This window comes from Benincasa hispida, chromosome 12 (assembly GCF_009727055.1).
Source record: "Benincasa hispida cultivar B227 chromosome 12, ASM972705v1, whole genome shotgun sequence".
Lineage (NCBI taxonomy): Eukaryota > Viridiplantae > Streptophyta > Magnoliopsida > Cucurbitales > Cucurbitaceae > Benincasa > Benincasa hispida.
Genome location: NC_052360.1, coordinates 70,319,927 through 70,385,312, shown reverse-complemented (window position 1 = coordinate 70,385,312; position 65,386 = coordinate 70,319,927). Strand labels below are relative to the sequence as shown.

Sequence of the window (65,386 nt, the reverse complement as noted above, 5' to 3'; positions counted from 1 at the left end):
TGGAATGCTTCAGCGCATGCGTTATTAAAATCATATTACGTGGTCAATCTCGAGGAGCGCACTTAGGGGTCTTGTGATTTGAGAAAAGTTGCGGATGAATCTTCGATAAAACCCCGCGTGTCCCAGAAAACTCCTAAGTGTTTTCACATTAACTGGTGGTGGTAACTTGGAAATTGCGTTGATTTTCGCTTGATCAACTTCCAAGCCTTCCTTTGATTTCTTGTGACCTAGCACGATTCCTTCTTCAACCATGAAGTGGCATTTCTCCCAGTTCAGAACAAGAATAGTTTCAACGCATCTTTTCAAGACTTTTTCAAGATTTGATAAACATGAGTCATAAGTGTTGTCGAAAACTGAAAAGTCATCCATAAATACCTCGACCGACTCCTCCAAGAAATTTGAAAATATTGCCATCATATACCTTTGGAAGGTACTTAGTGCATTACAGAGTCTAAACGGCATACGATGGAATGCAAATGTGTTGAATGGGAACGTGAAAGTTGTCTTATCTTGATCTTTGAAGGCAATCGCAATTTGGTTGTACCCTGAGTAGCCGTCAAGAAAACAAAAGAATTCATTCCCCGCAAGTCGATCTAAAATTTGATCAATAAATGGGAGTGGAAAGTGGTCCTTCTTCGTGGCTAGATTTAATTTGCGGTAATCCATACATATTCTCCTCCCTGTAGTTGTCCTTGTGGGAATTAACTCATTCTTGCTATTGGTGACGACTGCTATAAGATATAGTGTAAACGATGCCTGCATCAAGCCACTTCACTATCTCTTTCTTCACAACCTCCCTCATGGCAGGGTTCAAGCGACATTGCCTTTCTATAGATCATGTTTTTCCTTCTTCAAGACGAATCTTATGCATGCAATACGAGGGACTAATTCCTCGAATGTCCGCTAAGGTCCATCCCAAGGATTTTGCGTTGTTTTTAAAGATCTGAATAAGTGTTTCCTCATTTTCTTTGCTCAGTGAGGCAAAGATTATAACCGGTAAAGTGTTATTGCCTCCTAAATAAACATGGGTGGTTCTTCTAAAGATGGCTTAGTACGTTGCATTGTTCATTCAAATAACTTGATTGTTTCAAATCTTGACTCAGTTTGTATTGCGGTGCAATTTTCCTCCCACATTGTGCCGATCCCAAAGTCTTCTTCTCTGATTCTTTTTGAGGTTCGTGCCAATGTTCTTCCTGCAGTTCCTTAACATATTGACAATTTTCCATATCCCTTGGGTATTTCAACGCATTAAGAACATTGAACTTAACTTGTTGATCGTCGACCCTTATGGTAAGTTCTCCTTTCTGTACATCGATCAGTGCTCGCTCTGTTGTGAGAAATGGGCGACCCAAGATGATAGGTACCTCAATGTTAGCTTCATAGTCTAACATGATAAAGTCAGAGGGAAGATGAACTTATCTACTTGCACAAGTACATCCTCTATTTTGACCTCTGGATGTGTTATTGATCTATCGGCCAACTGTAACATAATTGTGGTGGGTCTTGCGTTGCCGATATTTAACTTTTTGAAGATTGACAAGGGCATTAGGTTTATACTTGCCCCCAAATCACACAACGCATTTTCGACTTCTTTTCCCCCTATTGAGCATGGCAATGTGAAACTCCCGGGATCTTTCATTTTAGTAGGGATGTTGTTATGAAACAATGCACTACATTCATATGTTAACGCTATCGTTTCATTCTCTCCAATCTTCCTCTTGTTAGCAAGTATGTCTTGAGGAATTTCACATAGCTCGGCATTCATTCCAAAGCTTCTATTAAAGGAATGTTGATATGTAATTGTCGGAGAACATCCGAGAACCTCTTGAATTATTTGCTGTCATCTTTCTTTCTCAGTCTGGACGGGAAAGGTGGAGGATCCTACCGTACTTCCTATTCTATTGGTTGTTCATTGAGGTCCTTTGCTTACTGTGTTTTAGGAGTTGGAGGTTGCGGTGGCTTTACATTGGAGTCTTGCTGAGACTTATTCTTTGCAGATGTACTTTCTTCTAAACTAGTAATTTTGTTATTTGTGGTTGAATAGTCATCGTTGATGGTTAAGTCTACTGGTATTATTATTGGATCTAATATTGGTGACCCAGGGACTATTGTCTTGCCACTTCTCAATGTCACTACTTGACATTACTTCTTACCGCTTGGTCCCGATGCTCTTGAGCTGCTAGGTAGCTTACCAGGCACTTTATTCTTAAGTTCGATTGCAAGCTGTTCAATCTGTACCTCTAAATTTTTAAGGGAGGAAGCTTGTGATTGCTTGATTGCCTCGTTCTTCTCAATATACTATTTCAATAATGTTTCCAAAGATGAGGTACTATAAGAGGTGTCAGAAGAGGACGGTGGGTCGTAGGGATGTATACTCTAAAAATTACCTTGGTTGTGATTCTGATTAATGAAAACTGGAGGATTACCTCGATTCCCGGGAGATGTGACTAGCTCATGATGATTAACTTTTTGGCCCCCCTAAGTTTGTTGACTTCTCCCAACTGAAAGTTAGGTGATTCCGGCAGCACAGAGGGTTAGGTGTGCCCGATTGAATTTGTTTGTGAAGTAGGGAGTATAAACAGATTGTTGATTAATACAACAAGGAGACAGACTTCCACTGAATGACCTCCTCTCCGAGCATTAGAAACGCAGAATTATTGAGGGACCAACAGATTGCAGTATAACGGCAGTGGTGCTTGCGCTGATCCTTGAGAGAGCTGTCCTTGCTAAATAGCCATAATCTGGAGGATCGAGGTTACTGTGGCCATCTGGTCAGCCAGGGTGCTCATTGTATCAGCTGGTACAATGACACTTTCAACTCTTCTTTGTTCTGAGCCTCTTTCTCCATACAAGTTATCTATCCATTCATCTATATTTTGCGAAATACGATCTAAGATGATCTTTGCTTCTGTATACGTTTTGTCCATTAATCCTTCTGTCGTGGAGGCATCAGCAACTGCTTGCATTGATCGATTCAAGCCGTTATAAAAAGTCTCCATCATAATGCAATCAGGAATCCCGATGTGCGGACAGTTCTTCATTAATTGTCTGAATCGCACCCAGGCGGTGCTCAAAGTTTCATAACCCTTCTGTTCGAAACTCAACACGTCCCTCCGTCTCCTTGCGTTAATGGCTGGAGGGAAGAACCTATTCATAAACCTTTCGACCAACTGATCCCATGCACTAATGTCATTTGGCTCTAGTGACTGAGCCCACCTCCTTGCCTTATCCCGCAGTGTATACGGGAAGATATAGTATCTAATTCCTTCGGGAGTCACACCAGGTATGGAGAATGCATTGCACATGTCTACAAAACTGGTCGGATGGGCATACAGGTCTTCACTTTGTAGACCTCCAAATTGCCCCGTGTTTTGTATCATTTAGAGCATGACCGACTTTATTTCAAAGCATGCGTTCTCCTCAACCATTGGTCATGAAATTCTAGGCAAGAAGTTGTAAAGATTGGGCGCCGCATAATTCCTTATTGGGATGTTGCAGTCAGCAGCAAAAAGGAGGGGTCTTGCACTGACCAATTCGCCCATTGATTTCCTTCAAGCCCCTCGTTATTATTTTCCATATTGACTCTTCTACGCCTAACTTTGTTCTGGCGTGCCCTCGCGCGAAAAGTACGCTCAATCTCTAGGTTAGCTTTGAATTCTATATCGGTTTCAGTACTTATAAACCGTCAGCCTACTCTTCGCAATAAATAGACAGTACAACAGAGATCTGTCCTGCAACATACCACAAAAGTATTCAATACTAACCATTACCAATCTCCGGCAATGACGCCATAAACTTGTTACAAAAAAGAGATTTATTCTATGCTATGTTGTTGCACTTATGCACACTACTGACGTATGAATGGATGATACAAGCTCATGTTCCCGGCAACAACGCCATAAACTTGTAACCAAAATTTGTGTATGTATTTCCTTTATTATGCATGCACTGTGATGATAGATCTTATGCTACAAGCTCATGTTGCCATAAACTTGTAAGGATACGAATGAAATGTTGTCTATCTATTGCGCTGATGAATGAAATGAATGGTGTTATATATGCTCAAGTGCTTGCGATAAAGACATTTTTATGCGATACTACATTCTAAGTATATGCGCTGATAATGATATGCTCGTAGTATGCGATGAAGTAGTGCGTGTCACAAGTTTCCTTGCNATTTTTATGCGATACTACATTCTAAGTATATGCGCTGATAATGATATGCTCGTAGTATGCGATGAAGTAGTGCGTGTCACAAGTTTCCTTGCGCTGAAAACAAGTATAATTCCAATGCAAGTTTCCCATAATGATCCAAGGTCGAACACGGGGATTGTTTTCGTTAATGCGATACTTATGTGATACATGCGATCGGATTTAACAATGAATAAATAATGTTGGTTTATACAGAAATATAAATTGCGATTAAAGTAAAAATGCATTCACAAAGTAAAATCCTAAACTAATATGATACATGATACAAGATACATGATACTGAGGTCGAGAACTGACTGTGAAGTTGTACAAATGAATTGATGTATGTGATGGCAAGTCTTATGAATGAAGCAGATAGAGAAAGAGTAAATAGTAAAAACATCGCAAGTTTGTCAATCATGTTAAGAACGCAACTAAGGTTCCGCTTTCCTTTGGCGTACACCTCTTAGTGATCGGTCGCGTTCCCATATCTCTATGGTGAAACAGGGATGAACGTGATGAACACAAGGTTGTTTCCATCTCTGGAAATACTTTTTCGCTTTAGTTAATACATTCTTCCAACCTTTTCTCGATAGGCAGAATAACATTTTCACTTTAGCTAAACTTGATTATTTCCTTAACACAGATTAACTCACTCGCTTAATTCTTGCTATTTACCCGGAGATTAAGAACACATCATGGAGGAAATGGATTATGAATGTATGGAAAGAGACAGAGAGATGATAATGGCGACGATGATAACATTTAATTCTAAGATTAAGCGTTTGATACATGTTGTGAATGAAAGATTAAAGAAGATGAATACAAAAGATGAAATAGAGATTAGCAAAAAATACGAAAATAATGTCAACGTCTTGACACAGATCCCGATCGAAGATTGTGCTTGTCGGCATGTGGATATGGTGGAGAGGAAAGCTTCCCTCTCAAGCTTGCTTTCCCGGTAGAATTGACCTTTGCACAGAGCTTCAACTACGGGAATCGGAAGAATTCTCTGCTCGGAGACTCACCTCTCGGCCTTGTCTCGTCGTTCTCCTGGATCTACTCTGGACAGTCACTTCAGACCAATCTCTCCCTCAGAATTAGTATATGCACATCTCTATGTATACATGTATATCTTTCAGTGAATTTGAAGAAGCTATTTATAGGCGAGGCCTTGGCTCTTTGAATTTGTGGTCCCCACTGTATAGTTATGGTAGTTCTTGAAATGGTGGAATCGAAAATTCCTTCTGTTACGCAATAAATTCGTCAGAAATGCACAACTAAAAGTTGTACAATTGTCAGAATCCTCCGCAAATGTGTTGCTCTTCACATCTTCGATCAATCGCCGCATGCAATGTTGTTTTTGGTTACCACATGCGGTTGAAATTGTGTTGATCACTAAGCTTAAGATCGATTGTCGCATGCGCCGTCATTGCGTTGATCATCTTTTCCTTCTTTATTGATGGGCGCAATGCGACTTAGATGCGTTGTTTGTTTTGTCTTCGAGCCATTAACGCATACGGTGACCTATTTCCTACAAAATAGAGACTGAAACATTTTATTTGCTATCGCAATGGTGTTAGTGGGTGTATTTACGACATTTTGTAATTTTCGTATTTCTTAGCCAATTTGTATACTATCGACGCAACTTTCCTTTCTTTTTTGCCGTAATATCTAAATAAAACAGTTTAAATAACTTGTTTTTTTACAAGTTATCACCCTGCCTTCTCGTGATAGAGAAAGAACTTGATTCATAGGTATTATGAATCAAAATTGTTCATTAGAGGGTCAATAGGAACTTAAGGAACAAGATGTATTCACAGGGGTAAAACGGTGATCTTGACCCAACTGTGATCACAAATAACCTGTGAAGGATCGACTTATTGATCATGATTATATCAAGTGGACATAATATATCCACGGTGAGGGGAGTTCAACTATGGGCTTTAGTGGAGTGACCCATTAGTTAACGAATGGAGGTTAATTCGGTATAATGAGTTTTGCCAATTAATTTTGGATCATTGGAGCCCATGATCTGTAGGTCTGCGAGGTCCTCCTACTAGCTTATAAATGGATAAGCTTTAGAGTAGCATGATAAGTTAATTTGAAATGTTCAAATTAAAATTAAACGGAATAGGATAATTTCTACGTAAATATGATTTAAATATATGAAGGTGGATTTCTGTAAAAATTAAGTTAATATTTGATATTAAATTAATTGAATTATTTAAATAATTATTCATTAATTTTATTATTATAAAATTAATTTGTGAAATTAATTTACAAAATTAATAAAAAAAATTCAAATTGATTTTTTTAATTATTTGGTTTTTTGGAAAATTGAAAAACTACAAAATCTACACACAATGGAAAAATGAGATTTTCCATTATCATCTTCGACTAGCTCATGGTTGGGAGGAACCAATGAAAAGCTAGGGTAGAGCCTCGGAGCCGGCCACAGCGAAGATCGACACTCGAAGTTCGGAAGATTGGAGTATACAACTATCAATGAATAGGAGACCACAAGGTACATGCTCCTTTGAGTGCACAATTATTCTTTAGCTGTGCCTGTTTGGTACCGAGCTCTTTGAGGGCCTTTCTTTTGAATCACTTTTCTAGTAATCGGGAGTGCTGGCTGGATTGGCTCAAGGGTATGGACTAAACCCTTGCTTTCTCGATATCAGTAATTAAGGATCTCTCCTCCTTCTGGTAGGTGCAAGCAAGAAAATGAATATCAATATGTATAAATTCTATGAGCGGCAACTGTAGCGAAGGTTTTGTTTTGGAGATTCACAAGACAATAAGATCTCCGATTTCGTGCCGGTCTCTTCTCCCGCTCAGTCCAGTCCGGGAATCCTCTTCGTGATTTGCAAGAAGTGACAAAGAGTAGGAGAAAAGAGTGTAGGATTGGTATGGAAAGAGTGCTTTCTCTCTCCTTTTCTGATAAGGCTTTCCTTTCTTTCTTTTTACCCTCCATATAGACTCGAATCATTAGTCTTTTTATATCACTCTTTTGTATAGGGCATTTTGACTCTCACAGCTCAAAATTCTAGGAATTATAGTACCATTGGAAGAAGGGGCACCTGTGGGAACATCTCTACTGACAAACCATTTCAATAGTACGGGTGCTGCCGTGCCACGAGGCATGACCATGGAAGTAATGAAAAAGAAAAAGTTATTTAGTTGGACCATCAGCTCGAGATGTTCGAGTTTCGCTACTCTAGAGAAGATGAGACGCTAAAAATGAAAATGTTCAGAACGCATACCGAAAAGATACCAATGAAGTCGACCATTAATGACTAGTTCGAAGACCAGGAGCGGTCTGATCGACCAAGAAAGGCATGGTATTCTTTGGGCATTGCTTGGGCCGAGTTAAGTAAAGACTGGCTACCTAGTGATTTACAACCACCCTCACTACACACTTTCTATATATCTTTCTCCTCCCCCCTCTTTCTCACAACTAGTTGCTGCAAAAACCCATTTTACTTTTGCTTCATTAACTCCAAGCATGAACTACATCTCATGCAACCTTCTTCTTTGCATGATAGCCTACAATAAATAAAGAAGATTGGAGCGGAATTGAGGCATGCACTCAAAGAGTTTCTTTAGAAAAAATTGAGCTGAAGAATTGTTCTTCAAAGTGCGTTATAGCAGTAAACTACTCTCCTTGTTTCTGTTCCTTCAAGCTGTTCTTGAGTCCCACAACTCACTCTAAAGCTCCAAGAGGATAGTAGGGAAGACGGTGGTTCACAGCAAGTTTCGGAGAAGACAACAACTGAGAATCAAGATCTTGAAGAGTTCTACGAAGATATGACTTCAAACCTTCTTACGTTAGACGAGCATGCTTTAGTTTCTGCCAAAATTAATGAATTAGAGTGCTTATTGATCCTTGTTGCTTTTGTTACATGATGATATACTCTTATAATTTATAACACATACCATCTGATCGTTACAAGATAAAGTTTGTTATGTAAACTAAACTAGCTAAAATGGTATTTGAGTCACTGTTTTTACAAATTTTCCACCTTTACTCTAATGCTTGCAATCTTCTGATCTTCTTAATTCTGACCATTCTATTTACCATGTATCTGGAAGTTCGGAACCAACTTATTCTAGACATTTGATCAATTTAAGTTTTGATACTAGTTTTGTCAACATGTTTGTTGCGTTCTCTGATGTGTGAACTTTTAAGATTTCTATTTCCCCTGTCTCATCTGATGAAATGATACTTTATATCAATATGTTTTGTTCTAGTGTCGTATTGTAGATTTCGGGATAAATATATAGCACTTAGGTTGTCACAATAGAGTCTTACCATTGTTTGACTTAATCCAAAATCTTTCAACAATCCCTTAAGCCACAATGCCTCTTTAATTGCTTCAGTTAATGCTATATACTCAGTTTCTGTTGTACATAAAGCCACTATAGGCTGTAATATGGCTTTCCAGCTTATTAGATTAGGACAATAAAGGAATGGATAACCTGTTAGGGACCTTCTTTTGTCTAAATCACCAACATAGTCAGCATCCACATATCCATATAACTTTAAGTTTGGTTCAACTAATTTTTGGTAGACTAGTCTTGAGTTTTTATACCAAACTAAGTATCTTAGGATCCATTTAGTGACATCCCGGTGTCTCTTATCTGGGTTAGACATATACCTACTAACAAGACTAGCTGAGTATGAGAGATCAGGTCTGGTAGAAATCATTAATTACATTAGACTTCTGATTGCCTGACTATAGGCTATAATAGACGTCTGTTTTTTATGTTCTAGGTCAGAATCTTTAGAAGAGTTGGTTGAGGATAACTTGAAGTGCTGAGCAATAGGCAAGCTTACAGGTTTAGCATAACTTAGGTTGAACCTTTTTAGGATATTCTCACAATAGTTAAACTAGTTAATGCTTAAGATAGACTCCTCCCTGTTCCTTAGGATCTCAATCCTTAGAACTTTGCTTGCTTCTCCCAAGTCCTTCATGTCGAACTCTTTTTTTTAGGAGGTTTTAAACATGAGTTAAGTCTTCCTTGGACCTATCTGCCAGTAACATGTTATCCATATATATGAGTAAGCAAACCTTGTCCTTGTAAGAACTTGTATTTACATAAACACATGTGTCATAGGAACTTCTTTTGAATCCAATGCTAGATGTATAGTCATTGAACCTTCTATACCAGCACCTAGGTTATTTTAGCCCATAGATTGACTTGTTGAGTAAGCACATAGATTCTCTTTTCCTTTAACTTCAAATCCCTTAGGTTGCATCATGTAAATGGTCTTTTCTAGATGTCCATGAAGAAAGACAATTTTCACATCTAATGGACACAATTCTAAGTTATTTTGAGCAACCAAGGATAAAAGAAGCCTTATAGAAGTTTGTTTGACATATGGAGAGAAAATCTACGAGTATCTATTTCTTCCCTTTGTGTAAACCCCTTTACAACCAACCTTGCCTTATACCTAGGTTTTTTTTTATCACGGGATGCACCTTCTTTGAGTTTGAAAACCCATTTGGAAGCTACTGGTTTATAACCCTTATACAGAGGAGCTAAAGACCAAGTATCATTCACATTTAATGAATGCATTTCCTTATTCATGGCTTCTATCCAATTCCTTGCATCAAAACAACTTGTTTGCTTCTTTAAAGGTTGTTGGTTCTTGGTCAATAGAAGCCACAACAACATTTAGAACTAAATTCATATTTTGTCTATCCCTGGCTAAGGCATACTGACTCAAGTTGGGCTGCTGATTAACAGTCTCCTCTTGTTCGCCTACTTCTTCCTCAACTTCTCTTGTGTCACTAGGTAAGTTAGGTTCGGTTGGTTACTCAGTAGTTAACTCCACCTCAATTCTTGTGGTAGATGTCTCAGCTTCATCCTTAAGTCTCTTCTCCTTTTGCATAAACATCTCCTCTTCTCTAAAGGTGATGTCTCTGCTAAATATGAACTTCCTCTCTACTCGATGCCACATTTTAAATCCTTTGGCTCCCTTGGTAAAGCCTACAGACATGCACTTAGCAGCTCTGGCTTTCAACTTTTCTTTATTTTGGTAAACAAACCCTACACACCCAAAAACCTTAAGGTTGTCTAGATTAAGAGGATGATTAGTCCACTTCTCCTCAGGGGTAAACAATTATAGAGATGTGTGAAGGCACCTATTCAAGGTATAAATAGTGTAGGTTGCAGCTTTTGCCCAAAAGTTTTCACTTAGGATAGCATCAGAAAGCAAACATTTTACCCTTTCTATTATAGTTTTGTTTAACCTTTCAGCAACCCCAATCTGTATAGGTGTGTACCTCACAATCCTATGCCTAGTTATAACATTCTCACTACAGCATTTTAGTTATAACATTCTCACTACAACATTTTTCAAAGTCCTCATTACAAAATTCAAGCCCATTGTCAATTCTAAAGTATTTTAACCTTTTAGATGTTGGTATGTGTAAGCCCTGAACCTTAATTTCCCTACTTGTGCGTGTTTATTATTGAGATTAGTATAATGAGTAGATTAATAGAAGAATTAATCTTTAATTGTGGGGAAATGGATGAAGAATAAGGACTAAAAAGGGGAAAATGTGGTAGTATGCAAAGTTTGGCTCTCAAGTGAAATAGTGTGAACCTAGCAAGGGAAAAATTTGGCTAAGTGTTGTTAGGATGGAAGCCTATGTGTTAGACTTGTGTTGGGCGTTGGAGGAGTACTCTTATACGTTGATCTTACCTTTAAAGGTTAGACGAGCTCTATAAGAGCCCAGTATGGTCGAGAGATGGGGAGCTAGGCATCAGAGTTGTGCACGCCAAGGACATGTTGAGCGCTTGTAAGCCTGTGCATTGACAAGGCACGCGGCAACCAAGAAATTTACGAGGTTAGCGAGCATGTGAGCAAGGTGTGCTATATATGACAAGAAGACGCACGATAAAGGGGTGGCCTTAGCGTTGGCACAAGGCTAGGCATTGAACCCAACATACACGTGCAAGGGAAACGATGACTGTGGACTGTGCGTTGAGAGCAGCGTGCGAGGACAAGGATTTGGAGGTTAACTTGCAGCAAGGGGCATGCGATAAGACAGGCCATGGACATGAAGTGAGCATTAGCTTGGGTACTGGTCTAGTGCTATGCGATGATCAGGTTGGGCATGCGGTAAGTAAGGCTTGTGGTGATCAGGCCTGGCAAGTTGAAGGCTGGGTGATCCGATGGTAATAAAATCCAAGAGGCCAAGGCACAAGTGTTGTCTTTAGGACATGCGTTGAAGTTGGCATGCGTAAGGGTTGTTGTGTGTTGAAGCTAGCTAAAGGCGAGGCTTGCGTTGATAGCAAGGGAAGCTAATTAGCATTAAGTATTGTTAATGGATGCCAGTTGTCCTAATCAAGAGGGATAAGCATGCTTAAGCTAGATGTGGCAGCTTGCTAAGCACTGCATGACCAACAAACTTTAGTATAAATAGAGAGGCTCAATTTCAGAGCTCGGTTTTGGCAAACCACTAGAGCAATTAAAGAAATTCTAAGGCTATCTAAAAGTTGAAGGAATCTAGTTGATGAAGTAAGCTGCCGAAAGAAAGAATCCACCAGGAACGAGCTAGAAAATTTAAGAATTAAAGAGAGGACTAGCTCTTGGGTAAATCCAAAGCTCTTGTTAAATATTTGATGTTTACGACTAAACCATGAAGATTTCGAGGCTGCAATTTTAAGGTAAGCTTCCTAAGACATTTTTTAACAAGTTTGTAGAAGGAAGTTTAATGCTTTAAGCTCTAGAATTTGAGTTATTTAGGAAGTAAGTCGAATATGGAATTTTTTGAATAAGCAAGCAGCTGCTTGGGTTGAATAAGCAAGCAGCTCAAATTGGTGCAAGGGCAGAGGCAAGGTTGAGCGCGAGTGTTAAACTCTATGCGTTGAAGGAAAGGGCATGCGTTGAGGACTTGGACGCATAGGTGGTTGTGTGGACGATTAGGTGGGTTAGAAGAAACAATTGGAGCATGCGATAATGCAATGGGGGATGCATTGATCAAGCATGTTGGCCGCTTTGCAAGGACCTAAAACTCCAAAGAATTTACCAAGGTTTGAACGGATAGTAAGGTATGCGTTGGTCTGAAACCATTTAAAGAAATACTAAATGCAAGCTTAATTAGGAGAGTTAGTCTCACAAGGAGACCATTTCAAGAAGCTAACACATGGTATTTTGTTTTTAGGATTGACACCAATAGGGGACACCTATCAACCATAAAAGAGTTGCCTAAAAATCGTGAGTGACAATGTGGAATTACAATGTTTTAGAAAAAAATGTTTTATTAGAGTTTACTCACATGCTAAGCACTTTTAAGTAGTTTCCGAGCAACCTAGTTTTTATGAAAAGCATGACCAATGCATGGTGAAGTGAAGCATGTTTTTCCTATTCAAAGTACTAATGATTAACGCATGCTATCCTTTTAAAGCTAGTTTACAGGATGTTTTAATTAGCTTACTTCAAATGAATAAAGCATGTGATGATGTTATGTTTAAAGCATTAATATTGAAATTAAATGCTTTATGATTTAAATGTACATGCTTTAGTAAAAAGGTTTGTGCTTGAAATGCTATAAGAAGGATACTGAAGGACTTAGAGAAGGTATCTTAATGAAAGTACCTAAGGTATGATGTGTTAACCCTATACTACATTTTTCCTACATAAGTGAGTAACAAGCGTGTTAAGTAAAATTATGAAAGGTGATAAAGAAGGTAGGCCGAAGGAGGAAGAAAATTCTAAGTGTTAGAAATACTTAGTCAAGGGTGAGTTTTAGATAATATATCAAGTGAAAATTTGTTATATGGAAGCAAAGTGTAGGCATGTGTTGATGGAGAAGTGTGGACGCATGAGTTTGCATGTGTAGCAAACAAGGCTTGTAGAGGTTAAGTGTTGAAGGCAAGGGTAAACTATGCGTTGGTACTAAGGATGAACACATGGGTTGAAAGGTATGATGTGTTGTAAGGCTTGCGGCAGCCTCAAGTATGTGCGAGCAAAGGCGCTGGATGACCATGTAGCAGATGAGCGGCGCTATACGATTGGGTAAGCGATCGTCTAGTAAGTGAACGACACTACATGATGAAGTAGGCGATCGTGTAGGCGGGCGCTGGGCGATGTATAGTAAATGCACGGAGATCTAATCGATGCGGTAGCTGATCGTGTAGTAATTGCACGGACCTGAACGATACGCTAGACGATGCAAAGGATCGGCTAAACGATGGCGCTATGCGTTGGACAATAGCGTAAGTGACACTACACGATCGGCATCAGCGCTAGTCGATGAGCTGTATGATAAGTGCTAGACGATGAGCTGCACGATAAATGCTAGACGATAGGCACTGGCCGCTAGGCAATGGAGTATGCGATGTGCGCAAGTCGTTGAAACTCGTTGTATGCTAAAGTTATGCTTTGAGGCGAAGGCCTAATGAGGGTTATGAAGGAAGGGAAGGAAAAATAAATTAATTAAAGAAACTCACTAGTGGGAATTGGCGGGAAGCACTAAGTGCTAAATGAGGTGGCGGTTTGACCTTTGAACAGGGGAGGCGAAAGGAAGTATAAAAGGGAGAGGAATTTCAGAAGCTCGATTTTGGAAAATGACTTGAGCAAATTAAGTGAGATTGGTGCCTTTTGAAAGCTGGGAGAATCTAGTTTTTGAGGTTGTTTTGCCAAAGAAAGATTTCACACGGAGAAGAACAAAAAGTGAAAAATTTGTAGAAGGGGCAGATTCTCGAATTAATTAGAGCCTAGAGTGAATATTGTAAGCTCCAGGACAAACTACAAGGAATTTTTTGTTGATATTTTGAAGATAAGAAAGCTAATCACTTATAAACAAGTTTGTAGAAGGAAGGTTCTTAAAAAAGAGTCATGGATTTTGAGTTATGATTTTTTTAAGTTGGAACAGAGAATCGGTGCGTAAGTAGGAAGCTTCTTGGGAAGATTAACCAAGCAGTTCACCATTGTAAGCGAGAGCGAAGGTGAGTTAAGGAAGAGGTGGATCTCGCTAAGGATGAAAATCTCGCTGGTTTTGCACTGAATCTCGCTAGAAGTCACAAATCTCGCTGGAAAAGTCACAAATCTCGCTAGAAGTCACAAATCTTTCTAGAAGTGGCAAATCTCGCTCATGAGGATGATCTCGCTCATGAGGGTGATCTCGCTCATGTTGATCATCTTACTAGTAATGCTGTTTTGTTGGTGAAAGTTTCATTAGTAAGCGAGCTACCTGAAGCATTTTGCTGATAATTCTAAGGAATCTAACAGGGGATTAGGACCTTTCAGGCTAAGAAGAGCTAGAAGAGGCATATAAACCGTTTAAGAGTCCCGACGAGCTGTGAGTGGCTATAAATGATTTATAAATATTTTATTATCCATGCTTTAGTGACAGTTACTTTTATGTTGGTTATTTTACAAGAAGTTCCAAACAATGCAATTCTCTAGAGTTTATAGACACGTGCTAGTTACAAAGTTTATGAAATATGCTTTGGCACAATGGTTGAACCATGGTAGTTTTCAAAAGAAGATTCTATGACATGTTTACGTTATGATTATTTGTACTATGTTTTAAAGCATATGTGCTCTTAAAGTTATTGACATGCGTTAGCAAATAATATTCTTATGAAAACTATGATTTATGAGATCAAGCTTTCAGTAAATATGTTTTATGAAAATGTTTTCCTATCAGGTATTTTCAGCTCAATACTGAAGTATAAGGAGAAGGTATCCGAGTTGTACTACCTAGTTTCAGTTATGTTATGATTCTGATGCTGAAGTACATAGAGAAGATATCAGACTCAATTCAGTGATAAGCAGTGGTACCATGCCTCAGTTATGATCCTTGACATCAGGATCCAATTTGCTCTACGTGCACGTATGACAGTTAATCAGTTCAGTAGGATTGAACCATGAGGGTTCTTTCTTAGCATTGGCTGAGAGGTGTTGAACAAAAAGGTTCTCACCTCAGCCCAGACTTATGTTTGAGAGATCGAACAAAAGGGTTCTCTCTTAAACATGATACCCGACGATGAGATTAAACCACGAGGGTTCTTTCCTAGTATTGGCTGAGAGGTGTTGAACAAAAGGGTTCTCACCCTAACCCATGCTTATGTTTGGGAGATCGAACAAAATGGTTCTCTCTGATATCTGACGTTGAGTTTGAACCACGAGGGTTTTCTCTCAACCGGGAATCAGTTTAGCTATGTTTTCAGATACAATGGTTTTAAAAGTTCTATGTACACGTTTGCTTGGCATGTTTTAGTTCAAGTATTATGTTTTATAGCTTTCAGTTTAAGCATGAGATTTATGTTTTTATTAAGTCACTCACTGGGCGAGTAGCTTATTCTTTCAAATGTTTTTCTTTTCCCAGGTAGTGGTCATCTCCCTAGAGGCTAGCTGTCATCCTGCTCTGCCACTAAAGGACTCCAGTTAAAAGTCAAAAGTCTAGATAGAAGTTTTAGGTGTTTATTCTGTAAATGTTTGTACATATGTGTTGCTCATATTAGGGACTAGTACAGTATATTGGGACCGCTGAACTATGTATGTGTTAATATGATGTAATTATGTTGTTGTTGATCCCTGGTGTTCTGAGGTTATTTTTAATGTTTCATTAGTTTGGTGAATGTTATATATGTATTCCAAGGATCTAAGCAGGTTAAGGATGTTAGTTAGGCAGTAAGTGCCACAAAAGGGTTGGTAACAACTATCGTCACATTCACTTATGGACTAAGAAGGGTAATCTGGGAGGGGGTCTATTGAATGTTATATATGTATTCCAAATGGTTACAAAACGGGGTCTATTTTTTTTTAGTTTTCAAAAATTGACTTGATTTTTACAAACATGGGTAGAAAGTAAATTTTCAAAACAATAAATCTGGATCTAGTAGATGTATTTATAGGCTTAATTTTAAAAAATTAAAAACAAAAAAAATTAAATAGTTATCAAACGGGGCCTTAATCAACTTTTTAAGTATTTAATTTTGAAAATAAGTTAACTTGGAAAAGAAAATTGAAGTGTTTAGTAAGTACTTGATATAACTTTAGTTATATAAATATAAAATGCTAAAACAAGGACAACTCAACTATCATGTAATATAATGAAACAAAGATATGTGGTTTGAATCCGCTACCCTTTATTGTTGGAAGATCAACTAAAACTTGTATTTGACCTTTATTAGTTAAACCTCAAATGTTTATTTTAATAAAAAAATTGATCATAAACAACAAATAATATTATAATGGAAGTTTGGAAACAGTAATCCCCACCGTCCAACAGCAAAATAAAAGAAGAGAACGTAAAGACAGTTCAGCCGTGAAGTTCCACACAGTAAAATACAAAGGGTTTAGGGTTTAGCCCTCTAAACCCCCCATTTCCGTCGCCATGGCCGGCTTCCGGAGAACCTCCACACCGCGCCTTCTCTATTCTTTCTATTCCTCTACCCTCTCTCATTCGAACCTCTCTTCATCTCCCTCACCCGCCACCGCTCTCCTCCTTGGAAATTTCCACCTCCGCCACTCTTCGAGTGCAGCCCGTGTGAAGGAGGACAAGGAGCCATGGTGGAAGGAATCCATGGAGAAGCTCCGCAACATCGGGATCTCCGCGCATATTGATTCGGGCAAGACGACGCTGACTGAGAGAGTTCTGTATTACACGGGTAGAATCCATGAAATCCACGAGGTTAGAGGAAAAGATGGGGTTGGTGCTAAGATGGATTCTATGGATTTAGAGAGAGAGAAGGGGATCACAATTCAGTCCGCTGCTACTTACTGTACTTGGAATGGTTACCAGGTACAATTATGGAATTCTAAAAAGATGCGATTTTTTTGCCCCCTGAAATTAGAGCTGGTCTGCCTTAGATGTTGAAGCGAATTGGTTTGCGTTTAGGTGTCTATTGTTACTTTATTCTGCTACATATAAACGTAGGATAGAAAGGATACTGTATCATTTTTCCATTATGGTAACTTTGATGCTAGTTCTAGCGTCCAAAGAACTTTCAAGTGAAACATTTTTTTAACTTCCATTTGGTAACCATGATTTTCGAACCACTTATATGCATCTCGACAAGATAGGCTGGCCAGAAGTTTTGCGTTTCATATTATGTGCTACTTTTGTTTTTTGTTTTGTTTTTTTTTTAAATAAAAAACAATTGAAATAAGAAACAAATTTAATTGATGTATGAAATTTACGAAAGAAGGACATATGCCCCAAACCAAAGGAGTTACGCGACACTTCTCCAATTGGTTAAAAGAGATTGATCATAAGGACTATAGAAAGATGTATACTTGCACCAAGACATAGCAAGATCGATAATATGTTTAAAAAATTGTCCAAAGAGCTTACCTTTATCTAATTTTGTCTAATATGTTCATGTTAAGTATTTGTTTAATTTTATTATTTTGAGTCACAATGAATATAAGTGAGGACATTTATATGTGATTAACTTTTCTGGTATAGTGACCTGTTTCATGAAGAAACTCGTATTCCACTTGAAGAATTTTTATACAAGGTCGTATTTTATTGCAGATTAACATTATCGACACCCCTGGTCACGTTGATTTCACAATCGAGGTAGAAAGAGCTTTGCGTGTTCTTGATGGTGCCATTCTCGTCCTTTGTAGTGTTGGTGGTGTGCAGAGTCAGTCTATTACTGTTGATCGGCAGATGAGAAGATACGAAGTTCCTAGGCTTGCATTTATTAATAAACTTGATAGGATGGGTGCTGATCCGTGGAAGGTCTTGAACCAGGTGACTATCAAAAAGAGTATACATACTGTTAATTTTTTGCTGTATTTTTTGCTTTTTCTTTATGGATTCCAAAATTTTGAATGTATCTATCTCTTTCTCTATTTTTTCCTTCATATACACACACATACATATTGTTGCAGATGATACATTACATGGAAATAACAATATGCTGGTACTAATCAAGTATTGCTCTTTTCCCCTTCCATATTATAATTTCCCTATTTTTTTGGTCAGGTTTTCCCCTAAACATCTTGAAAAGGAAAGGAAACTTACAGACAATTCTCAAATGTAATTAAATTGAAAAAATGTTCTCATGTAGTTTTGGTCACTATTGGAATGTGCTGGTTAAATATGTTAGAAAGAAACAATTCCGAGTCCAGAAGCCTTAGAAAACTATAATTTTTTAATCATCTGATGTTTGATAAAAAATACTTTATCATAATTTTCTCAAGAGGTCATATCATTTTAATTAAGAAATGTTAGATTTTTTTTTTTGCCCCCCCTCATGTTGGTCATAATGAAGGTTGATTAATTCTTGTATTTTTCTTTCAGTTGGTTTCATGGTCTCGGTGATACTACTTGTCATAAAAAGTTCACTGCAGATTTGTTGGTTTCTTTAGAGTTAATGAATTGCAGCTAGTCAATAATATAGTTGTGGGTGATAATGAGTAGATAATCTTTGAACTGAATTAGACTGATTTGTGTTGAAGGCAAGGTCTAAACTCCGACATCATAGTGCTGCTGTGCAAGTTCCAATCGGCTTAGAAGAGGAATTTAAGGGTCTTATTGACCTTGTACAACTTAAAGCTTACTACTTTCATGGTTCCAATGGGTACATTTCCGAACCCGCTACATCTAATATTTATTTCCAATCCTTCATTAAAAAAAAAAAAAGAAAGAAAATATTTCGAATGCTCCTCTTCTCATGGGTTGGTTATTGCAATGCAGTGAGAAAGTTACCACCGAAGAAGTTCCTGCAGACATGGAAGCTTTAGTCACAGAAAAGAGGCGTGAACTAATTGAAATGGTCTCGGAGGTTGATGATAAACTTGCTGAAGCATTTCTTAGTGATGAACCTATATCACCTGCAGATCTTGAGGTGCCTATTCCAGGAATATAGTAGGAATAATATATTTATTTTTCATAATGATGGGTAGGGATACAAAAGGATATGGTTTGCCAAGTATTCTAATCTGATATATTGATTGCTGAACGACATATGTACACACTCATGTTTCCCACTTGTTCATGTTTTATTTCATGGGAGCAGTAGCAGGAGTTTCTTTTGTGCTTGAACATTCTAAACTGAATTTAAAGTAATTGCAGATCCATTGCTTTGTTTTGGTCTTCCTTTAATTTATTGTTTAATGAAATTAATGAGGCTGTTATATGTTATATTCAATAGGTCCTTGTTGCTTTCTTTAATCACTATCTCTCTCTTTATAAATAGGCTGCAGTTCGGAGGGCTACTGTTGCACGGAAGTTTATACCCGTATTCATGGGTAGTGCATTTAAAAACAAGGTACTCGTACTTCTTTAGATGATTGCTGTCTTAGAGTTTCTGTTTTTAATTTTAAAAGGTTTGAAACTATCATAAGTTGCAAGCAGTGTCGCTTGATATTCCATACTTCAAGAACTGGTTTTAAATTTCGAAGCTTGAAGGACACAAACGGTACAGCCAACAACATTTCTCAATAATCTTGGTACAAATCTCCTCCTTTAGTCATGAATTATATTTTAAAATGAAAAGGGGAAGGACCCACACAAAACTTTCAGCATCAAGAAGAATAGTAAAGTGATGAGAGATTACCTTGGACTAAATTTTAAAACTATCTGAACATTAGGAACATATATTTAGCTAAAAATAGATTTAACGGCTTATTATTTTTAAAATTATAATTATAAGTTTGTAAACCAATAAATAAGTAGATTGAGTTCCCTTACTGGCTGTACCACCTAACTACAATTAATTGCTAATTGCATACCTTTCTCGGCCTTTTGGCTAAGATCAAGTGTAGTTTCTGTTCTTATCAGTTTAATTAATTACTAATTGCAACTAATACACAATAACTATCCTGCGAACACCGTCCTCCAAGCTACCCATTATTAGTAGCAGATTTTCTTCATTTTTTTTTCTCACACTAAATCAAGTAGGACACCTAGGAATTCTATGAATTTGATTACTCAAATAAGAGTTATACTTCGTAATTTTATTAACCAATAACAAAAACACTCCTTAGTTTAATCACTCATTTTATGTAGTATGCTTCTCTCTCTCTCTCTCAAAATATCAATTTATTGCTCGATCAATTTGCTGTTGTATACTCCACTACCAATAAACTATATGTCTTACAGCTGTGTGCTAATAGTATTTTCATGTTTCTTATGCATGGATTACAGGGAGTTCAACCACTTCTAAATGGAGTACTTAGTTACTTGCCTTGTCCAATTGAAGTTAGCAATTATGCTTTGGACCAAACAAAGAATGAAGAGAAGGTTACTGGTCTAAATAAACAATTTGCGCACTAGATATTTCCCCATGCTGATTTGAGGATTGAAATATGTTTTTCTGCTATATTTTAGATTACGTTGAGTGGCACTCCAGATGGACGGCTTGTGGCATTAGCATTTAAGTTGGAGGAAGGTCGTTTTGGTCAGTTGACATATTTGAGGTATTCTATGTGCTGTGTTGAACTGAAAAGAGCATAAGTGATAATTAATTATTTTATTTTTTAAAATAATTTTATGTAACTGTTATGTTTAATCACACAAATTAGGATTGTTTAACGTTTATGATTAAAATTGAGAGGCTTACATGTTGCCCTTTTAGAGGACAAGCCTTGAGGTCACCTTTAGTCTTTTAAAACATTGGTTTCAATTAGCAAAGTGGGCGTGAAGTTATCTTCTGGTTTTAGTTTACGTGAGTATGAATGTATATAAATACTCAATACATAATTGTATCATACATTGTATGCTTGATTACTAACACTACATATTTTCCCTTTCAATGAAGAATCTATGAAGGTGTCATCAAGAAGGGAGAGTTCATTTTCAATGTAAACACAGGCAAGAAGATTAAGGTCAGTTTTATATTGCATGCTGTTGAGGATTTATTAGGGATGCTATTAGCATAATTAGGAGTATCATTAGAAGGGAAAAACAAAACTAGGATGGGATGATGTTATATTCAACATTACCCAAGAAACTAGTTGTAAATGAATGGGGTAGGATAAGATGATGGTGGACAATTGTTTAGAATTATTTATTTATTTATTTTTGAGAAACAAGTATCCTTTTGATGAGATGAAATTACAATATAGGCAAAAGGTGCCAATATGGTTTGCTAAAAATATTGCCAATATGAAGAAAGAGAAGTAAGGCTATAATTCAAAAAATGTGGGGAGAGTTTACACCAGTGAGTGCAATGGGTAGTAAGGCGTTAAAGAAAGAGAGTTAAAGTTTGTGGCTTGGTTTAGGCTTTTGAGTGAGCTCAAGAAAGGGGAGGGTCTTAGTATCTTGTGGGAGCTATTGTATTGCCTTATCGTTTATTGTCAATACTTCTTTAATTTTTTTGGTTTCTGTTAGTGATTCATAAAAATGCATTATTCGACCCCTCTTATAAAATAAGGGAGACATATAGTTAGTTCGTGAGAGATTATGAAGGGAAGTGCAATGGTAGAGTTATTTATAAGGAACGAAGCCAACAGGAAGAAGAAATAAATATTTGGGAAGGAAGTGTTTTACTGGCAAAGTTCCATATATCCCAACTGTCCTCATCGCAAGACCTAGAAATGGCGTCCCTCTTAATTAGGAAGGATAAAAAAACAATAAAATATTTAAAATATACGAGGATTCTGTTTAGTGATTTATTAAATATTGGAACGAAGAAAGGAGGACGTGATCATGTGTTTTTGCTTCTGATATGGACACTGGATGACTATTTTGGGTGTGTTTGGGGCAAGAATTATCCTAGAACTATAATAACCACCTCTTGCTACAGTAAATACTATTTTGCATTCCCCAATTAGTTGCAGTCAATACTATTTCAAAACCCCATTTGCTATCGTATTTACTATATACTATAGTTTTTACTATTTTTACATTTATCATTTTTTTATACTTTACTACAGAATTTACTCTTTCATTCCTAGATTAAAATTGGTTATACCTCAAACACATACTATTATAACCCAAACTTAAATAATCTACCCCAAACACAAACTATTATAACTCAACTTTAATAATCTAGGACTATAATAATCAACTCCCTGCCCCAAACGTCCCCTTTATGTCTGTTCTAATTTTATCTTCATGTTCTGTAGGTTCCTCGCTTGGTCCGGATGCATTCCGATGAGATGGAGGTTGACTGACTTAACTTTCATTCTAGCAATGTGTAAATGAACTTTGCCATTTGGCATTATTATTAAAGCCTTTTCCTTTATTAGCCGACCTCTAGTTTTGATTCTGGTGGTAGGAAGATGATTGTCTTTCTCATTAGTGCATAAATTCTTTTAATAATAAATAATAATAAGATGCGTTTCATTGTTGTATTTAAAGCTTTTTTCATAATCCTATTCACCAGTTCCTCTCTCCCTCTCTCTCCCTCTCTCAAAGATATTTTATGCTTGCAGGATATTCAGGAGGCACATGCTGGGCAAATAGTTGCAGTTTTTGGGGTGGACTGTGCATCAGGTGCGTCTCTTATCCATACTTCCACCAATTGGTATTTTACTCGGGCAATTCAGTTTATATCACGAGCAGGGTAATCTTGTATTGAGGGTGGAATTATATTGAAAAACTTTTCTGATAATTCGTGAAGCAATGATCCTGGAATATATTGATACATTACACAGGATATCGCTTAGAAAAAATTGAGGGGTATTGAATTTTGCCATGGGGCAGGAGATGTTGAATTGTTTCCTATTTGAATCTTTTATGATATTCTGAATTGTTGGGTTATCAGGAGATACATTTACGGATGGGTCAATTAAATACACCATGACCTCTATGAACGTCCCTGAGCCAGTGATGTCATTGGCGTTGCAACCGGTTTCAAAAGATTCTGGAGGACAGGTGAGAATTGAGATGATTCCTCTAATGAGGGTGACTGGGATCACAGTAGTGGTGGTACTGTAATTGAACCTTTATTTTGGATACTTTGAATAGTTCTCAAAGGCTTTGAATCGGTTTCAAAAAGAGGACCCTACTTTCCGAGTTGGATTAGACCCAGAGAGCGGGCAGGTACCATAAATTTCTCAGTTCTATAATTCTGGTTACTCTTCATACACATCTTAATGCATTTCTTTAACTATTTCTGTAAGCAGACAATAATTTCAGGGATGGGAGAGTTGCATTTGGATATTTATGTAGAACGCATTAGGAGAGAGTACAAGGTTTACTACTTTCTCTAATTTATTCTTTATGGTTTCCTGGTCTTAGTCATCTGGAAGAAAAGATTTCTTGTTTGTATGTCTCTAAATGGAAAATTTTGGGTGGACATGCTCCATAGGTTGATGCAACTGTTGGAAAGCCTCGTGTGAACTTCAGAGAGACTGTCACTCAACGCGCTGAATTTGATTATTTACATAAAAAACAAACAGGAGGCCAAGGCCAGTATGGACGAGTATGTGGGTAAGTTCCACTTACGTTCTTCATTGCATAACTTTAATGATCTTATGCTTGGTGCCTACTTGAATATAGCAGTCTTAGATATAAAGATGAGCGAACTGCAATTCTGAATTAGAGACTGAAGGCTGTCAATTTTTTTTTTAACATGACACCACTCCCCAATTAAATGAAATAAATGTTCAAGGGATATAAACTCTTGAGGGAGTGAAAATAGAGAGAGAAAACAAAATCAAGAACTTAGAGACAATTGCAATCGAATAGGGGGTATTTGGCTCACCAACATGAGATGGGTTGAGTGAGTTGGTAAATGTTCAAGGGATAAACTCTTAATGGAGTGAAAATAAATAGAGAAAAAACAAAATCAAGAACTTAGAGACAATTGCAATCGAATAGGGGGTATTTGGCTCACCAACATGAGATGAGTTGAGTTGGTATAATATACCAGCTCAATGTTGGCCCACCAACTTTAAATGTTGGTGGAGTTGAGTTGGTATATTTTACCAACTCACCCCAACTACTCTCCCTTCTTTCAATGTTTTCGATGGCTCCACCCTATGAAACACAAACACGTATACAGATACAAGATACGAATACGACAGGATACGACGATATGCCAATTTATAAAAAACTAAGATATTGATACGTTGAAGATACATTTTTTTTTAAAAATCTAAGATGTAGATAAACTTAGCATACAAATTAATAATAATAGTACAAAGTATAGCTGTAATACAATGCAAAAAGCAACATCTAACACTATGAAATAAAATAGTCAATAAAATACAATAGAAAAAGTGACTCATTGATTAGAGAAGAAGAAGGTTAAAGGAAGAAATATGAAGATAAACGAAGAACTTCGTTGAATTGTTGAAGATATTCAAGTGGGTTATATTTTGGTAGATTTTGTGGGAACTTAAATGTGAAGATGAAGATTAGATGATTCTAGGGTTTGGTCTTTTATTTTTCTTTTTCTTTTAGTTTTTGTCTCGAGTAGCGAGCTTTTAAAATAGATTGCCTAGTTTTAGGTTGGAAAAACTAGACGCTTATCTTTTTTCTTTAAAAATAGTTAAGCATAAAAATAGATATGTCAAATCGTGTGTCAGATACGTATTCGGGAAGTATCTAGAAGTATCAGTATTTGATACGTGTTTGATACGGATTCTTTGCTCACATGAAGTACTTGTGCTTCATAGTTTCCACCCATTGGCTACTGTCGGCGACTTATAGCTATCACATTCCGGGAACTAACTCCTGGCTTTGATAACCACCTCCAATGACAACTCCGGCGAATAACTCCGGACTCCAACAACCACCTCCGATGATAAATCCGGCGAACAACTCTGCGCTAACAATCACCTCTGATGACGATTTCGACGACCAACTCTGGGCTTCGACAACCACCTCTGATGAAAACTCTGACGACCAACTTTGGTCTTCGTACAACCTTTGTGCGACCAACTCAGACGACCACCTTCACTCGACCAACTCCGACGACCAATTTCAGGCTCCGACAACCACCTTCGTAGGCTTCGACAACCACCTTCGACTACAAATTCCGACGAAAATCATCTTTGATGATCAACTTTGATGACCACCTTTGAGCGAGCAACTCTAATGACCACCTCCGATAACAAATTCCGGCAACCAACTCTAATACCATCTTCATGCGAACAACTTCGGGCTCTGACAAACACCTTTGACTACAAACTTTGGCAAAAATCATCTTCGATGATCAACTTCAACAACCACCTTTGTGCAACCAACTCTGGTCTTCGAAAACCACCTTCGACGACAAAATCCAAAACCATCTTCATGTGACCAACTTCAAGCTCCAACCACCACTTTCGACTACAATCTCTAGCAAAAATCATCTTCAATAATCAACTTCGACAACCACTTCCGACTATTATAAGATTGATGATCGTTAAAGTATGTTGTAGGGTTGTTAATTATATAAATAATAGTATTTTGTCTTTATGAAGTGTAATATTTATACATAAAAAATTGTAAATATGTTCTTATTTAATTGAATTCATATATCAAATGAGTGTTAAGAATATTTAGACGAAAAGTATGTATGTAGTTGAGAAGTATCTAACATATATTAGAAAAACCCATAAAATGAAGATTTTTTTTCCTAGAACAGTTTCTAGCAAGAATTAGTGAAAAGTGGAGATTTGTTCTTTGATGATCCTCCAAATTTGGAGGAATTGAAAGTGAAATTATTAAAAAAAATGTGGTGATATTTCATTAGTTGCTAAGATGATGAGGGAGATTCAATTAAAAAAAGTTAATGACAGTAAAAATACAGAGCAATAGGAAGAAGAAGAAAAAGAAGAAGATGATAATGAAATTCATAAAAATTAGAAATAAAAAACTTTTGATTTCTCTTTGGTTTTTCATTTTATTTAACCATATTTCTTCAAGAAATGTAACAGGTTAATTGTTGTTCACCATCCAAAAAAGAAAGAAACAAAGAAACAAAGAAAGAGAAAGAAAGAAAGAAAGAAAGAAAAACTTTTAAAAATTAAAAGAAAAAAATTGCAATCCATATTTTATTCAAAACAAAGATGGGTAGAATCATTGAATAAAAAAGTTTCAAAACAAAAATAGTAATCATAAAAGTAGATTATTTAGAGTTCAAAAAACTGCACCAGATACCCTAGGCATATGAACTCAACTCTGCACCCCAAACACAGATATGAACTCAGACTCTGCACCCCAAATACAGATATGAACTCAGACTCTGCACCCCAAACACAGACATGCGAACTCCACAAATATATCCCCACAGACATGAACTCCAGACACCCTATCTTAACTAAGTGTCCCAGACAGCCCTATAGAGTTCAATCATGAGAAGATCTAGCTTGTCTTCATGTCGATCTAGCCCATTAGGATGTTTTCAAGATTTGCCGTGAGAGTTTTTCCCCCGCTCGATCTAGCCCTTAGAGAGGTTTTTATGTGGAATTATGGATTATTTTTTTTCTTGATCGTGCTTCAAGAATGGCGAAGAAGCAAATATTTTTTGGGAATTCTTTTCTATCTTGGAAAGAAGCAAACCTTATTTATTTTTTTCCTTCTAAAATTCGATTATGAGGGGTTTTTTCTTTTTCTTTTTCTTTTTTTACCATCTTATATTTTTGTATTACTTCTCTATAAATAGAGACTGAAGGCTGTTTATTTTATTTTATTTATTTTAACATGACACAACTCATGAATGAAATGAAATAAATGTTCAAGGGATATAAACTCTAAAGGGAGTGAAAATAGAGAGAAAAAAAAAATCGAGAACTTAAAAGAGACAATTGCAATCAAATTGAGCTCAACTATGAGAAGATCTAGATTATGTTTTCAGGTCAATCTAGCCCATTTAGCATGTTTTCAAGACTTGCAGTAAGAGTTTTCTTCGATCTAGCCCTTAGAGTGGTTTTTATGTGAAATTGTGGATTGTTTTTTCTTGGTCATGCTTCAAGAATGGCGAAGAAGCAAATATTTTTTGTGGAAATTTTTTCTATCTTGGAAAGAAGCAACCTTATTTATTTATTTCTTTTCCTTCTAAAACTCGATTCTCTTGCTCTCTCTCTCTCTCTGCATAACTCTCTCTCTGCATTTGTGTATTACTTCTCTATAAATAGGGACTCTGCCTCTTGTTTTCTAAATCTTGATCGTAGTAGAGATAAAGTTCGATTCTTGGAGAAATCATTCCTTAAAGGCTACTTAGACTACATCACCTTTACTATTGATTCTGACGCATCGTGTCATCAATGGGAAGTCTTGTTTATTTTTTAGTCTCGATTAACTTCTCTTGCCGTTTTACTGTTTGTAATGAGAACTATATTATCTATCCTTACATATTATATGAGTGTAGTGACGTGGTAGTTTCAACATCACTTTTGTTTTTCTGTAATGGCAGATATATTGAACCACTTCCTCAAGGATCATCAACTAAATTTGAGTTTGAGAACATAATTGTCGGACAAGCTATACCTTCAAATTTTATCCCAGCTATCGAGAAGGGTTTTAGGGAAGCTGCCAACTCGTACGCATATTTTTTGTTGTTCTAAATTATTAAAGGAATATGACAATATATTATATATCTGACTGAATAGATCATCTTGTACTTGCTTACCACATCTTATGTTTGCTTTTGTTAATACTTGGCTCAGTGGCTCGTTAATTGGGCATCCTGTTGAGAACCTTCGTGTTACCTTGACTGATGGTGCTTCTCACGCTGTTGATTCCAGCGAACTTGCATTTAAGTTGGCTGCAATATATGCATTTAGACAGGTACATTTCTTTATCCCATGTTTTTGTTCAAGGACAGTCTCCTAATCTGGGACTTTTTGTCCTTCAGTAACTATGGTTATTCATGCGTCAGATATTTTAATTACCTGAGCCCACCACTATAGGAGGAAACAAGACCTCAAAATGTTATTCATACGTTTTCTTTGTTGCCAGTGTTATGCAGCCGCAAGACCGGTGATATTGGAGCCTGTTATGCTGGTAGAAGTAAAAGTACCTACAGAATTTCAGGGCACCGTTGGTGGTGATATCAACAAGTGAGCGGTTTATTGTTTCTACCTGAGAAGTTCAGATTTTTTTTTTTTTACCATTTTCCCTACTTCTCTGAAAGTATTTGTCCCACTTTACTATGGCAGGCGGAAAGGTGTTATTGTTGGAAATGACCAGGATGGAGATGACTCTATAATTACTGCACATGTACGCACTTCTTCTATATGTTTGTGTGCATGGTTTTATGACAATCTCATCAGAGATTTGAATATCCGATTCTTGTGTACAGTCACACAAATACTGTAGTAAAATATATCTCTATATTTTGATGCATTTAATACGTTGTAATATTTAATCACATAAGGGATGTTTGGAGTATTGAGTTGAGTTTTGAAGCTTGGAGTTAATATATTGGAGTTAGGAAGTTTATGTTTGGGGTGCAGAGTTGTAAAATGAAGTTATTCGATAAATGTGTAAAAGAGAGAGGGAAAGATGAAGTTCTTCGTTAAATGTGCAAACTTCAATAGTGTACATTAACTCGTGAAGTTGATGGGTCAAACACCCCGTAGATTGAAAGTAATAATTTTGTTTCTCTTGGAGCATAAGAGATTAAAGTAATAGTTTTCAACATCTTACTTCTCTTTTATGGCCTTTCTGGCCCTCAAGCAGTTAGAGTCTTTTTTTTCGAAGTGTGCTTTTAATTTGCTCAGTTTCCTGTAATTTTTTTAACCACCTCTGTATAGGTTGATTTCTCTGAACAGTTCTCTGAGCTTGAAGGAAACGAAAAGTTTTATTAGTTCTTTCTCATGTTACTGTTATATTTAGAATTGATACACTAAAACTTCATTCTTGCGTTGCAGGTTCCGCTCAATAATATGTTTGGGTACTCGACATCTCTCCGTTCGATGACTCAGGTTTGTCGTGGATATATTTTTGGTGTACAGAATTGTACATCATTCATTTCCTTAAACATATTGGTGTTAGTATCATTGAAATTCAACCATTTTTTTTCAGGGTAAAGGAGAGTTCACCATGGAGTACAAAGAGCATTTACCAGTTTCAAATGATGTCCAAATGCAATTAGTAAGCAATTACAAAGGCAGCAAGCCAGCTGAGTAGGGTAGTTGGATGCATTTTGGTATCTTGTTTCTGGTCATAGCCAAAATGTATAAGGTTTTTCTTTTTAATTTATTATTGTTATTATTTGTCTGATGATAGGCAATAAGTTTTGAAACAACCAAATAGAATAATGAGATTTCATTTTTCATTAGAATACTTGCCATTGTCTTGTGCTATGACATGGCGTGGCTTGTAATAGTTTTTGAATTCAAATATGCATAGTCTTCCTTTGAGTCTTTGTATTTAATTTCGAAGGTGACAGTTGTAACATTTGGATGTCTCTGTCTCCTGATGTCTTGTTTGTTAACTATTAGGATCCCGTTTTGTAATCATCTCATTATTAATTTTTGGTTTTGAAAACTAAACCTATTTTCTTCTCATTTCTTACAATGATTTGCATCTTTTTAAGTACAATAGTTGAATTTTTAGTTAAATTTTAAATACAAAAACAAGTTTTTAAAAGTTATTTTTTTTAGTTGCCAAAATTTCCATTGATTTTTTAAACTATTGGTAAAAAATAGATAACAAAGGAAGAAATTTGGAGGTAGATGTGTAATGTCTAGGTTTAATTTTAAAAAACAAAAAACCAAAAATCAAATGGATTACCAAATGGAGTTTTGGTTTTTGGTTTTTACTTTTTGAAAATTAAGCTTACAAACATCTATTTGACATCTAAATTTCTTACTTTCTTTACTTTTTACCCATGTTTTTAAAAACCAAACTAAAATTTTTAAAACTAAAAAAACAAAATTTTAAATGCTTGTTTTTGTTTTAAAAAGTTGGTTAAGAAATCAATTTTTGTATCCAAGAAAGATTCAAATCATTTTAACCTTTGTAAGAAAAGGTGAGGAAATAAACTTAATTTTTAAAAATTAAAAAAGAAAAATGAAGTGATTAGAAAACGGGGTCTAGTTATTTCCCTACTAATTCAACAACTCAGTTTTATTATTTAAAACTCTAGTTCTATCAAATTGACAAATATATTTAAACAAGTATTTATTTATTATTCTCTAAAAATAAGGTAAAAGCATTGTCCCAAAAGAATTGATAAATTATTGGAAATTGAGATGTTATTAATTATCAAAACGAGTATAACTCAATTGACATTCTATATAAATTAGGTGTAGCCTTATTTATTATTATTTTTGTGGAAATATCCATTTTAAGTAGAGTTTAGGAAATGTGAACGCTTTTCTTTATTTTTACAGTTGGAGGAATAAACCCCAGTCCGGTTTAGGTTAGTCTCGCAAAAAAAAAAAAAAAAGTTCTTTAATCTACAAAATAGTATGAATTGAATTTTCTATCCTGTTTCTCAGAAAATAAAACTTTATCCTTCCTGGAGAACCAAATTCTTGATTTGGGAAGGTGGAGTTCGAGGTTGTTTTGAATTAAGATTTTATAGAGGTTTGAAAATAAAGTAGGCATGAAAATAACATGTTTGAAAATTAGATATTGTTGTATTTGGTTATGCATGAAAATGTTATCCAGATTTGATTAAATTAATTTAATTAATTTTTTTTAAAATTAATTAATTAATATTAAAAGAATCATTTTAGTTGGATAGTAAATTAAGTCCTACCAAAAAAGTTGAATACTTATCCTAAGTTAATTTAATTAATACTAAATTTATTTTTTCAAAAAAACTAATACTAAAATTTTAATAAGGGACAATTACTTAAGTGGTGTATGGGACACTAATTTGAAATGAGTTGAGTGGATTATAATACTTAACTCACTTAGCGTTTGGAGCACGTGCTAAGATTATTTTATTTTTAACTTTCGTCTTCCTATGGTAACACCAACTTAGGTGACCACCCATGCAACTAACTTTGACAACTGATTTCGACAATCATTTCAACGATCAGATTATAATATTTAATAGTCTTTTTTTGTTGTAGTAATTTGACATATAATAAAAATATTTTGAGTGTATAGCAAACCAACTAAACTTTTGTATAAAATCACTTCTAAGAAAATGTTTTAAAAAAAAAAACGAATGTTTTTATTTTTAATATTTTGTTTTATATAAAGGATTTAAATGAAAATGACTTTAAACATTTTTCCTAATGAAAATGACGTTAATTACTTTTTACGTTCAATCCACACACGCCCTAATATATTATTTATTCATGGGTCTCATCAAATTTTAACACAAGAAAACTGTGTATATTTATGGAAAATGAAAAGTCATTTGTAAAATTAAACTAGATATAAGATAATAAATTTTCTATGGAATCTTTTACAATGATTTATTAAAAAAATAATAAGATAATAAATTTTCTATGGAATCTTTTACAATGATTTATTCATTTTAATTCAATTTATATAATATAATAACTTATTTTAATATTGTGAATTCACCTCGAAGAACACTTTTGATCAATCAATCATTCTTCTTGAGTTGTTTTTAAATGATGACCTACCACATCATTATTTCTTTTGAAATTATGTATCTAAGTTAATAATATTTTTTGGTGTGTCATTGTAATGGTGGCCTATATTTAACGACTACTCCTAGATATATACGTTTCCGTGAATATTATGGAGTTAGTGAATTGGTTACTTTTGCACATCTCCAGATATGAAGTTTTCTTACTTAATCAATGATATGAATTTTTAGTCTAGCCTCTCGTATTTTATGCATTTTGAATAATATTGTGGTTCATCCCAAAAAGACCAAATGGATGGAGAATATTGCAACTTAGGATCCAACACATTTTAAAAAATTGGTGGAACAAATCTTTTATTTCTATTTATAAAATATGACATTTAAGGTACTTGTATTAGAAACGATTAAATGTTGTATATGGTATTATTATCTATGCTATACATGATACCTTAATATAGAGGGTTTCTTGACACCGTAGGAGGGAATTAAACCTTCTTTCTATATGACATGGTGGAGAGAATATACCAACTACTTCATGAGAATTTTTATCATGAAGCATTCTTTTGCAATCAACAATATTGAGAGGGCTTTCAGGTTGCTAATGGGGAAATGTGTCATTCTTCAAGGTAAATCATACCATCAACAACAAATCCAATGTTGGACCATCACGACATGTTACATGAGAGATGAGTGATGGTAAATTGCCAGAGGATTTGAATGAGTTGGACTTTCGGCTACCACTTGGACGATGAGCTTTGAATTGTAACCTAATTGCATGTATTTTTTGCATCTTCACCAATATTGGTACATCCCGAAATGACCAAATGAACAAATAATAAAGTGATGAAATGAACGCATACACAAAGGAAGTAATAAAGAATCTAAAGTACTCTAATTAAGTTAATTTGTAAAGAATAATAGAAAATAGAGCAAAAAGATAGAAGCAATACAATCTTTGTAGCTTCAAATTTCTTCAAATCCGCTCCAACCTCCACACAAACAGTTCGTAAACCACCACAAGGACCTTCCCGACTATACTCTAGCCTTAAAACGGGATGGTGGGATTCGGTGAGTGACTAGTTTGGAGAGGAATAGATTAAGTTTGAGAGAGAATTAGGCTCAAGATTTTTTCTCAAAAAATCTCATAAATGTTCACTTTGCCAAGAAGAAAAAATATATCATAGAACACTTTTATTTGTAGGTCATTTCATGCATGACATGCAATTTTGAGTTTGATGAGAATTTGATACTCAATAAATCACTAACTTAAAGTGTGATTAAGTGGGCCAAGTGTCTTTAAATTGAAGACAACACTTAATATAATAGTTGAAATTTTTCACTCAAAATTATTGGAACTTCCCACTTAAAATTGTTGGAACTTTCTACTAACTTGGTCAAAGGTTAAAATTTTGACTTAAAAAGTCCAAAGTCCACAATTTGACTTGTTGACTCTCAAAGTCTAAAATCAACATTTTGACTTTAGATGCAATTTTGACTAATTTTTTTAATTTCAAAACTAATTCTAATAGTTAAGTTTAAAAATAATTAATATTAAATAATTAAACAAGTTAATTAATTTAATTTAATATTAAATCCAACATTAATCCCATTCAATACGAATGATATTTAAATCTTATTTAAAAACTCCTATTCTCTCTCTCTTTATATTTAATTCACAATTAAACATTAGGTTAAATATATCGAATATATTTAACGCTTTGCTCTAAAAAATTGAATTTGAACACTTCAAATTCGTTTGTCACACTATTCTAAGGTTTAGTCCGATATGAGCTAGTAGGGGATCTTATGGACCTATGAGCTCCAACGATCCGAGATGAACTAGCTAAACTCTTTAACCCAATTAACCAACATTCATTAACTACTGGATCATTCCACTAAAGCCCAGTAATTGCATTCCCCTCAATATAAATATATTTCAATCCATTTATTTTTATTTCACATGTTGTTCGTATTTACAACATGTCATAGAAACCGTTTTACCCTGTAAACACATTTTGCTCCTTAAGCTCCTATTGATCCTCCATTTGAACAATTGATTTATAGTCCAACTTATAAACCCTGACCCTCTCAATCATGAGAGAGCGGGGCCTTATTGTTCAAGACCAGGAATCAGTGCTTAAGAGAACAACCTATCTGCTAACCCTAAGTCGGGTAGGAGTGAATTCCATCTTGTAGAACTATGTCCTTAACTATCTATCCTTTCTTAACCCCAAAATGGAAAGCTGATTGAGCAGTATTTTTGGACTGCTCTCACCTATGCAGATTAAAGGATAATCGCGAATAAATAGGAGTTCATATTTAGCTTAGGATTGAGATCGAGTTACCCTAGGTCATTGAATTTGAAATAGTAAGTTTTAACAGAAAACAATTGCTATAAAGAAAAATGACTATTTTGAGTTCCGGTCTTATGCAAACTCATTGCATATGACGCCTCCACTCACATGTCTCCACATGAATGATTTTGGGATCATATCATTTGTGTCTAGGGGTGTACATAGTCCGAGTTGGGCCGAGTTGGAAGATTTTTGTGGACCAACCCAAAAATTCGGGTTGGATAATAATGAACCCTATTAGTTCTTTTTTGGAGGGTCAACCCAACCCAATCCAACCCAAAATTTTCGGGTTTGGTCGGGTTGGGTTACCGGTTCTTTTTTTTTTTTTGTTAGGTAGTCCGGGTTGGTCGGGTCAGTATACAAAATGAGCCACATCCAATAGTGTCACCAAGATGAGGTACCCAATCTCATCCATATACTTATGACCATTTTGGCTATATACTAAAACTTGATCATCTTTTATGTCGTCACATAAAGTTAAAGTATTTATATTATAGCCATGAATTCGTTTATTGAATTTTTATAACAAAATGTAATATCAATAATAATTTATTGAAAAGTACTCAATAATATTTTTATTAATAAGTAGAATATGTTAACAATATTTACGAACTGCGAGTTTAGGACATTCCCAATTTAAATCTAACACTTTTTGCTTTTTCTTTTTCTTTTTGATAAATGGGTGGAACAAATTCTTTTATTCATATTTACAAAATATGATATATAAGACATCATTACTTGTATAATAAAAGAAAGTAGAAAAAACCTAAACACATACTAAAATAACATGCACACCAAACACATATTATTACAACCTAGGCTATTTTAATTTATACCTTAAACACATATTTTTATAACCTATACTAAAATAATTTGCACCCCAAACAAAGACTATTATAATTCTATAAACTATAATAAGTTAACCACTTAACACCCCAAACAACTCTTAAACTTTTAGTCATGGGTCACTTTGGTCCCTGAGTTTTTAAAATACGTTTTTTTGGTCCCTAAGTTTTGTGAAATAGGTTATAAAGATTTCTCATACTAACCGACTTAAACAAGTTAACCAACTTAGCACTCCAAACAAAGACTATTATAAAAAATAAAAAAAAATCCCACATACTATAATAAGTTAACCAACTTAGCCCCTCTAACAACTCTTAAGTTTTTAGTCATGGGTCACTTTGGTCCCTAAATTTTTAAAACATGCTTTTTTTGATCCCTAAGTCTTTTGCAATAGGTTAAAAAGGTCTCTCATGCCAATAGTCTTATTAAACTCAAACATAAAGATAATTAAATGGTTGATATGAGGAAAATATATTTTTAATCTTTTTCCCTCCCTCCCCATGTTTTTGTTGGGAAAAACCTCTCACTTCTACCACATGAATAAACATAAATTAATAGAGAAATTAAAAGAAAACAATAAAATTGAAAACACAAGAATTTACGTGGAAAACTCCAAACTCAGAGAAAAATCACGAATCAGAAAAAATTCACTACGTGACTACTCACACCTTTTTCCCACTCTCAAACTAAAGAATACAAAAAAATTTAATTAGAGTTAGCACATTAAGCTTAAAATGTTTCTAACTGGGATGACTTGAAACTAGAGGCGTAGGCTCCTTTTATGGGCTTGGAGCCCATCTCCATTCTTCAATTTAACCGATGTGGGACAAACTACACTTCTAATATTTTGCCAAAAACCCAACAACTTCCACCTTGGCAAGATATTTGAAGATTCCACAACTTCTACAATATCTATTGTCTTCATCAACAATCATAATTCTCAACTTAGAGAATTATATCTCACACCACCATAAAAAGTAGACCACTTGGAATACTACCTCCCAAGATTTTTCTTTTTCGTCACATTCTGATAAAACTTTGCTGATATTTATGGTGTAACTTCCACCTACTTAGCTCATCTGGTAGTCCTTCAGCTATTCACACAACTTCCACCACACACCTTACATATTTGCCAAGTTAATGCCCGTGTGTAAACTTGTGGAATCGTTAACATCACATCCTCTATCAAGGTAAAGCGGACATACCACACTGATGAATATTGCCTTGCTTCAATGGAAGAGATTGTCATCTTTTGTGACAATGGAGAGAACGCTAGCTTCCGACCTAGCGCTTTTTGATGAACCTGCTCTGTTAGGACAATCCTTTTTCATGTGTCCAAACTGTCCACATCACATCATCTTTCGTAGGAAATCTTTTTATGCACGAACTCTTTCTTCTTCTTCCACTTGTTAGCCACTAGTACTTAATCCTCTTGTGAAGTATGTCCTTCACTATTTAGTTTTCTTTCCTTAGACAAAAGTTTACTAGCAACCTCAACAAACACTAAAGTTTTCTTCTCGTACATCAAGATTGGTTTCATGTGTTCATAAGAAGGAGAAAATGACCAGATGAGTTAGAGTGCCTTATCTTCATCTTCTATTTTTACTCCTATCAACTCCAACTCAGAAACAATGTCGTTGAGAATAGCCAGATCATATGATATTATTCTACCTTTCACCATTCGCAACGTGAGAAATTGCTCCTTTAGGTACACCTGATTTGAGATGCTTTTTTCGTGATACATTGCTTTAAGCTTCTCCCAAAGCTTTATGGTTGTTGAAATTTCATGCACATTTGTAAGAATTCTTAGCCAAATTTACCCTAATTGCATTTGCAGCTTTCAAATCCATCTCCTCCCAATCTTCATTGCTCATGCTGGATGTCTTAGAACCTTTATTAGAACCATCGCTAGACTCTCCTGGACCACCATCACTGCTTAACTCTTTAGAAGCACCACTACTTGGCCTTCCCTTCAAGGCCTCGTGTTACTCAGCTTGTATCAATACATCATTGACTTGCACTTTCCATAAGCCGAAGTTGATCTTTTCATCAAATTTCTCCACATCAAACTTTATCGAACTCATAAAGCTTGACATATCTGCTTCTTTTCCTAGCAAACAGCAAATAGTGAACAATTCACACTATTCAAAAACACCGAAATCTGTTTCAAGAATTTTTTTTTTCTGATGTGGAAGCTCAGACAATGCTTCAACCATAGAGCATACTAAAAAATTCAAGAAACTTCGAACCTAATGCTTTGATACCACTTGTTGGGGAAAAACCTCCCACTTTTACTATAGGAAAAGCAAAAATTAATAGAGAAATTAAAAGAAAACAATAAAATTGGAAACACAAAAATTTACGTAGAAAAATCCTAACTTGGAGAAAAACCACGGACTAGAAAAAATTTACTATGTGAAAAATTATTACAATTACACAGAATAATTTTCTTTCTCCCGACCCCAATTAATAGCACTCTCTTAAAGCTTTTGACTACTCGCACCTTTTTTCCACTCTTAAACTAGAGAATACAAAAAGAATTTAATTAGAGTTAGCACACTAAGTTTAAAGTGTTTTTAATTGGAACGACTTGAAACTAGAGGCACAGACTAAAGCCCATCCCCTTTCTTGTGGGACAAACTGCATTTCTAATATTTTGTCAAAAACTCAATAGTTTTCTCTATCTTGATACTACTCTATTACTCGTCCCCCTTCCTATTTTCCAATAGTCTCATTATCGATGTCACCCTCTTCGATCTCTCCAACTTCCTTCACCAACCATTCCCCTAATTTCTCTCGCTTCATCCTCTCCACTCTCTTTTCTCTCTCTCATTTTTGTCTAGCTCTCTACCTGCAGATTGAAAGATAAAAAAGAGAGAGAAAAAGGAGGAGAGAAAGAAATGGGTTGCTCATTTTTAATGCTCAAGTAATCGAAAATGTTTTAAAGGGTAACTAAATATGTCTAACTGACCTCCTTTAGCTCTCAAATCCTATCTCAACTATATTTCTAAATTGCTTTGAGACTGTAGTCTTCTGTTGTGGGGTGAATAAATCATTTCCATCACACTCAACCATTTTAAATGCAAATTCAATAATAACATTAGTGTATATTAATAGTATATCAAAATTCATTTCAAGTATAACATTGATGTATCAATAATATATCATTACTCATTAAAAATATATTTCAAGTATATCTCATTTTGTATTAGTAATATATCAAAACTCATTCAAAATGCAATTTTAGATATTGGTGTCTCGATAGTTTAATAGAAATAATTCAAAATCTATTTAAAGAATAATATTGGTGTTTCTAAAGATACAAACATTTATACTTTTTGAGCATCTACACTTCTAGACACATGAAGATTCTAATTATCTTCATTTCCAACAAAAAAGAAAAAAAGAAAAGAAAAAAAAAACAAATAATCCCTAATATTCATCCATGAAATATTCACAATTGTTGAACTCTAATTATGATAAAAAAAAAAAAAAAGTAACAAATTCAACGGGTTAGAAATGCCAAAAATATTAGTAACAAAACATCATAATCCAATGAAAAGTATGAAAATGTGATTTTTTTTTTTTTTTTTTTTTTTTTTTCTTTTGAAATCAAAATAGAAAGTTTATTAACCCCTCAAAAGGGCAAGAAAGCGAAGGAAATGGGTTGGGAAATTTTCCACCTAAACACCAACAAACAACAAATCCCTAGCAGCTTTAGCTAAAGAATCTGCAACCCTATTACATTCTCTAAAAGAAATGTTGTGGAAGAACGTGGCAGATGATTTTATTGCTTCAGTCCCGCAATCAATTTCACTTAGAGCAGAGACAGTTTCATTCAGTAGAGCAATAGTTTGAAGACAATCAGATTGAACCTGCATGTGGAAAATTTGCAATGAAGCAGCCAATTTCAAGCCTTCAAGGACTGTTAAGATCTCAGCAAACGGGGTTCCATAACGAACATCAAGATGGATAGCAGACAGCTCTATAATGTCACCATTTGAATTTCGAAAAACAGTCGAGAGACCCGTTAAGGCAATGGGAGAAATCCAAGCCGCATCAGGAGGAGGAGGTGACCAATGCATCCTACTTGTTGGGGTTAATTTGATGAAATTATTAGGATGATTAACTTTGTGCAAAAACCACCCATGATTTCCTTATGGTAGTTGAGATCCCATTTAATTTTTATATCAGACGGGACAATCCTTTTGTTATTGATGAAAAAATTTCGGTCATTCCAAAGAGACCAACACAGAATGACTATTAATTCCAGCTTTTCCAGTGAGCAAGCATCAACCAGGGCACAAGATCAATAAAGCTTCCATTGAAGTCATCAGAAATAAGAAGAAAATTCAATGATCGAAGCCAAATCTCCTTAACTCTTGAACAAGTGAAGAGAATGTGATCAGTAGTTACCATAGACAATGTATAAATCGGGCAAACAGGTACATATTTAATCATTTTTTTAATAAGTTTATTCTGGTGGGGATAATATTTTTAAGGGCCATCCATATAAAATGCTTGATTTTAGAAGGAATTCTAAGCTTCCACACCTCCTTCCACACAATTTCCATTTTGTTACTACCAGAAGAACATAAGAATAATCGTGACTATTGAAACCAGTCATACCCTGACTTCACCGTGTAAAAGCCATATTTGTCATAGTGCCATATAAATCTGTCATTGATATTTAAGTCTGTTAGAATTCTTTTAATTAGATTTGCATCCTCTTTAGTTGTTGCTCGGTTTAGAAGTTCAAGATTCCAAGATCCATTCTCATGTATAAAATCAGCCACCTTATAATCTCTATACTAATTGTCAATACAAATTGGTCTGAAGATGGATTCTTTGGGAATCCAGGAGTCAGAGAATATTTTTGTAGATTTTCCATCAGCAATCTTATAATGGATACCTTTCTTTAGAAAAGAACAACCCCACATTAAATTGGATCAAAGATAAGAAGCTTTCCTTCTAACAACTTTTTTAATACAACAATCCTTAAAGTAGATCCTCTTAAGAAGTTCAGAAACAAGAAAATTTTGATTAATAACGAGCCTCCACACTTGTTTTGCAATTAAAGATCTGTTAAAGCCCTCAAGATCTCGGAAATTAAAGCCTCTCAGGCTTTAGGAAGACATAAGTCAGCCCATTTGATCCAGTGAATTTTCCTTTTACTAGTTGAAGAACCCCACTAAAAGCGAGAAAAGTTTATGGTAATTTTTGAATGAAATTGCTTAGGGAGTTTGAACAAGCTCATTCCATAAGTTGGTATCACTTGGCTTATGCTCTTTATTAATACTTCCTTGCCACCAATAGAAAATAAAGATGCCTTCCAACCTTGCAGTGCTTTCCATACTCTGTCTACAATGAAACTAAAATCCTTACACTTACTTCTAGAAAGAGATGAAGTAAGACCAAGATAATGGCCTAGGTCTTTGTAAGGTCCCTAGTATAGAAATAGTAGGACTTTTAGGAGAATATTGGTATTGGTATTAGTAAGGGTATAAGAGTAATTAGATAGGAAGTTAGTTAGTGAATATGACTATAAATAGGAGTGGGAGTGGTAGGAGGGTGTGAAGAATTTGGTGGGAATTTTCATTTGGGAATTTGGGAGAGACTAGCCCTCTCGAAAGGCTAGGGTTTATCTTGTTAGTTTGTGAGTTTATAGCATATTTCAATATATTTTTACTATATTTCTATAATTGAATTGTCCTTTAGTTTTTCTATATCTTTTAGTACCGTTCTTGTTATGAAGGTTCCTAACAGTCTTCAACTTTTTGAACCCCAAAGATAGAACTAAGGAAGATGCCTCTATCTTGGTTTATATTTGGCGAAAAAAGCAATGTTGATTTATCAAAATTAATTTTAGCTCATGAAGCATCTTCAAACTTCTAAAAAATTATACTTTAAGGTTAAAAATTCTTGCTCCGAGGCTTTGCAGAAAATTAGACTATCATTAATAAATAACAAGAAAGGGATAACAGGACTTGAGAGTTTGATAGTAAGACCTGAAAGAGAGCCAAAAGAATGATTAGAAAGTAAAAAAGATGAAAGGCCTTCGGTAAAGAGGAGATATAAGTAAAGAGAAAGAGGGTCCCCTGACAAATGCCTCTACTTGAGAAGAAAATTTTTGAAGCTTCACCATTTAAGAGGATAGAGAACCTAGCAGAAGATATACAGTTATATATGAGTGAAGTAAAAATATTATCAAAAGCAAGGTGAATCATAATAGCTTTTAAAAAAGACCATTTCGCCCTATCATAAGCTTTACTAAAATCGAGTTTTAAAGCTGAAATCCCTATTTTCCCTTTTTTTGCTCTTTATGAAGTGAACACATTGATGACCTATCATTATATTGTCCATTATTTGTCTTCCTGGAACAAAAGAAGAGTGAAAGTCAGAAATCGCATCACTTAAAACACATTTGAGATGATCAGCTATAGTCTTTGTCACAATTTTATAAATGACATTGAAAAGGCTAATAGGTCTAAATCATAACAGATTGGGGGTTCACGAACTTTAGGAATTAGTAATAGATTTTTTGAATTCCAAGAGTCAATATCACTATTTTGATTGAAAATATCAAGACAACTTTCCATGGTTTTTTGGCCAACCGCATTCCAATAAGATTGAAAAAATACAGCAGAAAAACCATCAAGCTCCGGGGACTTTGTAGGGAACATCTGTTTTATAGCGCTTTCAAACTCATCTTTTGTGTACTGAGCTGAGAGACTAATGTTCATTGTTATGGTAACTTTAGGATGAATATGTTGTAGGATAATATTTATCTAAACTTAATTTGGGTAAGAAGTGAATAACTTTTGGTAGTAGTTAAGAAAAGTTCTTTGAATAATATTCTTATCTTAAAACCATGAACCATCTTCAGTTAAAATGCCATGGATTTCATTTCTTTTCCTCCTTATCGTAGCTTTTTTATGAAACCATTTTGTATTATTGTCACCCCATTTAATCCAACTTTCATTAGATCTCTGATGCCAGTAGATTTCTTTTCTTCTAACAAATGATCTAACTCAAACTCTATAAGATGTATATGATCAAATTAGTCAATAGTAGATGGAATGTCATAGGCTAAATGGAGAGCTCTCTTGCAATCATCAATTCTCAAAGTTTACTTTTTTATGAGTACCACTGCCCCATTTTGATAACAAGATTGAACAAAGATCCAGACTTTGCACCAAGAAACCTTGAAGGAGGGTTCCTTCCATAAACTAGAGTTCTCAACTACTTGTTTATAGTCTTCACTTTGGGTCCAAACTTCCTCAAACATGAATGCTTTTTTCTCTTTAATTGCTTTTAGTTTGTGTTTCTAAATTGATCCCAATAGGTCTATGATCAGAGAAGAGCCAATCCAAATGTTGTACATTGATTTGATTAAATAGATCCCAAAATGTATTATTACATAAGAATCTATCAATTCTTTTCTAAATCATAGATCCATTTCTATTGCCATACCAGTTGTAAGGAGAGCCATTGTAATCTATATCAATCATTGTAAGTATGAAAATGTGATTAACTAAAGGTCTGTCCAATCACCATTGATTTTATTTAATTTTTGAAAATCAAGTTTAGTTTTGAAAACTATCAAGGTGAATTTTGTTTTTGAGAATTTGGTTATTATGATTTCAAATATTTCCAAAGATGAAAATTATTGAAAAAAATTGTAGAAACAAGCACGGTTTTTAGAAGTAAAAATGAAACAATTACCGGACGAGTTTTAAGATTATCAAAGGAAAAGAACATTTATACTTCTATATGAGTTGACTAACATTTAAATTTCAAACGAGGTTTAAGGTAACGTAATTAAGAGGAAGAAGAATGAGCAAGCATGTTGGGTTTTATACCCTAAAACTTGTAGATAGTAGATGTAAGTAACTGATTGTCATCAATATAAAGTTATCGATGTTATTTCAATAAATGTTATCGATTGTGTTATAGTCATTTTGTTTTAATAACCTCAAATATGATAAACTAACATCCTAGGTTATCTTATGAGTCTTGAAGTGTATGTGGAGACACATACATGGATCTATGTTCAAGATACAATCTAAAGAGTTTATTGTATTAAGATAAGGCTGGGTACCTTATCTTGGTGATACTACGGATATGACCTATTTTGTATTTGATACAAATGCAATGATCGAACACGTTCGTGTAGGTGACATGCAAGTGGAGTATCCTATGCAATGAGTTTAAGATCAGACCGCGAAATAGTAACCAACAAATGTAATACCGTTGACCAGTGAGGTTTCTATTTCAATAGGATGAACTAGGCAACTTAATCTTAATCCTGAGTCTATTATGAACTCCTATTCAAGAGGGATTGTCCTTTGATTTGCACGAGTAAGAGTGGCCAGTTTGCCAACTCAATAAGCCTACCATTTTGGGGACAAGACCAAGCGGTGAGCTGAGAACATAATAATACGAGATGGATTTCACTCATTCCCGACTGTAGGATAAGTAGACGAGTGTTCCCTTAAGTAGTATCTCCGAGACTTGAACAAAGGGCCTTATCCTCTCACTGGTCTGAGAGGAATTTTATGTTTAATAGTTGGACCATAAATAAGTTGTTCATTAGAGAAGCACTGATACTTAAGAATACAGAGGTAACCCAAGGGTAAAATAGTAATTTGACCCAACTGATGTTATGAACACTCGTGAAAGACTAACTTGCTATTATTGGTCTATTGGACATAGAAATATATCCGTAATGAGAAGAGTCCAACTGTCGGTCTTTAGTGGAGTGTACCCACAGTTAACGAATATTAATCAATGTGGTTTATGAGTTTAGCTAATTAATCTCATATCGTTTGAGTTTCTGATCTGTAGGTCTACAAGGTTCATTCCTAGCTTGTAAAGAGAATTGGGATAATTATGTCTTGAATAGAATTTGAAATGTTCAAATTCACTTAGGGAAATAATATAATGTATAATGATACATTATGATATAAAGTTTATATTTAATTAAACTTTATAATATAAATTTAATTTTGGATACGATTCAAAATTAATTTATGGGGGAATAAATATTTGAAAGAGTTCAAATATTAATTTAATATGAATTAGATTCATATTAAAACTATAAATTAAAATTATTGTGTATTTGATGCGCATTAAAACTTTAGGTTATGAGAGAAATGTAATTGAATATGATTCATTTGAAGGTTAAATTAAATATTTGATATTTAATTTGGTAATTAATTAATTGGAGGATTAAAACTTGGTTGTGTACGATATGTTTAATTTAAATATGATTTAAATGAAATCATTAATTAAATAAGATTTAATTAATTATTAAGTTAATTAATTAAATTAAATTATTTGATTTATTAAAATCAAATTTAACTACCATGTTGGGAGTTAACAGAAAAGTGGGATGGTTCCCACGTTGGGAGTTAACTGAAACTCTCTCTCCTTTGATCAAATACTTGCAAAACGTTTGTAGGAGGTGGTTTTGTTGCAAGTGTGATCTTCACATAATAGTTCTATAATCCATTCTCTCAAAATTCTCCTCCTTCCAATATTCATCTGGTTTTCATAAACCAACATTACCTAAGAATTCTCAGAGAATAGGAGGGAAATCTATTGATGGTGCTGATTACAATTCCAAGGAGTTTTGGTGATTTTCAATCGAGATTTCTACAAAAGTAAGTTTGTTCTCTTTCTCTGTAGAGTTAATTTTGTGTACTACTTAACTAAATTAAATTTACAATAGGCTGTTGTTTTTTGGTCTTTGTAGTTTATCTGTATTTCCCAATGTACTGGTATTTCAGAATACCTAAATTAATAATGAGTAATGGTTATGTATTCTTCCATTGCATTAGGCTTTCATCCCTACAATATAGATTAGCAAGGAATACAATAGGCTATTTGAGATTCATTGATGAAAGATTCAATGTATAGAAGGAAAGTAATCAATGACCAAAACAAAAATTTAGCTTCTTTTAATGAATTACCTTTTTAAATTTTTTTTACTATTTGTGAAAAGTGCTCTTTTATGGTATTTCTGAAATTTTCCTTCAAAATGTGGAGTGGAGTTATTTTAACCCAAGAACCAAATGGGGAGTGGAGTAGGCTTACAAATTCCTATAAGTTTTAACATCAATGTGTATAAAACATTAAATGCCAGGATCTTTGAACTAGATGATTTTCACAATAACATTAGTTAGAATAACATACTTTAATCCATGATAATGGTTGATCGACCGGATGTATGAGCAACAAAATATTACGGATAAGTGAGGTCTCAGTGCAAGCATATACTATCAATGAAGTAATAAATTCGGAATATTCCAAGTGTCGAATCCCACATGACTATATTGATTTTTAATTTAGCTTTGACTATGAATCAATAAAACCAAGATAACCAAAAAAAAGTCTGTATTGTGATGAATGAGAGAAAGCTTTAAAAACAGTAAGCAATAATACTCGAACAAGGGCAAACAGTGTTTTGACCTTTCTATGCCTTAAGTGATGCGGTCGCATCATATCTTAACAGTGAATTACACATGAACAAAAAACTACATCTATTCGGTCTTGTATCAAGTTCCTTTAGGAGGTCTAAGTAGCTATGCCTAATGTTTGTATGGTTAGCTGGATCTTAGATTAATTTTAAGTTCAATTTCTTTATCCTATGGTGCTTCTTATTTCTAAGGTGACAAGACAGTTCTATTTCTAGGCTCTAAATCCCATATCCTTTTGTGACATTTGCTTACACCCTAACCTTCTCAACATTAGAGCTCCACTAGATCGTTAAATTAAGTGACTAGTTTAACTTACCAATTTTATCTTTAAACTCAACAAAGAGAATGTATAAAAGAAACTGGTATGAAATGCAACATTACTTAAGTCATAACTATCATACCCCCTATCAGACTATCCTCTAAACCTGGAAATAGATATAACTGCAACAGTTAGCAATCCTTTTGTTGGCACTTACTGCCTACTAACCTGCTAGCTTGTCTAGAAACCCTGATAGCAAAAAACATGCATAAAATACTCAATGACCAACAGTCACATCCATCAAGGTTTCATATACAGATAACATAAACAAAGTGAACTTAACATAACCTTCAGGACCGCAACTCATAAACTAGTCCCTATATGCATCAAAACATGTATACAAGTAATTACAAACAAACATCTAAATGGGTCGAAAAACTAAAGTCTTTGTTCTTGAGTGGCGGAGTAGCAACAAAGTTATCTTTTGGGGAGATAACCACTATCTGGAGAAAAAAACATATAAAACGGGGTAAGCTATTAGCCTAGTGAGTGATTTAAAGCATAGCTCTCATGCTCTTAACTATACTAGAAAATAGTATACTGAAATATAAAATCTTTCCAAGCAATTAAACATGAAAACTTTTATCATAACATATCTGGTCATAAGCTTAAAAATGATTCTTAGTTAAGAGTGAACCCTTTTACTCAAACCCTTAATACATAACCTTAGTCGAGAGAGAATTATTTTGCTCGATCCCTTGACGTCAAACTACCTATGTGCACGTAGTTATAACTAAGTACCGTCATATCTTAGGTACTACTGCTCAGATACCTTCTCCAGCTCCTTCAGTATCGAGCTTGATATATTAAAATCTCTTATACTTAATCATATAAGTATAAATCATAATAACTCGAGCTAAGTTCAACATGTAAGCTCAAAAGATAACTTTTAAACTAGTTTGCGTTTGAAAACATCCTACTTCATGACTTTTAAACTAACATGCATTGGACTCGTACATTTGCTTGGAAATTCTTTGTAAATAAACTTAGCATGAGATAAAACTTTCATTTGAAACATGAATTTCTAAGACATCATAAAAACTTAGTCGCTCACGGCTTTTGGCAACTCCTTAGTGGATGGTAATCAACAATCTGGCCTCAATCTCCTACAAAAATCCACAAAACCCACCTCAAATCAACAAATAACATCTTTCAAGCTCAATCAAACCTCATAAGCTCATTTGAACTACATAAGAGTAATTTTTTTTTTTAATCTTCATATCATGATATCAATATCAAGTTAAAGAAACTACTAAAGCATAATGGTGGTCATACATCATTGTATTGATATACTCTCTTCCATGTATCACGAAAATAGTTTTTCATCCAACATGATCTATAATAATGGTTCAACAATAAGTGTCTTTATTAAAAACAATGTCCAATTTAATTTGTGTAATTCATTATGTATATACAAATTAGAAGAAACAAGACCATAATATAAAATCAGAAACAATAAATAAATGAGCTCAAAGTGTCAAATATTATAATCGTAATATCAATAATAGTACCCACTGATGTCCATATGTTCAACATGTTCATTAAATGTCTCTAGTGGCAATCCTTTAGTTCGTTTTTGAGTTTTGGCATTAGATTTACTATAATTCGATTAAAGTTATAAGGGCCTATTGTTTTTGGGCATTTAATTCTTTCTATCGAGTCTGTAAGTCTATATCGGTCGTGGTGCAAGAGTTATTAAGAAGATCGATGGAGAACAGAGTAAAAACATATTGAGATTGAAGCAGAAAATGCATTATGTGATAGAGTGTAAAGGGTGGAGATCATTGCAACACTGCCCTTTACACTGCAGTACAGAAGTGTTGACTGCAGTACAGAAGTGTTGCAACGCTTCATTTTCCAAGAGCGTTGTAACGCTTCGAAGCTTGCTCATGCACATACCAGACGGTTGAGGTCGTGGGTTCAAGGCTTCAAGATGGTTTTTGGCTACATTTTATTGTTTTTCGAATATTTATGTAATATTTGTTATTTTAATTAATAAAATTAATATAATAAGATTTTGATTTAGTTGATTTTTAGGATGCCAAAATTTGATCCAATTTTTGTTATTTATTTAATTTTACATTTGATGTATGATTAAATTTTAATATATTGCATATTGTATGCCATATAGATTTTAAAATCTCACCTTAAAATAAACATTTATCATGCGTCATATTTAATATTAATATTATAGTTGCATGATATTAAAAGCATGCCCATGCATCATATTGAATATAAATGTTATATTATATGATAGCATGTAACATTAAACATATCCATGCATCTTACTATACTATAAATGCTATATTAAATGGTTGAATGATGGATAGGTTTTAATTTTCATTAGTTTATAATATAATTGCTATATTATATAATGAAAATGAAATTGCATTGAGCATGACATCACTTAGTAAATATAAATATTATATTTAATTAATGTTATTAGATGTATGATTATAAGTTTTAATTTTTCATTAGTTTAGTGAATTAAAATTAAAATCTATATCAAGAGTTGCATGAAACATAACTTTTAATTAATTTTAAATGGTTTAAAATTAATTCACCTGACCTATGTTAAAATATTTCTAATATGATTTGAAAGAGGTTAATCTTTTATTTTCTTTTCAACAAGATTAAAATAGAAATAATAAAAGATTAAATTTATAAAATAATTATTTATAAAGGACCTTTGTTTAAAGAAGGTTCTATCTAAGACTGGGGTATTTAAGCTAATGGAAATAGAACACCCCTACCTAAGAATTGACATTGAAGGTGAACTAGACAATTATTTTATGAGCATGCAATACATGGTTTAGTTTATTAAAGTGTTTAATGAACAAAATCACATGTTAAACTATCCAATATAAGAGTTATATTGGGTCAATTTAACAATGGATTTAGATAAATTATTAGCTGGATTTATCCTATGTTTAAAACACTCAGTGAGAGGAAAATGTTGTAAATGATATGTCAATTTCTTCTCATAATATGTCAATTTCTTCTCACGTTCTCCCTAAAAGTTCATATCGTGAGATCTATGCTCGGCCTCATGGCATTGTTTGCTTCTATCCTTCTCCGGAAGGTGTTTGCATAGGTTAATACTAAAGTGAATGGAGAAAGTGTTTATAGTAAGTGGAAGAGGGACGTGTGTCAACACATCCCACGGTCTCTTTCATTAGTTTGTTATGAAGTTTCATGCTTGGCCTCGCGGCACTTCTGCTTGTGTCCCTCTTCGGAAAGTATTTGCATGAAATTGATCACAAACTCCATAAATGGATATGATTTCTTTAGTTTTTGCCCCAATCGGTTTTTTCCTTCCGTTGACTCATTGGGGGCGAAACTTTAGGGTTTAAAATGAAGTGTTACATTTCAAAGAAATTTTAAGCAAGTTAAATTTCGTGACCAAACAATGGAGACTAATCATTATAAGAATTGTTGGATTGTATCAGCACGCAATAGAAGTGACGAGGGTCGATAAACACTCTAATTCATTAATTTTGCCAGAAATGAAAACATGCTATAGTAGAAATAAATGGGTTTCAACTCATACCTTTAAAGAACTCTTGAAATCTCGATTTCCTGCTGCAAAACCTCTCCAAATCTTTGTGCAGACCACCACAAGATCTCCCCTACTATTCTCTTGGTGCTCTAGATTGAGTTGTGGGACTCAAAGTAAGCTAGAATCAAGGGAACTTAGAGAATGCTCACAGTAGTAACCCAATAGAAAAACACCTTCTTCACACGAATTTTCAGCTAAAATTCTATCGGTTGCATTCCCTAAAAACCACTCAAATCTCTTCAATATATTGTAGACTATCATGCAATAAGAATGGCTGCATGAGATGCAACTCATGCTTGGAGTAATTTGAAGAAGAGATGGTGGGTTTAGTGTGAGCTACTTGAAGATGAAGATGAAAAAACTCATTTTTCCATTTGTGTATTTTTCTATTTCAAAAATCTAAATTTGATTTTAAAATCACATTTGATTTAAAAATTAAAATTTATTAATTTTACAAATTAATTTTTTAATAAAATTAATAAATAATTATTTAAACAATTTAAATAATTCTAATTAATTTAATATCCAATATNAAATTAATAAATAATTATTTAAACAATTTAAATAATTCTAATTAATTTAATATCCAATATTAAATTAATTTTACACAAAATCCATCTTCATATATCTAAATCATATTTAAATATAAATTCTCCAATTCCATTTGATCCTTATGTGAACGTTTCAAATTAACTTATCACGCTACTCTAGAGCTAATCCATTTTCAATCTAGTAGGAGGACCTCGTGGACCTACAGTCATGGGCTCCAATGATCCGAGATTATTAGGCTAAACTCATTAGACCGAACTAACCATCATTCGTTAACTAATGGGTCACTCCAATAAAGCCCATAGTTGAACTCCCTTCACTGTAGATATATTATGTCCACTTGATATAACCATGATTAGTAAGTTAACCCTTCACAGGTTGTTCGTAATAACGGCTGGGTCGAACCTCTGTTTTACCCCCAAAATTACCTCTTGATTCTTAAGTTCCACTGATCTCCTAATGAATAATTGTTTTGTGATCCAATCAACAAAACCAAGTCCCTCTCGGGCCGATGAGAGGGCGGGGCCCCTTGTTCAAGACCCAGAATCATCACTTAAGGGAACAACTTCTCTACTATCTCTAAAAGCGGGTAGGAGTGAATTCCATCTTGCACCCTATGTCCCCATCTATCTATCCAGTCTTATCTCTGAAATGGGAGGTTATTGAGCCGGCGCTGTTGAGCCAACCTTCACCTATGAAAATCTAAGGATAATTCTAAATAAACAGGAGTTCATAGTTAGCTTAGGATGAAGGTCAAGTTACCTATGTCATCGCTTTGAAATAGTCAGTCTTAAACAGTAAACATCGTTATAAAGTAAGAGTGACTAATTTCGTGGTCTGATCTTGTACAAACCCTTTTGTACAAGGACACCCCCACTTCTCATGTCCCAACATGAACGAATTAGGATCACTTTGTTTGTAACACTTTACAACTCTTTATAATAACTACAGAGCAGGCTACATCCAATAGTGTTATCAGAATAAGGTACTCAACCTTATTCATATACTATAGATCATTTTGACTATTTACTTGAACCTGATCCACTTTTATGTCTCCACATAAAGTTCAAGTACTCATTCAATAGTCAAGAGAATTTTAGGTTTATTGGATTTCTATTAAGCAAAACATCTATTCAATAACACCTTATTGAACTTTCAGAATAAGTTTCATTGTTTACAAACCACGAGTTTTAGGACATAAAACCCAACAAACTCCCACTTGGACTAAAACTCCAGTGGTAACTTATATATTCAATATATAAGACTGAGTTTCTGAGTTTTATAGAGAAATACAATAAACTAAGGCATCCCATACCCATGGTTTACCATTCGGTATCTCATACCTGATATTTCTCCCACTTACCCTAGGTTATTAATCTGGTATTCCTAGTCCTTCTAGGTGATTCTCAAACACTTTAGCTGAGAGAATCATTGTAAACATGTTAGTATACAATAGGCTTTTAATTAAACTATGTGGGGATGCATCTTATTCTCAATAATGGCTAGGAAGCATACTTTCCTCCCACTACATTGAGGTACTCTCAACTCTTTGAGTAAGATGTGTCTGACCTATCTTAACAACTCTTGTTAAGTCAGATCTAGAAATCTTTAAATTTTCTGTACTTTGATCTAGCCATTTAAATATCTTAATATTTGCAAACGGCTTTTAACAGTTTGTTTTTTAATAGAAGTTGCTAGAACAAACATAATTTATGAAAATGAACATTTTTATCACAAACATATATACAATTTGTTCTTTACAAGATCATAAAAGTAGTAAGATCAAGCAACAACTTCTCCCACTGGTTGAGCTGAGTAAACGGTCCCCAGGAACTAGTTAGCTTGTTTACTTTTCTCTGCTATCTTTTTGACAAGATACTGAGGACAGTTTCTCTTCCAATGCCCTTCTTTGTTGCAGTGGAAACATTTCCCTTTCTCTGCAACGTTCTCTTTGCCTTTCTTACCAGCATGTTTCTTCTTCCCTTTCCCTTTGCCCTTTTTCACAGGAATACTCTTACTCTTCGAAGAGGAGGCAACATCAGTCTTGGAGGACATTCCTCTCTTTTCAACAGTAGTAACATTTACTTCTGACTCTAGACCTTTAGTTCTCAATATAGTCTGGTAAGCTTATAGCTTATTCAGCAGAGTAGTCAAGCTGTATTCAATTTTATTCATCAATGCATTCGTACAGAATTGTAGAAAACTCTTCGAAAGAGATTCTAGAATAAAACCAACTTGACTTCTCTCGTCCATAACAACATCGTTTACTTCTGCCACATTAAAGTGGACCATCATGTCCAAGACATGTTCACGAACAGAGGTCCCCTCTTTCATGAGACTATTATAAATATACTTGATGGCATTATGCCTCAGGGTGAAGGATGGTTCCAAACATCCCTTGCAGAGATTCCATAATCTCTTTGGATGTACTCATATCCTCATGTTTCTTTGCCAAAACATCTAATAAGTTGGCAAGGATATAAGCACGAGCTTTATCATTTGCCCTGACCCATCTGTCATACGCATCCCGAATAGTTCGGGTTGTATTAGAGCTAGGAATGGGAGGACAATCCTCTATTAAGACACCACAAATCATCTATTGTAAGTACCGTGTTCAAATTTGATTTCCAGATCATGTAGTTATCCCCGATGAGTTTGTCCGATGCCAACAATTGTATTATCCACTCGTCATTCTGGAATTATAAACAAATTCTATAAGTGAAATTGTTTTTAAATCCAAACAAGTTTTAGCAATTTTAATAATGTACCCAAGATTATTCTTTTGCAACGATACTACATCAAGACATTCTTGACTAAATACTATCTCCAGAATAACTCATATTCCGATAGTCATTTAGGTACCGCTTTTGGTCATAAATTATTAATATTTAATAATTCTATAAGTGTAACCCTCCGTTTTCAGACGTCAGAGGTTAGCCCCAACTATGCTACCATAGTAGAGAGTCAAGGTTGGGAATGGATCGAAGAAATCTTATCCATCTCTGGAGCTTGAGCTGTTTCGAATCCTATGTTACAACCCTCCGTGGGGATAGCCGTCGTTAAACGACTAGCAAAGGGCCGCTTAAGTTAACCAGCAGGCGCAACATAGGAATCCCACGGTCCAAACTATGGAAGAGACTACAGGATATGTTAACACATTTCCTTCACCCACTTACTATGAACTACTTCCCCTATTTACCTTATTTTTGACTCATACATCCACTTTCCGTATGGAGGTCACTCCCAAGGTGACATGAAGCATCATATGAATCTCACGGTGTAAACTATGTGGAGATGTGGTAGTTGAAATTGTATACTTGATTTCTATTCGAACAACTTCTCCTTATTCACCGAAATCTAGATTTAAGCTAAAAAATACTTTCCATATGGAGGTCACTCTCAGGGTGACACGAAGTACTGCTTAAATTCAGACTGTGAACTCTTAGAGACGTGAGAGCTAAGAATATCATATTGCATATGTTAATAATCCCCCACTGAAGTTTTCTAATAAAATTATCATATAGAAGTTATTGGACTACCACTGAAGTGTTCTATTAAAAGGGTAAATTTATGCTTAGGTTATTTTTCGGCTAATAAAAACAACCCTAAGTCTATGTCGTTTATCCAAGTATAACACTTATAAATGAATTTAAATCTACGATGTTTAGGTGATAAACCGTTTTATTACCTCACATTGCTCACGTATACTCATAAAACTGGTTACCAACGCTCAATAATTTGGCCATAATTTCCAGGTAAAAGGTGTTCCGTAGACCGTCAACTTAAATACCCCCAGCCTTCGACAGGATTAGATACCAGTTGAGTTTGTAACCCGAGTTTTACAAGTTTAACGATCTATTTTAACCATTAAAACAAGTGGTTAATTTACGTGAGCATGCAGCTGTTCTTTGTTATGAATTTTAAATGTCTAACCCAATTTTATAACAACTTATAAAACTTTAAATATGCTAAACATCCACAACATACATAAATGCATTCATTATTTAATATAACACTTGTATTAAATACAAGAAACCCTAACATGCATACTATATATTATAACAAATTATAACATACTTTCAATGCATGTTGCATGCTTCCTATGGTGGGATTTTAAATCTACATGACATACTATATACACATACAAGATTTATTTAATTATAACATACATCCAATGCATAAATAATTAAATACAGACGGATATAGTTTTAGTTTTGGCAAAAACAAGTAAACAAAAGCCTAACTACTACAAATAGCTTCAAAACCGCTCGAATCGCTCCTAACTGCTTGAACCGGACCCGAACCGTCGAACCGGACCAGCCAAAAACCATTTGAGGTTGAACCGGACTGGACCTCAAGAGAATCGGTCGAACCGGCAGCTCTCGCTCCATGCTTCATGTCTCGCTAAGGTTCATCATTTAGCATTGACGACCATCGTTATGCGTTTGTCTGGTCGTTTAGTGTTTGCGTGATCGTGTAGCACTAACACGTGGCGCTTGACCAAGGTACACGATAATGTAGTGTTTGCCTTCTATTGCATAGTGTCATCGTTTAGTGCTGGACAACGCTACACGATCGCTTAACCAAGGTACACGATAATGTAGTGTTTATTTCCAAACCATATTAAATTGGGGATAAAATTCGAAATTTATCTCAAATTAAAATTTGGACATATACCAAAATTTGTGTTAAATTCAAATTCTTAATCTTTTATCTCCAAATTAAATTGGGGATAAATTTTAAAATTTATCTCAAATTAAAATTTGACCATGATCTAAATTTTATCTTAAATTCAAATTAAGTTTAGATTTTATCTTCAATCTAAATCAAATTGAGGGTAAATCTCAAATTTATCCCAAATTAAAATTTGATCATATTCTATACATAAGTTTGACAAGAATTTTGGATAAAATTTGGAATATCCAAATTTATCCCAAATTCTTGTCAAACTAAATTCATAGTTTCCAAATTTTATCCAAAATTCTTGTCAAACTAAATTCATAGTTTGACTGACACATCAAATAGAGTCAAACTCAAGAGCAAATAATTGTATTTTGATTTCAATTTTATCTTCTTTTCTTTTTTAGATTCACCCAACTATATACATACATAAATCTCGAAAAGAGGGCATTTGTTGAATGATAAATTTTGAACCAATTAAAAATTATCACGTCATTTCTCAAATTAATGATGGAATTTCCAAATCATCAAATTAGGTTCAATTAAAGATTGACATGTGTTTCAAATTGAAATTGAAGACATAAATTAGCAAATATTGATGACGCCACGTGTTTTCATCACGACTGTTGGATTGAACAAAATAATTTGGTCCAATTTGATATTATTATTTGGGCTAAAGTCCAGATGAGTCTATAAATAGGCTTAGTTTGACCCAAATGTCAAATATGATCCAAATCCAATTAGTTGGGCCCAAGGGTCAGGTCCATGGACTAACCAAGTCTAAACCTACAAATCCCACTTGAGAACTCTATAAATAGAGAAGCTCTCCTGATTAGAAATTTTACACTTCAGAAGGCCTAGAAAGAATTCTCCCAATAATCATAAGACTTCCCAACTCTTAAAGTTGACTACACTTGAAAATTGAAGTCTTTTAGAGATACAAGCATTCTTTCAAGACTCCAACTTCAAGAACATCCACACGTTTTGCTTCCATACATCAAGAATACACATTCAATCGAGAGAGAATTAGAGGATCAAGTACTAAATATCAAACCAAGTCGGCATCAATCTACATCAACACAAGTTCAACTCCATGAAATCGTTCTCTAGAAGCCTTATTCGAACACCGATCTTCCAAGAAGATCATGAAGCCCAAACGCCGATCATCTAAGAAGTTCAACAAGCCCAAAGGTCGATTTTCCAAGAAGATCAATAAGCCTAAAGGTCGATCATCCAAGAAGGTCAACAACTTAAAGATTAAAGTTTATTTTGAAAGCATCAAAAGATTATGTATTACAGATTGTACCTGCTATACTGAAATTAATAGACATACAAAGTTCAAATTCCACAAAACAAGTTTCTCCGAAAACCTCGTGCAAACAACGCTACGTGTTTTCATTATAATCATTGGATTAAATAAAAGAATTTGATCCAATTTGATGTTATTATCTGGGCTAAAGTCTAATTGAGCCCAAAAATATGCTTAATTGGACCAAAAGTTCAATTAAGATTCAAATTCAATTAGTTGGACCCAAGGATCAGGTCCATGCACCAACCAAGCCCAAGCCCATAAAGCGCTACCTAATAACTCTATAAATAGAAGAGTCCTCCTTCATTTGAAGGGTCAGAAATTCTACACTCCAAATGGCTTAGAGAGAATTCTCTCAACAATCACAAGACTCCCTAACTTCTGAAGCTGACCATACATGAAGACTAAAGTCCTTTTGAGATACAAACATTCTTCCAAGATTTCAACTTCAAGAACATCACGCGCTCAACTTTCTCAAGTTAAGCATATGCATTTAACTTAGAGAGAATAAGAAGATCAATTATTAGATATTGAATCACATCTGCATCAAATCTACATCAACACAAGTTCAACTCCACGAAACACGTTCTCTGGAAATCTCGTGTTGGCATGCTCAGTGAGACATCTCTACCTCTCATCTTTCTCTCAACATTCAAACAAACAAATTGCACCAGAGAATGCCACATCTAAAACCACTACTGCAAGTGACTCTTATACGAAATCTGTCACCCAGAGTCACTCAAAGGGGATATGCATGAGCAAGAAAAAGCTTTATCATTGTGGAGAAAATTTGGGAACGACTAATGTAATTTCCTAAAGAAAGGATTGTATAAGAGAAAATCCCTTGTTCGACAACTCTTCTCTTGCTATTGATCGATAAAAAAAAAAGAATCACACTTTGATGTAGGATCTGTCATGATGGTGGATGTAACAGTCAAGGCAGCCATGGCAGAGATAGAGAGGAAGAAAAATCTCTAAATGAAAGTTGTTGAGGAACGAGACTATGAAATCACTGCCTTAAAAGATCAAATGTAGGCTCGAGAAACTGCTGAGACAAGTCAAGCTTCAGCTACCAAAACCAATAACAAAGGAAAGACTGTCTTGTAGGAAAACCAGCTGCAACAATTTACCTTTATTGCTCCCGATCGGTTCAACAGTTGCAGCATATGATTACAAATTTCATAAAGGCTAAGTACAGAGGACCGTCATAATCTTCTTTTATGTACTCTAAGTCATACACCAAGAGAATCAACAACCTGAGAATTCCAGTTGGGTATCAAGCTGTAAAGTTCCAACAGTCGATGGAAAGGGCAAATTGAAATAACATGTTGGTCACTTCATTGAAACCTGTGAAAATGCAGGAACTAGAGGAAACTTGCTAGTCAAACAATTCATTCGAACATTGAAAGGAAATGCTTTTTATTAGTACTTTAGAATCGAAAGTGATTGACAGTTGGAAATAGCTGGAAAAAGAGCTCTTCAACCGATTTGACAACACCAGGTACGTCGTTAGTATGATGTAGTTGATAAACACCAAGCAGCGAAAAGAAGAATCGATCAACAACTACATCAACCGACGGAGAGCTTTGATTCTGGATTGCAAAGATAGACTCATCGAATTATCTACAGTAGAGTTGTGCACCCAAGGCATACACTGGGAACTTTTCTACATTTTACAAAGGATAAAGCCTTATACATTCGAAGAGCTAGAGACTTGCGCCCATGATATGGAGTTGAGCATCGTCAATAGGGGAACTAAAGAATTTTTGGTTCTTGAGGTGAGGAAAGACAAGAATGAAACCAAAGGCACTGAAAAGGTCATGAATAATGCCATCAAAGAAATTATGGTCGTTCATGCAACCCCAATGAAATTTTCCTCTAAAGGAAAAGAAACAAATTTTGAAAGAAAATATAACGAGAGTGACAAGCATCGCCCGGCTCCTAAAGAAAGGTAGGGAAAAATTTATCCATTCCCTGATTTTGATGTTGCAGACATGTTAGAGCAATTGCTGGATAAATAATTAATTTAGCTGTCGAAATCCAAGCGATTGAAACAATAAGCAAAAATAGATGATCCTAACTACTGCAAGTATCACTGGGTTGTTAGCCACCCAGTAGATAAGTGTTTCGTGCTAAAGGAGTTGATTCTAAGGTTAGCTCGTGAAAAGAAGATTGAGTTGGATATTGATGAAGTAGCTTAGACAAATCATATCATAGTGGCAATGACTTCAAATGTTTCAATCATCAACCTCATTTTATGAGCAAAGAGAAAGCTTGATCCAGTTTTGGATTTTGAAGTTAATAGTTGTTCGGTTCTAGCAGAAGATCGTGATGAAAGACTCCCTAGAGAATAAAGAACCAATCGAAGTGAAGGATGAAAGATGAATGGTTGTGACTCGTCAAAAAAGAAGATAGCTAACTTCACCCCAAAAAGAGTCGCACTTCTATCAAAATTATAGAAGAGGGAGCAAAACTCAGAAAAAAAAAGGGAAAAAGATGACATGGAAGCCTAAGCCTGCTAAGAAGAATATGAGGACTTCCCTCAACTTCCACAGCCAGTAACTTTGGCAGAATTCCTCCCAAGAAGCTTCCTTGATAATCATCTAGAGGAAGTATTAGAAGTTATTGCATGTCACGACATTAACATCAGCAATAATCATATAACTGTTGAAGAATTCGGAAATTCAAAAGAAAGTGAGCAAAGAACTTCTGTCTTCGATCGTATCAAGCCTTCTACTACTCGATCTTCAGTCTTCCAAAGATTAGGTATGGTCAAGAAGAAATAGGGAGATCAATGTTTATCATTTACCTACACCCTACTTCAACCTTCAAAAAGCTATGTATTTCCACATCAAAGAAATATCAACCTTCAACATCTGCTTTTGATTGTCTCAAAATGACAAGCGACCAACATGAAAGAAATATGAAAATCTTGAAGGCAAAAACATTTCATGAAGAAAACAACAACGATAAAATTCACAGTCGTATCCCTTCACGTATGAAGAGGAAGTTGTGCGTTGACATTATATAGAATGTTCCTTGATGATGAAGCCAAAACTCATTATATTGACGAATCCTACAAATGAAGAAGATGAATAAAGCCATGATGAAATGAAAGCTACTGAAGTTTAAATGTAGAAGCTCCTTATTGCGAGCCTAAACGACATATTGCTCATGGCTCGTATGAGATTAAAAATGATTAGAAAAAAAAAAAATCTTTCCATTGAGCTACGTTATAACTTGATCCATATTCATTACAAAGGGTATATAGGAAGTTTGAAGGAAACTTTAAGTTCAGTCCAGTAAAAAAAAACTCTTCAAACTCAAGCTTAAAAACTTTGATGTTGCATTTTCAAGTGCAATAATGGAGAATATGATGATGCTTCCTCAAGTTTAAGTGTGTAGGGTTCACCAACTCTTTACTTCATCACTAAAATTGGATCTATTGCTCTGGTACATCTCCAAAGTCTAATATGGTGCTCCACTCCATTTTCAAAGTCTGATGTGGTATCCACTCTGCTTCATCCTCAAGTTTGGTCTTCCTAGCTCTACTTCATTTGTGAGATCATGTCTGATCTGCATGGCTCCGCTTTATCTGTAGAATCAAGTCCAGTCTTCATGGCTTCGCCTTATCTGTAGGATCAAGTTTGATCTACATGGCTCCATTTCATCTACGAGATCATGTCAGGTTTGCATGTCTCTACCTCACATGTGAGATTAAGTCTAGTTTTTCTATCTCCACCTCATTTATGAGATCAAGTTCGGTTTGTAATGGCTTCACTTCACCGGCAAGATCAAGTCTGGTCTAACTGGCTCTGCCTCATATGCGAGATCAAGTCTAGTCTTTCTGGTTTTGCCTCATCTCTAAAGATTAAATCCAATTCGCCTGGCTCCACCTCATCTCGAGAGATCATGACCAATCTGCTTGGCTCTGACTCAAATGCGAGATCAAGTTCAATTCACCTGGCTCCACCTCATCTTTGAAGATCAGGTTCGATTCGCCTAGCTCCGCCTCATTTTGAAAATGTTGGGAATGTCTTAAAACTCGCAGTTCGTGTTAAACATTTTATTTATCAATAATAATAATTTGTTGATTTTGCATTCTATTATGAAAATCCAATAAACATATCCATGACTATAGTCTGAATACTTTAACTTTATGTAGTGACATAAACAGGATCAAGGTAACAGTATATAAGCCTAAATGGTCTAATAAGTATATGGATGAAATTAGGTATCTCATCCTGGTAACACTATTGGATGCGGCCTACTCTGTAGTTGTTATAAGAAGTTTTAAAGTGCTACAAATGATGTGATCCACATATCATTCATATTAAGACATGTGGGTGGGGGCATCCTATGCAATCAGTTTGTATATAGACTAGACCATGAAAATAGTCACTTTTCTTTATAATGACCATTTACTGTTAAAACTGACTATTTCAATTATTAAGTAACCTAGGTTAACATGATCTTAATCCTAAGCTAGCTATGAACTTCTGTTTGTTTTGGATTATCCTTTGATTTGCATAGGTGAGAATAGTCCAACAACACTGCTTAATAAGCCTCCCATTTAGGGGATAAGACCGGATGAATAATTGGGAACATAGCCCTGCAAGATGGAATTCACTCCTACCCGATTTAGGGTTAGTAGATAGGTTGTTCTCTTAAGTACTGATTTCAGGTCTTGAACAATCGGGGCCTCGCCTTCTCATGATAGAGAAAGGATTTGATTCATAGGTATTATGAATCAAAATTGTTCATTAAAGGGTCAGTGGGATCTTAAAAAACAAGATGTATTCACAGGGGTAAAACGATTATCTTGACCTGACTGTGATTACGAACAACCTGTGAAGGGTCGATTTATTGATTATGGTTATATCAAGTGGACATAATATATCTACAGTGAGGAGAATTCAACTATGGACTATAATGGAGTGACCCATTAGTTAACGAATAAGGATTAATTCGGTATAATGAGTTTAGCAAATTAATCTCGGATCGTTGGAGTCCATGATATGTAGGTCCGCGAGGTCCCCTTACTAGCTCATAAATGGATAAGCTTTAGAGTAGCATGATAAGTTAATTTGAAACGTTCAAATTAGAATGAAACGGAATAGGAGAATTTATATTTAAATATGATTTAAATATGTGAAGATGGATTTGTGTAAAAATTAATTTGATATTTGATATTAAATTAATTAGAATTATTTTAATAATCATTTATTAATTTTATTGTGAAATTAATTTTATAAAATTAATAATATTTTTAGTTTTAAAATCAAATTTGATTTATTGAAATCATTTGATGAAAATAGAAAAGTTGGAAAATTGCATAAAATGGAAAATTTGGTTTTTCCATTACCATCTTCAACTTGCTATGACAAAAACCACTTACCTTGGCTTCAATTACTCCAAGCATGAGCTGCATCTCATGCAGTCATCTTCTTTGCATGTTTACTTGCAATAAATAAAGAAGATTGGAGTGAATTTGAGGCATGCATTCAAAGAGATTTTAGAGAAAATTTTGAGTTGAAGAAAGAGTTCTTCAAACAAACTGGTGCAGTGAGTTTATCCCTTGTTTTCCGTTGGTTCAAGTTGTTCTAAAGTCCCACAACTCATTTTAAAGCTCCAAGAGGATAGTGAGGAAGATCTTGAAGTGGTTCATGGTGAGTTTTGGAGAAGACACTTGTTGAGGATCAAGATCTTGAAGAGTTCTACAATTGGGCCCCGGAACAGCCTCGTCGGGCGCAATAGCCATTTAGGGCCCCAAATGAGCTCTGTTCGCAAAACCGTCTGTGCGCACGGCTTTTTTTCATCGTTCTTAACCCCTGGGTCCGTTTTTTCGTTTTCGCTAGACGGTTTTGCGAACGGAGCTCATTTGGTGCCTCAAATAGCTATCGGGCGATCGTGCAGCGAACATCGTGTAATGCATGCCTTAAACATCAAAAAGACAACGACGATGCAGTGAAGCATAATCGCCTAAGTGATCGCTGAGCAAGCGTCAAGTATCATATATCGAGTGATCGTGTAGTCAGTGACTATGCGATGAAACATGCTGAACTACAAAATCGTTTACTGCGCTATTAAGTGGCGAGCATCAAATACTCTATGCGATCGTTTACCCCAAACGTCCACGTGATCGAGCATCCAATGCTACACGATAAAGTAAACACTGAACTCAATCGTTTAGCATCAACTATATGATCGTTTAGTATATACTACACGATCGAGTAGAACTTTTCTACACGATCATTTAGCCAAATCTGAATGATCGTTTAGTCTGGGATATACGATGCGACCAACCTTTGGTCTTCTTCCTCGATGAGAACAACATGTCCATGCTTCGAAACTTCATCACAAACGAATCAAAAAACTTCAAATACTTTGAATACAGACTCAGTTGCTTGTTAATTATGCCGAAAAACGCAGGGGCCCTTACAAATTAACACTTTGTAAATTCAAAGAAAGATTTAAACAGGGGCAATCATCCCATAAACATCCATCAACACATCCACGAACACATTTAACTCTTAAACGCATTGTAGAAAACTTAAAACCCACCATGACTGTAAAAGAAATTCAATACAACAATGGAATTTGGAATATCAAAACAACCTGACTCTGATACCAATTGAAGGAAATCTAAACATAGATCTCCATGAGCAGCAAAAGTAGATCATTCCAAATCCATTCAGAATGAACACAAATAATTCCAGTCTTAAATGGAAACAAACAGATTATGCATAATTAGAAATTACAGCATGCTACAATAAGATACAAGGGATAGAGTATGCATACCTTTGAAGAGCTCTTCTTCAAATATCCCTCGATCGTTCAACAAATCGTTCAGTCAGCACAAACATGAACACAATGAACGAAACAACCAACAACACGAACAACTGGATGTACCTCGAACCCAATCGAGTCCATCTTGATCCACGAACGAATTTACAACACCACTACAATGGTTACCTTGGTATTCTCGGTGTGAGAATCCAGGAGTTGTGGACTCTTTGGATTGAGGAAGACAGGAGATAGACGATCGAGTAAATAGGAGATAAAGACCGTCTATCGTATAGATGATGCACTCGATCATTTAGAAGATGAAGCCTATCATATAAACTTTACTACTCGATCGTGTAGCAACAATCAAGCGAGTAATTATCGTATAGTCACCACGAGTTTTGAGTCAGCACATAAATCGTGTATCCCGTCCACGATTTAAGGCAAGTTAAATATTTTTTTCCACATTTTCTCCCCATTTCTGTCTTCTTATATTTTTTAGCGTTTTTGCATCTTCGGAGAATCTTTTTGAAATTCAAATTTTCAAAGGCCTACAGTAAAATAAAAATTGAATCAAATTTCTAGTCACGAATTAAGGTTAAATCTATTTTTTTTTTTCAAATTTTCCCCCAACTTCTGTCTTCTTCTTTTATTTTTTAGTGTTTTTGTATTTTCGGAGAATCTTTTACTGTGAAAATCAAATTTTTAAAGGTCTACAGTAAAATAAAAATTGAATCGAATTTCTAGCCAGGAATTAATTCTAATTTTTTTTTCACATTTTCCTCCAACTTTTGTCTTCTTTTTTTATTTTTTAGTAATTGTTTTTGCATTTTCGGAGAATCTTTTACTGTGAAATTCAAATTCTTAAAGGCCTACGATAAAATAAAAATTGAATCAAATTTCTAGCCACGAATTAAGACTAAATCTTTTTTTTTTTTCACATTTTTCCCCAACTTCCGTCTTCTTCTTTTTCTTTTTAGTGTTTTTTTTCATTTCCGGAGAATCTGTGAAATTTAAATTCTTAAAGGCCTACGATAAAATAAAAATTGAATCAAATTTCTAGCCACGAATTAAGGCTAAATCTATTTTTTTTTCACATTTCCCCCCACTTCCGTCTTCTTCTTTTATTTATTTATTTTTTTTTTTTTGCATTTTCGGAGAATCTTTTACGGTGAAATTCAAATTCTTAAAGGCCTACCGTAAAATAAAAATTGAATCAAATTTCTAGCCACGAATTAAGGCTAAACTTTTTTTTCACATTTTCCCCAACTTCTGTCTTCTTCTTTTATTTTTTTAGTGTTTTTTGTATTTTTAGAGAATTTTTTACTGTGAAATTAAAATTTTTAACGGCTATAGTAAAATAAAAATTGAATCAAATTTCTAGCCACGAATGAAGGCTAAATCTATTTTATTTCACATTGATTTGTTTTATCGTAGATTTGTTCCACTTTGTATCCACTCCAATCAAAAAGCAATAAAAAAAATAATAAAAATATTGCTCGTCCACGAGTTTGGTAGCTGACATAGAGGTTTAACAAAAATCGTGTATCGGGTACACGATTTTGTTAACCTATTTTTGTCAATACTTTTTCCCTCCACCTTACTTTTGTAATTTCTTTCCTATATATCCTATTTTTGTCATTACTTTTAAAAATTACATTATTCTTGAACTTACCCCTATTTCATCATATGAAACGTATAAACCATTGTTCTTTTTCTATTTTATGGTATTTAATATAAATAATATTTTTATTAATTCCTCCAATTAATGTATCTAATACATCATATCAATTATATCACATATAATTGAAATTCCTCCTGTTAATTTGAACACTTCAAACTAACCCAAAATCTGATTCTAAACTTAAACCCATTTAGCTACTAAGGGGGCCTCATGGACCTGTAGCTTGAAGCTCCAACGGTACGTGAATAATTGATTAAACTCTTTAATCACGAGATCCACCATCTGTTAACTGTTGGTCGCTCCACTAAAGACTGACAGTTGCACTCTTCGCACTACAGATATATTTCTGTGTCCATTTGACCAATCAACAGTGCGATGACCCTTCACAAATCGCATAAGTACAACTAGGCCAATTTACCATTTTGCCCCTATAGTTAAATCTAACTCTTTAAATACCACTGATTCCTCTAATGAACAATAAGTTATAGTCCTACTATGACTGAGTCCTCTCAGGGTGTGGCCACTATGTTCAAGACCCAGAATCAACCTTTAAAGGAGCAATTTATCTACTTACCCCTACTTTAGGGAAGGAGTGAATTACATCTTGTGTAGCTGAGTTCCCAGCTCCCCAATCAAACAAATCCCCAACAAAGTAGGTTAGTTGAGTTGGCAATCTGGCCACTCTCACCCATACTAATAAAAAAGGACTGCCTTCATAGGCAAGAGTTCCCAACTTACTCAGGATTAAGGTCATGTCACCTATGGTCATTTTAGTGAAATGTAAGTTACAATTATCAACGACGTTATATAAAGAGACTAATCATCTCGTGGTTCGGTCTTATACAAACTCTTTGTATAGCATACCCCCACTCTCATGTCTCCATATGAATGGTCAGGATTAGATCATTTGTAGCACTTTACAACACTTGTAACATCTACAAAAGCGGGTCATATCTGTAATGTCACCAGGATAAGATATCCCTTCTTTATCCATCTACTATAGACCATTTATGTTATTAATTAAGGTATTATCCACTTGTATGTCTCACATACATGCTTAAGTTACATAAATAACAACGAATCTTAGTTTATTGGATTTGAGTAAATGTATATAAAATAACATTTATTTTATTAATAACTCTGTGTGTACAAAATTTTTACAAACTACAAGACCACTGGGAGAATTAGGACACTAATCCCAACACTTCGATCTTAGTGTTTCATTGGCTTCAATCTTAGTCCATGAACTG

General features: G+C 34.7%; 1 protein-coding gene and 1 pseudogene across 2 annotated transcripts; both read left to right on the top strand.

Moving 5' to 3' along the window:
- Positions 1-16,448: 16,448 nt before the first annotated feature.
- On the top strand, positions 16,449-29,450 carry LOC120067944 (elongation factor G-2, mitochondrial). Of its 2 annotated transcripts, XM_039019591.1 has the most exons (20): positions 16,554-16,961; positions 17,697-17,918; positions 18,629-18,750; positions 18,867-19,017; positions 19,369-19,440; positions 20,319-20,414; positions 20,502-20,590; positions 20,932-20,998; positions 22,241-22,279; positions 22,550-22,610; positions 22,882-22,991; positions 23,085-23,159; positions 23,243-23,311; positions 23,428-23,549; positions 27,463-27,588; positions 27,716-27,836; positions 28,008-28,108; positions 28,208-28,268; positions 28,922-28,975; positions 29,076-29,450. In XM_039019591.1, the coding sequence occupies exons 1-20, from the start codon at positions 16,554-16,556 to the stop codon at positions 29,178-29,180; spliced, it is 2,271 nt and encodes a 756-aa protein (XP_038875519.1). In that variant the 3' UTR covers positions 29,181-29,450. The 2 variants fall into 2 exon arrangements, with proteins under 2 accessions (XP_038875520.1, XP_038875519.1); XM_039019592.1 differs by lacking the exons at positions 27,463-27,588; positions 27,716-27,836; positions 28,008-28,108; ... (1 more) ...; positions 28,922-28,975; positions 29,076-29,450 and adding an exon at positions 27,185-27,399 and having other exon boundaries at positions 16,449-16,961.
- LOC120068667 lies at positions 19,900-20,023 on the top strand (annotated as a pseudogene).
- Positions 29,451-65,386: the final 35,936 nt, after the last annotated feature.

What these genes read in the sequence shown, in the direction of transcription:
- LOC120067944 (XM_039019591.1), top strand. Translation starts at nt 16,554, where the DNA reads ATGGCCGGCTTCCGGAGAACCTCCACACCGCGCCTTCTCTATTCTTTC. An exon ending in TGGGGTGGACTGTGCATCAG is followed by an intron (nt 22,611 to 22,881) that starts GTGCGTCTCTTA and finishes TTGGGTTATCAG; the next exon opens with GAGATACATTTACGGATGGG. An exon ending in CAATATATGCATTTAGACAG is followed by an intron (nt 27,837 to 28,007) that starts GTACATTTCTTT and finishes CTTTGTTGCCAG; the next exon opens with TGTTATGCAGCCGCAAGACC.